Source organism: Peromyscus californicus, unplaced genomic scaffold, assembly GCF_007827085.1.
Source record: "Peromyscus californicus insignis strain IS unplaced genomic scaffold, ASM782708v3 Scaffold_13__1_contigs__length_99412109, whole genome shotgun sequence".
In the NCBI taxonomy this organism is placed as follows: Eukaryota; Metazoa; Chordata; class Mammalia; order Rodentia; family Cricetidae; genus Peromyscus; species Peromyscus californicus.
The window spans coordinates 28,683,976-28,756,064 of NW_026294424.1; the positions used below are offsets into that span (position 1 = coordinate 28,683,976).

Here is a 72,089-nt window from a genome sequence, read left to right on the forward strand (position 1 = left end):
CCCATGGTCATATTCAAATTTTATGCATAATGCATAGATACTGAAATCCAGCCTTAGGCCTTCAGGAAACTCCATATGTCAGCCTTCCATCCCAGCCATGTGCAGCTTAGGTAGAATATGTGCTGTCAGACTGAATGTGTCTCAAGAATGATCCCTGGGCTGTTTGATTTCAGTTTTTTATGCTAATAAACCTGACTATGACTATGACATATTGACCATGTTAGACACACACACACACACACACACACACACACACACACACACACACAAAGGTAAGAAAAGAAAAAGAAAGAAAAAATGAAATGAGAGGGCTAAGTTATAAGAACTGTTAACCCTGAGTACAATTGGTATTGCAAAGGAGAAAACACAGTTAATTCTTTTTAAAAAAATTTATTACAATATATTATGTTTACAGGATAATGGGTTCTGTTAACAATTTTATGCATATACATAGCGCATTTTGATCGTATTCACCCCATTACTGTTTTGTCCTCTCCCACTCCTCCTGATCCCCTTTCTCTTCTCAACTAGTCCTTCTTCTATTTCACCTGTTTTGGGGGTGCACCAATGAATTTAATTATGGTTGTTCAGAGGAAGGCAGTGAGGGATTATTTAAAAGACCCCAAGTAACTGACCAGTGGTTATACACTGAAGAAATGTTTCTCTCCCCCAGCAACCATTAACTATTTCTATATCCTCGAGGAATTGTGGAGCTTTGTGAGCCCTTTCACAGTATATATTTTTAAAATGCTCCTAGTTTATAGCCGCTAGCCAAGTACATCTATAGAATACTTTAAGCACAATAACTTCAAATTGGATGTGTAGTTATTGTAAAATATGTGCCAAATTTTGAGGACTTTAATACCAAGCACAAATGTGAAATAGCTCAGTAATATTGCACATTAATTACAAATGTAAATTATAATAATCTAGATATATGAAATTACATAAATTATACATATAATTAACTTCATTTATTTTTATCACTTATATGAATCTAGAAACTCCCATTACATATTTGGATTTCATTTTGTGACTATTGTATTTGCACTCACCCTTATAAGTATTAAACGATTAGACAGAAATAATTATACAATATTGAAAACCATTCTAAGAAATGTTAAAACTAACATATAATATTTGATTAATTAGCAATAGACTCTGTAAGTATTGCTATTTTCAAAATGAGAGCAGCAAAAAGTGAGGACAGGCCTTGAAACATGTGTCCATAAATTCACCATGATCCTTCAACTTAATGGCCCAGTCCACTTTGGTGATTATTTGATCTTGTTTGTTCCGGTTATGTTTTAATCTAATTCCTAACTTTTAAACATCAATTCAGTATTTTGGACTTCTATGTTGTGTTGCTGTCTGTCTGACTCACTTCTAAATTGAAGTGCATATATAAAAAAATTTGAATCACTTCAGTGATTTTAAATCACTCTTCAACGTGCAAAGCAATTTAAAATTACTGGAGTGCTTCCAATTTTTATTAGTCCTTGAATTCAGAAGTGATCTAGGCTTTTCTGGGCATGTGCAATGCATTGTGACTTAAAATTATTAAGCTCTCATGACCCTCCACACCCCCTCCACTGTTTTGTTGTTGGTGGTTGTGGTGATTATTATTATTATTATTATTTTTAGAATCTGCATTTTCTCTACAATGTTAACTACCAGGAAGAGTGCGGAAAGGAAATAGGTGGGATGACCAAAACCAGGCAAATGGCTTCCTCTGAATGATGAGACTAGACTTTGTAATTAGATGGCATCTTGCTCAAGGATCTCTGTGTGCTTCATGTCGTTAGCTCATTTATCAGGAAGCCATCTCACAGGAGTTGTATTTCCAGTGGGGCACGGTCTTCGTTGGAATGGGGAAGGCCACATACACTGGCTTTACACACTGAATTAGGACATTGGAATGATGTGAAAACTATTCCTAGAACATTTATTTTGGGTGTTATTCTTTATCTTTTTTTTTCAGGAAGAGAAGGAATTGATGTTACAATATTGGATCCATTTGTAAACGCCATGAAATTAGCTTAGCAAAGTGGAATCTACTAAATAATTGCTTTATCCCAAATAAATTCCAGAAGCAATGATAAAGTGATTGCTTTTCTAATTTAATGGCTTTGGTTAAACGTTAGCCGAGAGGACACAACCCTTTCGACCATTTTCTTTCCTGTTTAGCATATACTAAATTCATTAAACCTAAAGCATTTACCTGTGGGATGATTTATCTGAGATAGAGTTTCTCTCTGCTGTTGTAATAATGAGAAATTCTAATCAACCCAAAAGTCTCATCAAACCTTTTTGTAAGGAGGGGATTAATTCAGGACCAAGAATAAGGTATTTTATTTTTAAATGTAAACTAAGAAGAGGCTGTCTGCTTGCTCCTCCCAGACTGTTGGGACTTATAACCTGAACACTGCACATGACCCTACAGACAGTCACAGTCAACAGCATGACATGAAGTCTATGACCAAGTAACCGTATGTAGAAGCAGCTTTCAAGTCAGACCATTAACTGGTAACACACCTGAAGGGCTTTAGGCCGTCTACGTCCTGGACATAGGAGTAGTAGTCTCTATGAAACTTCATGTGTTACTATGAAAAAACTCTCTGACATAAAGGAAACTAACTCACTAATACATTTCAAATAACAAAAATGTGAGTCACCTAGTAATGCTGACTGAGTTGAGAAAGGTCACCATACCTTCCAGATGTGTTATAGACAAACACACAGCACATAGTAATGAGGAGAAAAGAAACTCTTAAGGCCCCACTCCTTCAAAAGGCTGGACGGACTAAGAAGCAGCTCAAATGAGTGATTACTACAGAAATGGCAGAATCGTAGCTCTCAAACTTTTCCTTAGACTTTATACAAAAAAATTATGCTTCTAAACATAGATTTTTACTTTCTACTCATACAAAGAATCATAGGTCTCTCTCCCAAATAGAAGAAACCCAGGGCTATATCTTCTTTGGATAAATTCAGTAATATCTTAGCAAAGGTGATCCCAAAGCAAAACCTAACATAAGGTGTGTGTGTGTGTGTGTGTGTGTGTGTGTGTGTGTGTGTGTGTGTGTGTGTATTAATCTTATTTGGAACAGTATGACCCATAGGCGGAAATAGAATTTACAGTAATGCTGAGGATTAAAGGGAATGAGCCTCTTGTTTAGAAAATTAGCTAATCAATAAGCCAAGCTTATTTTAAAAAATGCTTTAATTTTTTAAAATAGAGCATGTCTGCTCCAGCTTCCTGTATTTGACTCTGATAATACAACTTTCAGCATGACTAATACAGTTTAGCTAAACAAATTATAGAGAGCTGCACTGTGCTTCCATTAGCCCTGTGATCCTCTCTTCCCAGCCAGTGGGCAAGGGCTGTGAAGCCATCCAGGCTCACATTGTGTGAGGAAGAGCCAGGCAATAATAGACAAAGAAGATAGCAGGAGGAGGGCTACCATTCTCCACCTGGGGATGCCAACCTAGTTTGGAGAGAAAGCGAGAAACAACCCAAGAACTCCCTTCCTGTGTCCCTGGTTGCAAAATTCCTCCCTTTTCAATTAAGATGAACGTCAGAGGCAGCAACTGAGGGCAGCCCAGAAGAATGCACTTTCCTGGTCACCCGTGGGTCTTCAGGGGCTTTGGTTCACATGTTATAAGATAAATTCTGTACCTAGTCCTCTACAAGAAAACAGAGATTAAATTCCTTGCTCCTCAGTATCTCCAAATATGACCTTACCTCTAAATAGGGTCACTTCATATCTAATTAGTTAAGATGATGTCATACTGAAGTAGAGTTGGACCTTAATTTGACTCAGACTAGCATGCTTATAAGAAAAAAGATGATGTAAAGACATGAATATGTAGCAGCAGACATAGAGGCTGCACTCATACATCTACAGTACAAGGAAGAAGCAACTGACACTACTTAGAGCCTTTCAAAGGAACCTGGCCCTGCTAGCATCTTGATTTTGAACCTCTAGTCTGTAAAACAGTGAGATATCACATCTCTTCTGCTTTCAGACACACTATGACTCTTTGTTACAGCATCTTTAAGGAGCTAACATTCTGCATAGTAAACTACAAAATTTCTTTGATAGTTGCTCGATAGAGAAGCTAAGTATGAGCTAAAATAAGACTGGGGCTTGTGTAAATTTTTCCAAAAGTTAGCTCTCTATTCCAAAGCAAGTCAGTTCCCTCCCTAGCTTCTACAGGATATATCTGTTGTCTCTTCCAGTTGTGTTATTGTCTGTTAGTCACTGGTTACAGCAAATAACCTTGAGAGACAGGTATATCTGGTTTACAGATTATAGTCCATCATCAAGGGTAGTCAAGGCAAGAACCTGGAAGCAAGAACTGAAGTAGAGACCACAGAGGAATGCTGATTGCAGCTTTCCTCTGCATGGCTTGCACAGGTAGCTTTCTTACACAATCTAGGGCCATCTGCCTAGGGCTGTCACGGACTATAGTGGACTGGGCCCTCCCACATTACTTATCAATTGAGAAAATGCACCACAGGCCAATTTGATGGAAACTGTTCTCATCTCGGATTTCCTGTTCCTGGGTATCTCTAGTTTGTGTCACACTGACAAAACCTAACAAGCACACAGAATAATAGTAGATAATAGTAGAAGTTCCCCACCACCACCACCCCTCCCAGGACTTATGTCTATATACAGGATCTTGGGCCCCAATTACAGTGACTAGTATCAGTTTGGTCTTGTGGGGAAGGCCTTAAATCCAATCAGAAATTAGTTGCCTACTCCTGCAATATTCATACCACTATTTTAATAGTAGGCATGTCTTGCTAGGCCAGTAGTTATTATAGCTTACAGGATTCACATCTGGGTAAGATTAGTGATTACTTTTCTCCTCCACTAGTGTATATAGCACCTTCCAACACTATGAAAGACAACTAGTAAGGATGAAGCTTCCAGCTCAATAGCTCACTTCATCTCATTCTATGACTCAAGTACGTGGTGTCTTCAACAACAGGCTCTTACCATCACATTCTCAAGAGCAACCAAGAGCTGTGGCTAGAGTGGGTAACATTTAGATTCTATGACATCTTACTGGCCAATACCTCCAAAAACAGTAACCAAATTCCTGACATTAGTATTTCAGTTTGTTAGCTTGTGATGTCTAGTAGAGAAATTTTCCTATTATAGAGTAATGCCATTTAAACTCTTTGTATATGTGTTTAGGTTTATAGTTTAGGAAACTTCTGCAGTGGTAAAAACCCAATTTCAAATGGATCAAGTATCTCAGCATAAGACTTGATAACCTGAAACTGATAGAGGAGCGATTAGGAAATACACTTGAATTTATAGGCATAGGAAAGGACTTTCTGAATAGGATCTCAATAGCACAGGCATTAAGACAAACAATTGAAAAATGAGGTCTCATGAAACCAAAAAGCTTCTGTACATCAAAGGACACCATCAATCAATTGAAGAGGCAACCTACAAAACAGAAAAAAAGTCTTTACCAGCTACATATCTGGCAGAGTATTAGTATCTAGACAATAAGAACCCAAAAAACTAAACAGCAAGAAAATAAACAACCCAGTTAAAAGTAGGGCATGGAACTAAGCAAACAGTCCTCAAATGACCAGGTATAAATGGCTGAGAAACATCATTTAAATGTTCTGTATCCTCAGCCATCATGGAAATGCAAAATAAAATGACTTTGAGATTTTACTTTGCCCCACTCAGAATGGCTAAGATGTCAAAACATAAATGCTGGCCTGGGTGTGGGAAAGGGAAACACGTCTTTATGTTTAGTGGGAGTGTAAACTGGTACAGCCACTCTAAGAATCTGTGCAGAAGCTCCTCCACTAAGTTTCCTTATGAACACAGAACTAATTGTCCGTCTTTGCACTTCATTTTTCCTATCCACTTAAGCCCACAGTTATTAATATCTCAGTGCACACAGTATTATTAGCGTCCTTTGCTTTCTAAAATGATTGGTGTTTAAAAGGTGACTGTTATGTGACTATTACTGTAAGTTCCAAATGACTTACATGTTGATAGTGGTAATTTTTGCAGATAGTATTCTACTCCCAGAGAAGTACTGGTCATTGAGCCTGGTACCCTGCCTGTCAGGCTAGTGAGAAAAAAAATAATAACACCTCAACCCCATTGAGACTACTTAGCATTTTAAGTTGATTTACCCTTTTGCTGTTGTGGCTGCTGATTTCTTCATATAGGACCAGAATTTCTGGGCTTCCATCACTAAATAAGGACCAATGACTCCTCAGAAACCCTCAGATTTTCTACATCTGGTTGGGGTTGATGAGGTACCCATCTTTTTAGACTGAGCAACTACTACATTCTTAACCTTTCCACCATAAACCACTGTGGAACCACTCCAAATGCTGAGACACCCAGCCTCAAGGACTGAGAAATTGTTCGATTCTTGGCATCTTAGGTAGAAGACAGTTGTGGTTACTATTTCATTGTAAGCTTATTTAATACATCTCACACACACACACACACACACACACACACACACACACACACACACACATTCTATTTACTGGGTTCATCTAGAAACTCTGACTAAAATACACCACCAAGGTATACTGTTGTGAACATGGAATAGGGAGATGAATTTTAGGCTAAAACTATAGAGAATATTTTGAACAAAATCATAGAAGAACATTTCCTAAATCTAAATAAAAACATTTCCATCCAGGTACAGAAGGCATATCTCATGGGGGTGGGGGGTGTTGGTTGTGGCTCACACCTTTAATCCTAGTCTGCTGTACAGAGTGAGTTCCAGGACAGCCAGGGAAATTCAAGGAAACCCTCAAAAAAGGGAAAAAATCCAACAAACAAGCAAAAAAAAAAAAAAAAAACAAACAAAAAACAAAGACAAAAACAGAAAACCTGAATCCTCATAATACGTATTATAGTTATAATGGAAAATATACACAACAAAGAAAATGTATTGAAAGCTGCAAAAGATAAACACCAAGTCAGATACAAAAGCAAGCCTATCCAAAAAACAGATTACTCAACAGACACTTTAAAAGCTAAGAGAGCTTGAAAGGATGTATTTGTTGGTCACTCCCACAAGTTTTACACCACCATTGCCCCAGCACATCTTGCAATCTGGACAGATCATTGGTCAAAGGTTTTGCGGATGGTTTGGTGTCCATGTTTCTTTCGGTAGCCTGCAGAGCACCTTCCCACACCAAAGAGACTAGAACATAGGGATGAAGGCTCCATAGAGGCACCAGCTCTACCTCTCCATGTTCGGTGGACTGTGCAGATGTCCTTAGCAATGGGTCCCAATTATCAGTTTGCAGAGAGCATCCCTCTGTCCTAGCATCTGCCTGGGTTATTTGGGGATCTTCACAGGACCCCCTTGGTCAACAAGTCAACCAAATGCAACCCAGTCCCATTACTGGAAGCCTTGCCTTGCTACCAGAGATAGCCAGTTGAGGCTCTGTATCCTCCATTACTAGGAATTCTTGTTAGGATGACCCTCATAGATTCCAGGAAGTTTCCACTGCACTAGGTTTCCACATCACCCCCCAATCCTAAAAATCTTTCCTTACATTTCCATTCTCCTTCCATCCTGTTCCCTCCAAAGTGATCCCTCCTGCTAACACCGACACCTGCTCCAAGTCCACCTGTAAAATCTAGTCTATTTCCCCTTCCCAGAAAGATCCAGGCAGCCCCCCATAAACCCTTCCTCTTTACCTAACCTCACTTGGTCTATGGTTTGCAGCTTGGTTATCATTTACTTAATGTCTAATATTCACTTATAAGTTAATTCATACCGTATTTGTCTTTCTTGGTCTGGGTTGCCTCCCTCAGGATGGCTTTTTTCTAGGTCAATCCACTTGCCTGCAATGATGTCATTTTTTAAATACCTGAGTAATACTCCATTATGTGAACAAACTACATTGTGTTTATTCATTCTTCTGTTGAGTGACACCTAGGTTGTTTCCAATTTCTAGCTATTATGAATAAAGCTGCAATGAACATAGTTGAGCAAATGTACTAGGGTTGAGTGTTCTTTGGGTATATGCCTAAGAGTGGTATAATTGGGTCTTGAAGTAGATCCAGTCCCAATTTTCTGAGGAAATACCAAAATGATTTCCATAGTGTCTGTACAAGTTTATACTTCCACAATGGAGAAGTGTTCTCCTTGCTCCACATCTTTGCTAGCATGAGCTATCACTTGTGTTATTGATCTTAGCCATTCTGACAGGTATAAGATGGAATCCCAAAGTAGTTTTGATTTGCATTTTCCTGATGGCTAAGGCTGTCAAACATTTCTTTATGTGTTTCTCATCTATTTGAGATTCTTCTATTGAGAATTCTGTTATATCTGTACCTCATTTAATTGGATTTTTTGGTTTTTTGATATCTAATTTCTTGAGTTCTTTTTATATTTGGGGTATTAGTCCTCTATGGCATGTGGAGTTGGTAAAAATGTTTTTTTTAATTTTGTAGGCTACCACTTTGTCCAATTGATGATGTCCTTTGCCTTACAGAAGTTTTTCAGTTTCTTGAGGTCCCATGTATTAATTGTTGATCTTAGTGCCTATGCCCACTCCATGAGAAGGAGCCCACACCCAACACTGCTTGGATGGCCAGGAACTGGAGACTGGATAGCCCAGAGACCTTGTTTTAGTAGAACCAAACATAACAAGTCAAAAAAAATCAATAAAATGTTTCCTAATGATATTCTACTATACTCATAGATCTATGCCTTGTTCAGTCACTAGAGAGGCTTATTCTGGCAGCATATGGGAACAGATACAGAGACCTACAGTCACACATTATTCATAGAGAGAATCCAAATTGGAGGTCCCTCCCCCTCAGAGCCAGGGAATCCCCCAAAAGGGGGTGGAAGGTTTCTAGGAGTAGTGGAAAATAGAAGACACCAAGAGAACAGAGCCCACTGAATCAACTAAGCAGGGTACATATGGGTTCACAGAGACTGAAGTGGCAAGAATAGAGCCTACATGTGTCTACACCAATTCCTCTGCAGATATATGTTGTGGCTGTTATCTTGGTGTTTTTGTGGGACTCCTAATTGTGAGAGCAGGTGTATCACTGATATTTGCCTACCCTTTTCCTCCTGTTAGGTTGCCTTCTCCAGATTCAGTGTGAGGGCTCTTGCCTTGCTTTGTTGTATTTTGTTTTGCTGTGTTTCATTGTTGTCTCTTGGAGTCCTGCTCTTTTCTGATGGGAGATGGAGGGAGAGTGAATCTAGAGAAGAGGGGAAGTGAGGGGATGGGAGGGTTGGAGGGAGAGGAAACTGTAGTCAAGATGTATTGTATAAGAGAAGAATCTATTCCAATAAAAATATTTTTAAAAAGAGAAGATGTATTTGAATTCAGAAAACAACAACTGACAAACCAAACTATGATACTCAGCAAAACTATCTCTCAAAGTGGAAGAACGAAAGAAGACTCTCTGTGATAAAAACAGGGTAATAACTAATGATCTTTAAACCACATTGATAGAAGATATTTGAAAGAATCCTTCTTATGAAGAGGTTAAACATATCATTAAGGCTACAGGAAAGACTTTATCATGCTAAATAGTAGTTTAAAAATGAAGCTTAGGAAAACTCCAAACTCTGCAAAATGTGGTAGAAATTAATACATTTATTTAGTTTAGTAATAATTCTGAATATTAATATTCTCAATTACTAATCAAAAGACACAGATTTGTAGATTAGATTAACAAAGGGATCTACACCTTGGTTGCCTCCAAAAAGACATCTTACTCAAAGGCAGAGATAAAGGGATTGAAAACAGTATTCCAAGCAAATGCAAACTTGGACCATTATTCAAGATCTAATAAGAATGACTTTAAATCAAACATAGACAAAAAGGATAAGAAATGCCATTTCATATTAAGGGAACAGTCCATCAAGAGGAGGTTAAAATTCTTAAGCATACATTAACCAAACTTAGGTCTACCCAATTTATAAGACAAATTATACTATATGTAAAATAAAAGACTAATGACAACACAATAATAGTAGTTGACTTAGGAAGCCCAGTTTCAGCAATATACAGGTCATCCTAACAAAAATAATCAGAGAAACATTTGAGCTAAATGTCATCATAGATCAAATAGAGCTAATACAAATCTATAGAACATTTCATCCAAATACTACAGAATACACACCCTTCTCAGAAGCCAATAGATCATTCTCTAAAATAGATCATATTAAAAAGACACAAATCTAGCTTTAAACAAAAATTTGAATGGATTTTTTATTCTATCTGACCATAGTGGAATATAAGAAATTGACAACAAGAAAAACAACAAAACATACACAACATCATGGGAGAAAATATCTAAGTCAAAAATGAAAACAACATACAAAAATCAATACTTACATATTGAAGTAATTGTTTTTGATAAGACAACTGTTTTCACAATATTCAATAGAACCTTCATAAAAATTTCAGGAACACTATTCATAGAAATAGAAAAAAAGTCTTCAAATGCATAGGGAAACATTAAAGTTCAAGACAGCAAAAGCAATCACAAACATGAAAAATTATGTTGGAATATCACCATACCTGATTTCAAATTGTGCTACAGAGTCATGGAAATAAAAACATCATGGTATCAGCACAAAAGCAGACACCTAAGTCACTGAAATAGAATACACAAATCTAAACTCATGTAGCTATAGGTACCTGACTTTTTACAGAGACCAAAAATACATACTAGAGAAAGAACAGCCTCTTCAACAAGGGTGCTGGGAAATCTTGATGTTCACATGTAGAAGAATGAAAGTAGATCTGTTCTACCCTACACAAAAATCAACTCTATGTGTATCAAAGGCCTCTGAATCTGTAACTGTTAGAGGGAAAAATAAGAAACACTTTAAAATACATACCTAGATAAGGACATTCTGGACAGCACTCCAGTTACTCAGAAAAATTGTGAACCCACAAATAGGAACTTATAAAACAAAAGGCTTCTCTCCAGAAAAAGGAAAAAAAAAACAATGAGAATGGTTATTGAGTAATGGGACAGCCTACATAATGGTAGAAAAAGAGATGATTAACATCTATAATATATAAAGATCTAAAAAAAGCTGCAAGAAATCAAGCAACCCAACCAATAATAGACAAATGAAATGGGCAGTTCTCAAGAGAACTACAAGTTTCCAGTAAGCATAGGGTAAAGGGTTCAACCTCACTATTTTTCAGAGAAATTCACATCAAAATTACATTGAGATTTCATCTCACCCAAGTCAGAATAGCAGTCATTAAAACAGCAAGTAACACCAAAGGCTGGGTGAGTGTAGACAAAAGAGAACTCTCTATACACTGCTGGTGGGATATAAACTAGTGTGGCTACTTTTGAATTCAGTATATTTCTCAAAAATCTAAAAGCAGAGCTACAGTATGTCCAACTATTCAACTCAACATATCACAGAGATACTTATGCATCAGTGTTTACTACAGCACTGTTCACAGCAGGCAAGTGATGGATCCAACCTGTGTGTCCAACAACACAGTGATGGATAATGAAAATATATATGCACACAATGTAGTTTTCTCTTCAGCCAGAAAGAAAAATGAAATTATGTCATTTGCAGGAAAATTGATGTAACTATATATAAACATATTAAGCAAATTAAGTCAGTGTCAGAAAGACAAATATCATGTTTTCTCTCACTTGTAGATGTTAGATTTCACATAGGTATATAAATTCATGTACATATATTTGACATGAGAGCAGAAGCAAAATTGTTTAGGGGATCAAAGGAGATTAATGGGAGAAGGAAAGGTGTGAAAAGGGAGGGTAGAGAGTATGAGAGAAATATTCTCAAAGTATAATATATACTGACATGAAAATTTAGAAGAAGAAGATCTGGAAAACACACGTTAGGCACACTATATCACAAATCTCTCAACAATTGCTAAATTACCTAAGATTATTCTCTACAAACCTTCTTAGATCAGTGCAGCAGTTTATAAATGCAAGCAGTGATTTAAAAATTGTATAATGCTTATGATTCTTATACTTCATAATTACCACAAGCATTTCCCTAGTACTTTTATATATAATTCTCCCTCAGTATCCCAGAGAATTGTCTCCAGGACCTCTGTAGATACAAAAATCCATGCATGTTCATATCCCTTAATTAAAATGCTATGATATTTGTGTACATCATTTGTGTATGCTCTGCATACTTTAAACAATCACTAGATGACAATACCTCGTACAGTGTGAGTGCTCTGTCAGCAATTGTAACTATATTGTTCAGGGAATAAAAAATTATGTGTTCCTTTACAGAAGCCAAGTTTTTCCAACCTGCACAGAGGTCCAACTCCACCACAAATAAAAACATGTCATAAGTACTTATACTCAAGATTTGAGTTGCAAGGCTATGCATACCAATTTGTGGCTACTCAAGAAAGAATGTGTCCGCCCCAAATTCGTGGCGAAGTTTTATCTTCCATGTGACAATGTTTAGAGGCAAAGCCAAGGAAAACGGGAAGATGCTGATGTTGGCAGCACTTCCAGGAACTGTTTTAATTAAGATATACAATACCAAGAAGGGTAATGTTATTTGAAAAGAAAGGATTTCATGCCAACAGCAAGACCACTCTGTGTGCACTGCTGGGTCAGCACTACAATTAAGAAAACTGTCTCTAGTGTGCTTGTTTCGTAATGCTATTATCATCTTTTCTCCCTTTAACAAGAATAAACTACTTGGAGATGTCCACGTTTATTCCTCTCACTTCCACTAACCTTTGACCCCACCAATGCCATACAACTTAGCATCTAAATGACTCAATCAGTTACTTTTTCATCTGGTTAGCTGGAGTTTTTAAAATTTTTTTTACATACTTTTCCTGTTCTCTGATCTGCACACAATTATTTTGACAGCTATCATTGATGCTGTGTCCCGAGCAACCACACAATGACTAAGATACATGGTGAATGAGCTGAGTGGTTGAAAGAAAAGGACACCCACTCTTATCTCTTGATTAAATTGAAACCATCCAGAGCTATGTCCCCCAGAACACCCTGAGACAGAATTGGAACATATTAGCAGCCTTTAGGAGGCTTCTTCTTTCAGAAAAAATAATTCAATGATGAAATAATTTGCATAACCAAGACATCTAAAACTATGAATTTGATAATGACTATTCAAATATGAAATGGTGAGTCAATATGTGATAAAGTACTTAATAGTTTAGAATTAAAATAATTCATGATGTCCTATTGAAAGTGGGCTTCCTGGTAGACTAGCAGAGGATTCCAATATCAAGAGGCATAAGTTGAACTGACATAGATTGCTATCAAGTCACTTTATTTTATATCTTTGAAGTACATATCATCATTTGAAAGGCCATGTGCTCTCTAGTGATCATATATATATGGAAGACCATGGTCTAAGCTTGCTCTATAATCGTGAAGTCATTATGAGTTTTGGACTTACACAATTGAATTGTTTCTTTCCTCCAGGAAATGACTATGACTTAATTTGCTGACTTAATTTACACAATAGGAAAGGCATCTAGAGAACCTACCAGCCTGGAAAACAGTAAGGTTCCCATTGATAAAGGAGTTGACCAGTATGTTGAAACCTGATAAGATGAAAGCGTATACCAAATGCAGAGCCCAGCATGAGAAAAGTAAAACTCATGGGGAAGGGTGTATGGTCTTGATAAGAAACTAACGTTAAAATTGAGGAATTCACTTTTACTCAAAAATATCACTATGCCACAAAATAAGATAAGAATAATTATCTTGGGATTGAGAGGCAGAAGGAAAATGAAATACACAGTTGGTGAATGAGATCTCCTAACTAGGAAAGTTATGGTGCCAAATGCTCCTAGATGTATTTCTTTCACTAACATTCCAATACTATAGCATTTCCCAATGTCCCTCTATTAAAAAAAAAAGAGCTTGTAAGGAAAATGTACTCATAGGTGGTTATAGAATAACTATCTAAAAACTTCTTTAAAGTCTTATAGAAAAGATTTGTCCAGAATGATTTTGGTATATTTCCTAAAATAGACAAAACCAGCTCTGAGACACATCTACATAGTTACTGCTTCCAAATGAGGTTCTGGGGAAAGACATTAAAATATCAAACATTCAAGTTAATTTGAAGTTTATATCTATTTTCTGACTCAAAGATAGAAGTCCATAAGTATTAAAGTCTTAAAAATACTCTTTCTCCCATTTTAGAGCCAGTGACAGCTATTGAGACAAAGATACATCATCTTACAATGTCTACAGGTTGTTCTTTCTGTTTAAGACAATGGTGCCTCATATTCAGCCAGTCTTTCAAACATCAAATGCATTAGACACACTCCATGTATCTTGAATTCTGGATAGCTAACAGGGTTAGAGTTTGAAAATTTCATCAAAGAAATTTCTCTTTGTTGTTGTTTTGTTGTTGGTTTTGTTTTGTTTTTAATGAGGAAAGAAAGAGAATAGTTTTCTGCTAGTGAAAATTGAAAATGGGCAAGTACTGTCAATTTCTCTTTAGAGGCTGCTAAAAAGATTATGTTCTGACAACACACAATGTTCAACTGTGGGGTCTGGCAGGCAGATACCGTCTCGGGTAGGTCCTTTGTGCTGCGTGACTGTGACGTCAAGAAACCCGCTGATTCCCTTCTAAGCGTCATAGAAACGATATTTACTGATCCCTATAGATGTTTTTAAAAAGTGAACTTTTAGGGGGATTTATAAATGAATCAGTGGTTAAGAGAAATAGCTGCTTTTCCAGCAGACTCAATTCCTAGCACCCACACACCACTACACAACTGTGTGTAACTCCAGGTCCAGAAGCTCTGACGCCCTCTTCTGGATTCTGCAGGCACTGCACATAGATGGCATGCAGACATGCATGCAATACTCACCCACATAAAATAAAAATGAATAGTATTTTTACAAAAATAAAACTTTAGAAAGGGCTAAGAAGATAAGAAATCTATTCACACACATATTTCAAGCACTTTGGGACAATACTTTCTTAGTATAGCAAGGAAAGTTAAACACAATAAAGACACTGAAATAAACTCTCCAATATACAAATATTTCAGAATTAGTACAGGAAGATTAGGTTATAAAACAAAGACTAAAAGAAGAAAAATATATTTTAAGATAAAAACATAGATTGCTTCACAGTTTTTATTATTTCTTTCATTTTTTGAAATTAGAATTACCCCCATTTCCCCTTTCATTCCCTCCCTCCAAACCCTCCCATATACCCTTCCTTGCTTTCTTTCAAATTCATGGCTTCTTTTTTCATTAATTGTTGTTAGGTACACAAAAAAACACACACATGTGAATATATGAGTATAATACAAATGCATAAATATAGCCTTCTCAGACAGTAAGAACACTTGTGTGTATATTTTCAGGAATGACCATTAGTATTGGATAAACAATAGATGTGCTCTTCCCTAGAAGACTGTTTCGAACATTCTCAGAATTCCAAGTTAACTGGAGGGCTGAAGCATCCCAGAATTTAACTAGAACTTATGTATTACTAAGACTATTTTAGCAAAATGAAACATGAGGAGGAGGAGAAGGAGAATTATGATGACTTTTTAACATCAGGCTAACAAATTCTGAGACTTTGCAGAGGCCAAGTATTAGGTACAGTTTCTACTATTTTCCTAGGACTGCTGTAACAAAGTGCCAGCAGCAGAATAGCTTCACATGAGCTGGAGGTTGTCTACAGGATTGGCTCTTCTAATTCCTCCCTCCTTGACTTTCAGAGTACTGTCTTCCGGTAGTGTCTTCCATGACATTCCTTCTGCACCTCTGCCTCTTAATCTCTTTTGGTGAAGGTACCAGTGTTAAGAATAGGATTCATTCCAAAGCCCTTAGTTATCCTCAATTTCACTTTCAATGTCTTTAATTTTTTACATTAATCTGTGTGTGTGTGTGTGTGTGTGTGTGTGTGTGTGTGTGTGTGTGTGCATGTGCGCATATATACTCATAGTGTGTGTACGCAGAGGTCAGAGGACAACTTCCAGAAACTATTTCTTCTTCTACCATGTGGGTTCTAAAGACCAAACTTGGATCATCAGGCTTGGTTGCAAGTGTCAGACACGGAGCTCTTTGATAGGCCCAAGACTTTAAAACAGTTACGTTCTGAGCTTTTAGAAATAAGAATTTTAACATATGGATTTGGGGGTGGGGGGGGGAACAATTCCATCTGTAACAGCACCTAGTTATAGCAAGAGTTTGGCAGTTACAAACATTAGATCATATTTTACTAACAAATGAAAACATTATAGAGACAGAATTATTCAACTTGAAAACTGCTTTCAATACTTACGTTTTGGTTTTGTACTTCAATCTATATTCACTTTGATTGGAAAAAAATCAATGCTTTTCCAATCAAAGAATCAGATTCTTTTCACTTATCATTCATGCCATGATTCAGGACAAAGTAGCACCCAGCGACTTCCTTCTAAATTCTCAAGTAAACATTAGAATTTCAGCAATTACCCTTTAGAAGTAAACATTAGGTGTATTGTTTTTAACGTGCTTCAAAATCTCTGACTTAATGAGCATTAAAGTATTTATTCATGTCAAACTAACCAGTCTTGGTGTGTAAATGACTGGGGTAAGCAAACTTAAGTTCAGGTAGGTGACCCACTGATCTTCTCTTTCTCAGTTAATGGTAACGTTTCTGGAGGCTGACGGCTCTGGGACTTACAAACCCAATGTGCTTTGGGCTCACCGTGTTTGTTCTTCCTTGTCGCTATGTGTCCTCAACCATGTCAGGTGAAGTCCAAACATTCCATCATTCTTCCCGCCAAAGGTCTCTCTGTGGAACTTCAAAACTTAAGACACAGCACAATCCTAAAACGAGATGATCAATGGATCATTTTCCACCTGGAAGTCTACGATCAGGAACTTCAGGGGTGAGGGGGGTACATACTATACCACAAAATATCTGCAAATTTAGCCACATACACTACACAATGATGGATGATGTAAGATACTAGATGTGAGAAAGAGCACATTGTGACGTCTTAAAAGGCATAGCAATTGTAATTAAATCAATGAAGAAAATACTAAATTAGTTTTAACAGGTGTTGCACAGCAGCCTGTGTAAATAGGGTGCTTTACTACAAGACTTAAATATTTATCATCGAATATTTTGTGTTTATGTCGTTGCAATTAATTCACTGAGATTTTATTTGTCAAAAAGCTGTTTTGTGAGTAAAAGCGTATGTGTTTACATCACTTTTTAGTCTAGAAACTTTCATGTATCCAAGTTGTTTGAGTTGAAATGTAAAACTTGAGGACCAGGAAACAATATTTAATCACGTTTGCTTTTGAGTCTTCTCCACAAAATGACTCAAATTATATTGTGGGAGTCATTGCTAATATTGAGAACAGTAGACGTGGTATTACAGCATACCTAAGAGTTGAGAAGGGAAAGATCCAGCAATATTTCAGGCATTATCATTGCTATAAACCTATGTGTCTGTCTTTTTCTAGTAACTGGAAGTTTCTGTGACTCTTCATTAAAATTAGTAGCTTTTATTAGGAGAGTCACTGTTGTTTGTTTAGGGGATGGGGAGAGTTCGCACCATACAGCTTCCCTGTGTGGTATTTTGTATTCAGGAAAGTGCTTATTCCATATTATAGACCTCCATATATCACTGCAAACAGGTTAAACACTTCTTTCAAGTGTCCCCCATCCATACTATTATGTAGAAGTATCAGGGTACATATATACTCCTTGAAATCAGGTAGAAATTTAACAAGTCCTTCCAGAAAGATTAATGTGTTTCTGTATGCACCCATATCAAGAAATGAGAGAAAATGAATGGAAGGTGATGTTCATACAGATGACCAAATGTACTAGTTATCTTAGAGTATTTTATTTTTCACTAAAGTTCAGGAGCCATTTGTTACAACAAAAATGTGACAAAATTTTAAAAGACTTAATATTTAAAGTTACTTTTACCTTGAGGAAGGAAAAGAGGGCAATATTCGTTCATCAGTACATACCAGTTCCTGGGAGGATTTTTTTTTTTAATCTTAGTTGGGTTTTTGTGATTTTTCTTAAAACAGGACTCTAGAGGAAACAACATATAGGGAAAAAATTTAGATCCCCATAGTCTGTTCTATTTTCTTCTAACCAGTGGCTTTAGAACAAATTCAAAGCTGTATGGGGTTAGCAGACCTGTAGTCAAAGTTTGTAACCCCATATTTTTCTATATAAATTTCTAAAATTACAGTCAACATTCTGCATAAGCGAGTTTTTAAAAGCTGAGAAAGGGTCTATTTACACCCTTCGTATAACTATTACCATTGAGATAGAAGAAGATGCTCTATACATAGTTAATTAAACCTGAAAGTTGAATGTGATGCTGACAAACACAACAACTTTTTAAACTATTGCGACATACAAAACCAGTCTGAGCAAGCTGGAAAACGTGGACAGAGTGGCGGCAAGGAACACAGCTGCTTCTAATGACCTACCAAATGCTGGAGGCAGACTGCAGGTGAGGCTGCTTCCACAGGATCTGAGGGCTCTCAACCCCGGCAACCCTCCTGATCTCTTGAGGAGAAAGCCTTAGTTTAATGCAAGCCCACGCTAAAGGTGTCTCTAGCCAACTGAATGTCTTTTTTCATGATTCATTTGAGAAGCACTAGAATTTAGCCAGAATTAATAAAATTTATTTTCTTTTCCCAATGTTCTTCTATTAATAAAAGTTGAATATGGCTCTTTTTCTTTATAGTTATGACATACACTTTCCTTTACACAAACTTATTTAAGTGAAAAGTCAGTTTATTTGGAGATATGCTGCAATAAAATAATGAGACAGCTGTAACAATTTTAAGATATAATTATGAAAGCAGCTCTTTAAATGGCTGAAGTAAGAGAAATGTTATTTTAGTTGCTACTAGGCAATATTTTGAAAAAGATACTGATATGATCGTTTAAATGATGAAATCTGTCAAAACATGGTAACTGCTCCTCTTGCCTCATTGAAGAGTGAATTGGAAGATTCGCTTACAGTTTGAATATATCCTACAGACTTTGTTCGTGAATGAAAACTCTAAAAGTCATCATCACTCCCATTTCCTGGAGAGTTCTCAATCTTTTGGAAATGTTATTTTTATTTACCAAGATGCACAGAACAAATAATTTCAACCCCTTCCATAATTCAGTTCAAGTGTGTATGTTGAAATTTATTGTATAACAAATTACCATCATAAACAGTGATTTCTAAGCCCTGCAAATGGCAGGTAGATAAATAAAGGCTATGGTTGTTTAGAATGTAAAGTTAGTATTATTTCATTGAGAGTCTAAAGTTATTGGCACTCAGCTTCCCTGCAGACCACAAGAATAAACTCCATCATCCACTATCATGCTATGATAGTGTTCAGAGCAAATGTGGGGTCTAGCAGAGGTGGCCAAAGGCATATTTCCTTTGTGAATTAGTTGATGAATAGATTAAGTTCAGCTGTAGGAGTTTTACATATTCATTTTATTATAATTTTATTATAACAATATCTATCTATCTAACTACTTTCCATCACCCCTTCTCCCTATGTGTATGGACATGTATATGTGTGTATGTATGAATATGTATTCATGTGTATGTAAGTGTGGGTGTGCAGGTGCCAGTGTGAGTGTAGAGGTCACATGTCAGTCACCCTCCACCTTGTTAGAGACAGGGTCTTTTGTTCACTGCTGTGCCTGCAAGCTTCAGGGGGTTCTCCTGCCTCTGCTCCCGATCTCACTGCAGGCTTTCTACAGTCACAGAACTTTCCATGGGTTATGAATTCAGTTCCTTATATTTGCATGGCAAGTGGTTCATTTTACCTGAGTCGTCTTCCCAGTCTAGGAATACATTGGAGAGTGAACAGAAAGGCCTTATCAGGAGCACAGATTATAGACCGACACCATTATCTAAACACACACACACACACACACACACACACACACACACACACACACTCCACACGAGAAGAAAAAGAACTTTCCAATAATGTTCAGTTATTTTACTAAACTCTGAAATGGCTTAAAGTCCAATGCTATGTGGGATTTCAAGCAATTTAAAATACAGGTCTTAAGCCATTAAAATAGTGGGATGATTGGGACACAACTTACTGTGCAAACTGGAGTTTTCATAAGCACCTTCCAGTCAGAGGCAGAGACTGGGATCAGAATTTCCTCTCGTGTGCATTTCACTTGTAGGGCCCAGGATTAAAGTGAAGGTCAACTGTTTCTAACCCATATACAGAAATATACATCAGTCCTAACAATTTTAATGTTTAACACTGCATTCAAAATTTAACTTGAAATAATTTCTTCACTGATGGTCATATTAACCATATTAAACCTTAGCACCACCACAGGCTGGATAATGTTCCAGAATCTAAGTAGTTCTACAATTATTTTTCTCAACATAATTTAAGTTCTTGTAACAGAAAGGAATGTGGGAGTAACCAGTGATTTGGATAGCTAAGAAAAACCTGAAGCTAAGAGACAAGAATGATTCAGTTCCCATAGTGATGGTATTTAGTATTTACTTAAGGTTGCAAGAGCATCTATTGCAGTTATATAAATCGGATGTTACGTTAAGATGGATAAAATGAGCTTCAAATATAACATATTATACTTTTATGAAATTGTTAAAATTGGCATTTTAATACAACATAAAAAATTATCATACTATGTAGAGTATGAATCTAGGAGAATGAGAAGAGTGTTTCTCCTTGTGTGACTCTTACATTTTAGAACACTATTACAATTCAATTTGATAACCAGACAAAGAGAGCTAAATAGAACAAACCTTCTCTTCAAATTCTATGTTCATACAATTTGGTATTCAAAATTACAGAGTAGCCTAAAATAAGAAAAATGAAACTCACCATGTTTTGAGTTTTGCCACAGCCAATACTCTTTATTTTGTTCAATATTAAGGTGAAACCAGAAAGAGGTCAATCAATCCATTATTTATCCTAAATAGAATTATTAACATAACAGATAAGACCTTCCTGTGGTTTCTATGAGTAATCTTAACCAGGCCCTCGCAAAGCGTACCCTACTTCTTGGCCTCTGGAGTCAATGTCATCTTACTCTCTTGGGAACTTCATGATTGGCACTTCATCCTTCCACTTACATTTTTCAACTCTTTATTTCCACAATATTCTTTTCATTACTGTTCTTGCGGGCTCAGTATTCTGTCATCTTTTAAAGTTCCTCCTTCAAGCTACTCCCCTGAGTTCTTCACCTGTCATTCTTCAGTTCCCTTGGCTCCTCCTCCTGCCTGATGCTCCCCAAGGATGAGTCTTCATTTCCTCTTCCTCAGTCTCCTCCCTGTGAGGGAGTCCCCTTGACATCTATCTAAGCCATTTGTGTGCCAACATATTTCAAATGCACAGGTCTGAGGTTGGAGTTAGATTTTTCCAGAAGCAAATCCACACAAGAGTTTGAACATAAAGAGCTTGTTCTGTGATCACAGGAAGCCTAGAAGGGAGAGGAAGTGGGGAAGGGAAGGAAGTCACGCAAAGGCATTAAGCCAGTCAGTCACTGCTGTGAGCCAGTGGAACACAATCCTGTTGGGAAACTCTGTGACCCATGAAGAACACCTTCCCCTATGCTGATAGGTCAGCCACTCTCCTACTAATGACTAGACTTCTCCTGTGCATACTTAGGGCTCTGAACTCGGATTTTAATTAATATTAAATATCAACCATGAAAGCAGGAGTCTGTTGTTGACAATTTAAAAATCTTGTTAAAGTAACAATATTAAATTTTCCCTCAATGCAGTATATAATCATTCTTTTGTAAAGAGATAAGTGTAATATTTATAAACACCAACAATACACACAAAATATTCATAGACGTATACACACACGAGTGTATTGCATTGCTTAACCACAGGTAAACACTCATCGGACACCTAAGGTCTCAGCACTCCACCGCCTATGGAGCCAGTTGGGTTGGTTGCAAGCGCTTCCTCCTGAGAGCTGGGGCTTATCAGTGGTTTACTCAGGCAAGGGTAAGTTGGCTGGTTTGCAGTCAGCAATACTTTCTTCCAAGGCAGCTGATATTCAGTGTCTTCACAATATTCATTAGGTAATTTCTTATATTTATGTTCCACTCCTGTGCTTTATTTTCTAGTACTCTGCTAAGAAATCCCTGACAGCTGTTTAATCAGCACAAAGAAAAAGCATCAGTTCTTTTGTGCTTATTTATGTTTTCTTATTCAAAAATTGCCTGTAACTAAGTAATGCATTGCGATCCAATTTACTATGTTGTCCTTGTTGTAGCTGGGCAGGGAAATGGGTGGAAGAGCCAAGGAGATGGCAGTGAGTGAAAACAATCAGGTCAAGATCAGATGAGATCTGCCTTAGCAGCATACTGAAAGCCAAAGAGTCAGAAAATACTAACCTGACTCAATACATTTGGAGGCATCTGTTTAATATAGGCAAAATCATCAATACTGACTAGTGAGCAGCTGATGGAAAGGACAGCTGAGGAATGAGGCAGAGACCCCCGTGTAACTCTTATGTGGTAGTAGCATTTAAATAAGATACATTTATGGGGCAATTGTCCATCTAAGTTGTTGGAGAGTAGATCAGATAAATTGGCATGAGGGATGGGAGGTCAGGGTAGGAAAGGGAAACTGGGAGAGATAACCGTCACCAAAGACTCTTCAAAAAAGGCATATGGAAGCTTGTAGCTCACATACATGAAAAGGAGTTAAAATAAATTTACTTTATAACGGGACAACAATAGCCCCACTAGACACCACATGCTATCAGATTAGATCAGATTCCTCTCCTCACACTAATAACTTAGACTGCAATCACACTCTGCCTTTGAGTTGCCTGAGCTCTGCTTCTCTTGAGCACCTTGGGAGTCATAAGAACACCACTATGCTTGCCACCAAAGAACTTCCTGACAAACATTCCACAGTGGTATTCCTGGGAGTCTGCTAAGCATTGTTTGATATATTATACATCTATACCCATACAATGTCCCCACCACAATGTGGACTACAAAGATACTTTTGCAATTTAGGTGGCTCCCCGTTATTAAATTGGTCCATTTTTACAGAAACAATGACCTTAAAAGATAAATTTAATTTGAAGTTGTGTGTGAGAAAAATAGAAAAAATAAAAATAATTTCTCCTTATTAAAGTCAGGCTATTCATTGTCGGGAAGGTTTGAGTTTAATGGTATAATACTTACTTTAATTACAATTCACATTTTATTTTATCAGAAGGAATGAAACATAAAATAGTTTAATTAACACTGTATCATGCATATCAAGGAAACAAAAGATGTGGGGAAATATGTAGAGATTTTGAACAGGAATTCAATATGTTTGAAATGAGGTACAAAAATATCAAAACATTGGTCAATATTAGCCAATGCTATCTCAGAACATTCATTCCTAATATTCAAGTAAATTAACCCTTAATAATTCTGGTGATTCAATAATAGTAGAAAATGTCTAATAAAAAGTAAAAATATTAACAGAAGAAAGGAGAACTACATAGTATGTTTTCAGTAGATGCCAAAAATATATAGTTCAGTACTGCCTAAAAAGACAGAACCATGAAAGAAAACCGTGGTTTCATGTATGCTTGTGTGAAGTGTTGTAGCACTCTTCCAGGGGAATCTGTTTCTATTGACCTCAAATAAAGGTCTTGCACAGGAGACCACAGCTACAGTGAGTTCATAAATTCAATGGCCATGACATATCCAGAAAAAGATCACCCCTTCTCCCCATGCTCTGCCTCTTACATTCTTTATTCTAATCTAGGATGCCCTCAAACTCAAGTATGGGATTCATACTGAAGAAGCAATTCCAGATTGTTGAGCCAATCTTATTGCAGTTTCAGACAGGAGTGTACACAACTTAAAGACAGCTGTACCACTTCCTGTATGGTAAAACACACCGTTAGGCATGGTGAGGATCTGGGAAGAGCTTGAGTTTGAGGACAGCCTAGATTAGAATTAAAGCAGAAATTCAGAAGTGGTCAGTGTACTGAGAATGAGTTGAGTGCTCAGTCCTAAATGGGACATCTACATAACTCTGTCCAATGATCAGGGAACATCATAAAAGAGCAAAAAGAATGTAAAAGCCAGAGCATGGGGAAAAGTAGCAATGGTTTTCTGGATATGTCATGGCCATTGAATTCATGAACTTACTGTAGCTATGGTCTCCTATGCAAGACGTGACAAGATTGAACCCATCAACATTCCAGCATGAAATTGGAGGGATTCATAAGGCTATACTACTAGCTAAAGAGTTATCAATTAATGACTGCTGGGGGTCATCATTCTTCAGTGGTACAAACAGTGGTTAATTTCAAGTACTCCAGTAAATTACCTCACACCCATCCATGCTCATGCACTTTCCCTAAAATTCGAACTCTCAATAGCCTCAGATGGTCCCTGGCATTCTGCTAAAATAAACAAACAAACAAATAAATAAATAAAACAAAACAACAAACAAACAAAGTAAAAAGCCTGGAGGGCTGAAGAGAGATAATGGTGATGAATAATTGTGATCATTATACACTGAATAAACGTACAAAAATTTCAAAGAATTAAAAATATATATTGTTTCAAAAAGAACCCTATCTATAAATGTTTGGAGCACACCACAAAAAAGAAATCTTTCAACAAATTTAAGCAAACAAGATTATTACATAGCCAACAAGCTACATCTTTTGATAATATCATAGAAAATGCTAAAACTACTATTTGCTCAAGTCATTCAAAATTCTGAATAGCCAGTAAAGCATTTTCCAAAGCAATTGAACAGTCTGGCCAATTCAGCTCAGCCTGCCTTGAAACTGTTGGCACATATTTCTCTGTACTTCCTAGTCTACACAATAGTGTTTTTGTCTTGTTTGAGTTTCCTTCAGTAACATAACTCAGTTTCTTAGTACTGGTGCTTTATAATCCAGAGAAAATCCTGAGTGTGCTTTAAGTTTCCTTACCTCTATATTTATATTATTAAAATTTATGTAAATAATTCAAAATAGTGAGAATGTAAGTAGATTTGTAAAATGCATTCAGCTTCATAACTTTATACAAAATGTCCACGAGCCTTTATCATTACATTTTATTTTTTAAAATATTTTCCAGGGTTGAGAACCTAGCTCAAGGGTAGAGCCTAGAGTACACACAGTACTAGGATCAATCTCTAGCACAAGACAGCCCCCTCCCACCCCAAACAGCCTGAACTGCAAAATTCCACCACACCATCTTCCAGGTTAAGTGTAGCACATGTCTGTAATTGCAGTAGGGGCAAGAGAACCTGGAGTATGTGACTAGTGTGGGCTATAAGGTGACACTCTGTCTCCAAAAAAGAACAGTAATATGTAACACAAATTGCAAATCAGTCTTATTAATAAAAAAACCCTGGAGCCAGATATTGGGGTGAAAGCTGAGAGATCAGAGGAATAGAACAAGCTAACCACAAGTTCTTACCACTAGGAAATCCTCAGCCCAAGCGAGAGCTACTTCCTTTATACTCATGCCTATACACCTCTCTGTGCCCTGCCATCTTACTTCCTCTCTCCACCCAGCTACATCACTTCCTCTTTCCGCCCAGCTCTATCACTTCCTGTCTGTCTCTACAGACCTCCAGACCTCTATGGTTAACTAGTGCTAGAATTAAAGGCATGTGCCACCATGCCTGGCTCTGTTCCCAGTGTGGCCTTGAACTCACAGAGATTCAGATGAATTTCTGCCTCTTGAATGCTACTAGGATTAAAGGCATGTGCTACCACTACCTGATCTCTATATTTAATATAGTGGCTGGCTTTTTCCTCTGATCCCCAGGCAAGCTTTATTTGCTAGAGCACAAATAAAATATCACCACAGTAGTGTATTGTCCAGTCTGACATTACATTCTGGTACTTTCCTAGACCTGGATGGTAGATCTGGAAGCCTTATTAGTCCCTTATATTCCACAAAGAACTTTCTATCTATCTATCTATCTATCTATCTATCTATCTATCTATCTGTCTGTCTGTCTGTCTGTCTGTCTGTCTGTCTATCTATCTATCTATCTTTTCCTTTCTTTTTTTCTTTTCTGTCTTTTTTCCTTCTCATCCTCTTCTGTTTTGTGAAGCAGAATCTAATGTAACCCTGGATAGCCTTGACATTGCTATGTACCTTACTTTGAATGGCCTTAAAGTCCTGATTTTTCCTGATTCTATGTCCCATGTGCTGAGATTATGGTATGTAACCACATGCCTGGCATTTCTACTCAGAACTTTCTATACCATCAAAAATCATTCCTGTGTGGTGTGACATAAGAAAACAAAATTTAACTATCCAATAAGATTGGCCTTAGCATATACATATTTTGAGTGAAACAATTTTTAAAAAAGTAGGGGCTAGAGAGACGGCTCAACAGTTAAGAGCACTGGCTGTTCTTCCAGAGGACCTGGGTTCAATTCCCAGCACCCACAAGGTAGCTCATAACTGTCTGTGATTCCAGTTCCAGGGGACCTGACACCCTCATACAGATACACATTCAGGCAAGACACCAATGCACAAAAAATAAAAAGAAGATAGAGCAATTATAAAAAAGTATTCAACTAGGCTCTCAAAGTTGAGGGTGAGGACTCCTGACCCCTGAATCAAGAAGGTTTTTTATATGGGTTTTTTATAGTGTTTTCTCATCCAACTGTGGTGTAAAACTGTATTTTTCTTCATATTTTCAGTCCACTCAACGTATCACATCCATCAGATTAAATGCAGAAACCAAAGTAAAAATCCAGCTGTTTTCTATAAGAGTTTAGGAGGCTTGTGAAAATTCACTTCAATGAAAGTTTTCACTGATCATTTTGTTTCAAAATTATATTTACTTTTTTATAAATATACATTTTTATATACTATACATTGAATATAAAATAACTTGTACCTTTAATTTTTTCTTTTAATTTCTAATATTATAAATATTTCCAACTCTACTCTGTATAAATCAAGACTTCTGTGATCTTTGATCATTCTAAGATTTTTCTTTTATTTTTTTCCCTTTTACCAAAATAAGTTTTTTTCAGACATTTTATATATATATATATATATATATATATATATATATATATATATATATATATATATATCTCCTCACTACAGTTCCCCCTCCCTTCCCTTCTCCCAGTTCTTCTCCACCACCTCTCCTATCAGGATCCACTCCCTTTTGTCTCTTTTATAATAAGATAAAACAAAAACTAACACATTAGAATTGGACAAAATAAACAGAAGGAAAAGAGTCCAAGAAAGGGCACAAGAAACAGAGACCAACTCACTTGAATACTCAGGAATCCTATAAAATCACTAAACTGGGAGTCATAATATATATGCAAAGGATCTCTAGGGTAAAAAGAGAAAAGAAAAATACATAAATAAAATAAAAATAAAAATAAAATGATAGAATTTAAAAACAAATAAAGAAAAGGAAGAGCCCTGACATGAGGTTACAAGACAAGGAACCTCCAGAAATGGCATTGAGTTCACTTTCTATACATAGTCAAGTGCTTGGCATGGGACATACTCTTGAGAGTAGATTGTTTCCCCAGTGAGACCCCCTTGGAGGAAACTAAATTTTCATTTGAAAGTGGTTATCAATTGGAGATTGAACTGTGGTTGATATATTGTGCACCCCAATAAACTTATCTGGGGGTCAGAGAACAGAATAGCCATAATATTAAACATTAGAGGTTAGGCAGTGGTAGCACACGCCTTTAATTCTAGCATTCCACATGCAGAGATCTGCCTGGATCTCTGTGAGTTTAAAGCCACACTGGAAACAGCCAGGCATGGTGACTCATGTCTTTAATCTCAGGAAGTGATGGCAGGAAGCAGAAAGGTATATAAGGTGTGAGGACCAGGAACTAGCTTAGTTAAACTTTTAGGCTTTTGAGCAGCAGTTCAGCTGAGACCCATTCTGGATGAGGACATAGAGGCTTCCAGTTTGAGGAAACAGGATCAGATGAGAAGTTGGTGAGGTGAGGTTAGCTGTGGCTTGTTCTGCTTTTCTGATCTTCCAGCGTTCATCCCAATACCTGGCCCTGGGTTTGTTTCCATTAATAAGACCTTTTCAGATTCATGCTACAATGAACTGGGTTAGGGATGGGGGCATGTGTCCATTTCTTTCAGCTCTCAGACCTGAACTGATTGCAGACTTGTACAGGCCCTATAAATGCTACCTCAGTCTCTGTGAGTTCATTTGTGAATCAACCATTTTGATTTAGAGGGTCTGGTTTTCTTGGTGTCCTCTATCCCCTCTGGCTCTTACACTCTTTCTACCTTTTCTTCTGCAGAGTTTTCCTAACCCCTTAGGGGAGGGACTTGATGGAGACATCCCACTTAGGGATGAGTGCTGTAAAATTTCTCTCTCTACATAATGTCTGGCTGTATTTTTCCCATCTGCTGCAGAAGGAAGCTTCTCTGATGATGGCTGATCTAGCAAGGCACTGATCTACAAGGATTGCAGAATGTCATTAGGAGTTATTTTTATAAGTAGTATTTAAAAAGTAGTATTTTGTTTTATGCTAGGACCCTGTCTTATCTAGTCTCAGGATCTTCATCTTTTTTTGTTTGTTTGTTTTTTTCAAGACAGGGTTTCTCTTTCTCTGTGTAGCTTTGCGCCTTTCCCGGTACTCGCTTTGGAGACCAGGCTGGCCTTGAACCCACAGAGATCCACCTGCCTCTGCCTCCCGAGTGCTGGGATTAAAGGCGTGCGCCACCACCGCCCAGCCTAGTCTCAGGATCCTGGCCACCAAAGTATTGTTGGTTATGGGTTTCATCTCATGGAGTGGGCTTTAAATCAAATCAGATATTGGTTAGATACTCTCACAAGATTTGTGCCACCATAGCACTAGCATATCTTGCAGTAGGACACCATAAAGATCACAGGATTTGTGGCTGAGTTAGTGCTTACATTTCTCTTTTGGTAGTGTGCAGAACACCTTCCTGTATCAAAGATGCTAGTGTGTAGATATGAAGGCTCTATGTAGACACAAGCTCAACTTCTCCATGATCAGTGTGTTGTGTAGGTATTATCTTAAGCAATGGGGCCTTCTTCTCTCAATTTGTGAAGAGTCTTGCCAACAGCCTGGGCTATTTGGAAGTGTGCATGGGACATCTATGGCCAACTCAACTAGCTGTAACTCATTCCTGGTACTGGAAGGTACATTTGGTGACAAGAAATAGCAAATTGGGGCTCTGTCTTACCCATTATTTGGCAATTTTATTTAGATATTCATTATGTATATAATTTATAAAGCTATTTATGGTATTGTTTCCATACTACCCTTCAATTGGACCTTAATTTTAGCTGTCTCTCCCAAATTTGCTCCTTCCTCCCCATCTTCCCGCTTATTCTCCACTTTACCCTGCTGTTCCAGTTTCCCTTCCCTCCTCCATCAATAATTATCTATTCTATTTCCCTTTCCTAAGGAGATCTATCTGTTCCCCCTAGTCCTTTATTCTATACCTAACCTCTGTATTTCTATGAATTGTAGTGCTGAGGATGCTGTGAATGTGTTCCTCTGATTGATTGATAAATAAAACACTGATTGGCCAGTAGCCAGGCAGGAAGTATAGAATAGGTGGGAGGGACAAGCAGAGAAGAGAATTCAGGGAAGTGCAAGGCTGAGTCAAGAGACACTAGCCTGCCATCCAGGGAGCAACATGAAAAGGCAACAGGTAAAGCCACAGAACACGTGGCAACATATAGATTAACAGAAGTGGGTTAATTTAAGATATAAAAACCAGATAGCAAGAAGCCTGCCACAGCCATATAGTTTATAAGTAATATGAGTCTCTGTGTGTTTAATTGGGTCCAAGCAGCCAGCCTCAGGGCTGAGCAGAACCAGGAAAACTATAGCTACATGTAGCTTGTTTATCTTTGATTTAACAGCTAATATATAAGCAAATACATACTATACTTGTCTTTCTGGATCTGGATCTGGATCTGGTTTACCTCACTCAGAATGATTTTTTTTCTAGTTCCATCCATTTGCCTGCAAATTTCATGATTTTGTTTTCTTAATAGCTGAATAATATTCCACTGTGTATATGTACCACATTTTGTTTATCCATCCATTTGTTGATGGACATCTAGGTTGTTTCCAATGTGTGGCTATTGTAAATAGTGCAGCACTGAAAATGATTGACCATGTTTCTCTGAGATAGGATAAAGCATCCCTTAGGTACATGCCCAAGGGTGATATAGCTGGTTCATGAAGTAGGTTGATTCCTACCTTCCTGAGGAAACACCACACTTATTTCCATAGTGGTCATATGAATTTGCAGTCATACCAGCAATCAATGACTGTTCCTCTTATTAAACATCCTTGCCAGCATGAACTGTCACTTGTGTTATTGATCTTAGCCATTCTGACAAGTGTAAGATGAAATCTCAAAGTAGTTTTGAGATTGCATTTCCCTGATGGCTAAGGATGTTGAACATTTCTTTAAGTGTTTCTCAGACATTTGAGTTTCTTCTTTTGAGACTTCTCTGTTTAAATGTGTAACCCATTTATTTATTGGGTTTTTTGTTTTCTTGATATCTAGCATTTTGAATTCTTTATACATTTTGGATATTAGCACTCTGTCTGGTGTGTAGTTGACAAAAATCTTTTTCCATTTTGCAGGCTACCATTTTATCCGAATGATGTTGTCATTTTCTGTACAGAAGCTTTATCAGTTTCCTGAGGCCCCATTTATTAATTGCTGATTTTAGTGCCTATGCTAATGGTATTCTGTTCAGAAAGTCTCATCGTGTGCCAATGAGTTCAAGACTATTCTCTACTTTTTCTTCTATGAAGTATCTGGATTTATGTTGAAGTCTTTGATCCATTTGGAGTTGTTTGTGAAGGATGATGAATACAGATCTATTTGCATTATTCTTCATGCAGCCACCCAATTTTACCAGCACCATTTGTTGAAGATGCTGTCTTTTTTTCCATTATGTATTCCTGGCTTCTTTATAAAAAAGAAATCATGTGTGTGGATGTATGCCTGGGTCTTCAGTTTGATTCTATTGATCACCAGGTCTGTTCTTGTCCCAGTGCTATGTTGTTTTATTATTCTAGTTCTGTAGTACAACTTGAACTCAGGAATGGTGAGGCCTCCTGCAGTTCTTATGTTTTTCAGGATTGTTTAAATGTTCTGAATACTTTTGTGCTTCCACATGAAGCTAATAATGTCCTTTCAAGGTCTGTAAAAAATTATATTAGAATTTTGGTGAGGACTGCATTAAATCTGTAGATTCTTTTTGGTACAATGGCCATTTTTTACTATGTTAATCCTAGCAAACCATGAACATGTGAGATCTTTCCAACTTCTGTTATCTTCATATCAAATAGATATGAAGAGAATGGACAACCTTGTCTTGTTCATGATTTTAGTAGAGTTGCTTTGAGTTTCTTTCCATTTAATTTGATGTTAACCATGGGATTGTTGTAAACTGCCTTTAGTATATTGAGGTATGTTCCTTATCCCTAATCTCTCTGTGACTTTTATCATGAAAGTGTTTTGGATTGTTTTGTCAAAGGCCTTTTCTGCATCTTATGAGATGACCAGGTGGATTTTGTTGTTTAGGGTTTTTTTTTTTTTTTTTTTTTTTTTTGGTTTTTCGAGACAGGGTTTCTCTGTGTAGCTTTGCGCCTTTCCTGGTACTCGCTTTGGAGACCAGGCTGGCCTCGAACTCACAGAGATCCGCCTGGCTCTGCCTCCCGTGTGCTGGGATTAAAGGCGTGCGCCACCACCGCCCGGCCTGTTTAGGGTTTTTTTAATACGGTAAATTACACTTATCAGTTTACATATGTTGAACCATCTCTGCATCTCTGGTTGAAGCCTATTTGATTTTTGTGGACAATAGTTTTGATGTGTCCTTGGATTTGTTTTGCAAATATTTTATTGAAATTTTTTGTATCAATGTTTATAAAGGAAATTGGTCTATAATTCTTTCTTTGTTGGGTATTTATATGGTTTGGTCTTAGGGTAATTGTGGGATTATAAAACTAATTGGGCAATGTTCCTTCTGTTTCTATTTTGTGGAACAATTTGAGAAGTAAAGGCATCAACTCTTCATTGACAGTCTGGTAGAATTCTGCACTAAAACCATCTGGCTCTGGGCTCTTTTTGGTTGGGAGACTTTTAATGACTGCTTCTATTTCATTAGTGGATATAGATCAGCTTAAATTGCTTATTCAATCTTGATTTAAATTTGGTAAGTGATATTGTTGAGAAAACTTTCCATTTCTTTTGGATTTTACAATTTGGTACTATGGGCTTTCAAAGTATGTCCTTGTGATTCTCTGGATTTTCTCGGTGTCTCTTGTTATATCCCCTTTTCATTTCTAATTGTTAATTTGGATAACCTTTCTGTCTCTGCCTTCTAGTTGGTTTGGAAAAGGGTTGTCAATCTCTCTGTTTTGTTCTTTGTATTGGGTTTTTGTTTGCTTGTTTGTTTCTATTTTATTGATATCAGGCCTGAGTTTGATTATTTTTTTCTGTCTGTTCCTTTTGGGCATGATTTCTTCCTTTTGTTCTTCATGTGTGACATTAAGTTACTAGTATGCGGTCGCTCCAAATTTTTATGTAGTCACTTATTTCTATGAACTTACCTCTTAGAACCACTTCATTGCATCCCATAAGTTTGTGTATGTTCTGTATTCATTTTCATTCAATTCTAGAAATCTTTAATTCCTTTCTTAATTTATGTCTGAACCATATGTTTCATTCCATTTCCATGAGTTTTGAAACTTTCATTGTTTTGTTTTTGTAGACATACAGTTTTAATGTGTGGTCATCACATAAGAAGAAGGTTGCTATTTCAATTTTCTTGTATCTGTTGAGACTTGCTTTGTATCCGAATATGTGATTAAATTTGGAGAAAGTTCCATGAGGAGCTGGGAAGAAGGGATATTCTGTTGTGTTTGGGTGAAATCTTCTGAAAATATCTGTTAAAGCCATTTGGTTTGCAACATCTATTAGCTCCAAAATCTCTCTGTTTATCTTTGTCTATTGAATCGTCTATTGGCAAGAGTGGGGTTTTGAAGTCTCCTGCTATGTGTGAGAGTCAATATGTGATGTAATTGTAGTAGTGTTTCTTTTATGAACTTGGGTGCCTTTGTGCTTGATACACACATAGATACTAAAAATTGCAGTATCCCCTTGCATTTTTCCTTTGATGAGTATGTCGTGTTCTTCCCTATCTCTTCTGATTCATTTTGATTTGAAGTCTATTATGCCACATATTAAAATGGCTACACCACCTTGCTTTTTAGGTCCATTTTCATGTAATTTTTCTCCTCCTTTTACCCTAATGTGATGTCTATCCTTGATGTTAAGGTGTGTTTCTTGGATGCAGTGGAAGGATGGATCCTGTTTTTGTATCCATTCTGTTAGTCTATATCATTTTATTGGGAGATTGAGATCATTGATGTTGAGAGGTATCACACTGAGTTGTGTTTGTTGATTCCTGTTATTCTGTTGCTGTTGTTGTGGTGATGGTAGTAGTGGTGGTGGTAGTGGTGGTGGTGGTGGTGGTGTGTGTGTGTATGTGTGTGCATGTGTGTGTGTGTTTACTGATTTGAGATTATTTATTTCTAGTGTCTTCTTGGATGTGGTTAACCTCTTTAAGTTAGAGTTTTCCTGATAGCATCTTCTGTAGGACTGTATTTGTACACAGATTCTGCTAAATTTAATTTTATTATGCAATGTCTTGTTTTCTCCATATATTGTGATTGAAAGTTCTGCTGGATGTAGTAGTCTGGGCTGGCATCTGTGTTCTCTTAGATTCTGTAAAACATCTGTCCAGGTCTTTCTGGCATTTAAAGTTACTGTTGAGAAGTAAGGTATCATTATAATAGGTCTCCCTTTATATGTTACTTAGTCTTTTTCCTTTGAGGTTTTTAATATTCTTTCTTTGTTCTATTCATTTAGTGTTTTGATTGCTATGTGCTGAAGGGAATTTCTTCTCTGGTCTAGTTTATTTGGAGTTCTTTGTGCTTCCATTACCTTGATAGGTATTTCTTTCTTTAGGTTAGGGAAATTTTTCGTTTATGGTTTTGTTGAAAATATTTTCTGTGCCTTTAACCTGGATTTCCTTTCTTTCTTCTGTTCTTATTCTTTACTTGGAATTTTCACAATGTCCCAGATTGCCTGAATGTTTTGTGCCTAGACCTTTTTAGATTTAACATTTTCTTTGACCAAAGTATTCATTTTATCTATTATGTCTTCAATGTCTGAGATTATCTTTTGTATCTCTTTTATTATGTTGGTGAGGCTTGCCTCTGAGGTTCCTGTTCAAATTCCTTGATTTTTCATTTCCGGATAGCCCTTTTAGGATATTCTTTATTGATTCTATTTCTGCTTTTAGGTCTTAAACTCTTTTATTCATTTCCTTCCACTGTTTGTGTTTTCATAGATTTCTTTAAGGGATTTACTTATTTTCTCTTGATGATTGTCTATCATATTCATAAAGGCTGTTTTAAGTTCTTTGTATCATGCTTCATCTATGTTTCAATACTCAGGATCTGCTATGGTAAGGTTGCTGGGCTCTAGTGGAGACATATTGTCCTGGCTGTTATTGATTTTTGTTTTTACACCGATGTCTAGGCAATTGGGTTTAGGAGGATTGTAATTCACGGTGCTGATATGTGATCTTGTCTTTATTGAGTGGGTGTTTGTTGCTTGGTTTCTGTTGTCCTTTCTGGTTCTTAGGAGAGTCCAGTGGTGGTTGTGCATTGCCTGGTAGGAAATTCTTCTAGGATCCTGATAGGTGTGCCCACTGGTGGTAAAATGTGTTCCTAAGTATTGGGAGCTGACACTTAGGAATGGAGATGTACTAGGGGTGTGTTGAGGGGAGTCTGTCCTGCAGTTGAGGGGAGGAAAGCAGGTGTTCTTCCAGGATCTGCTTAGTCCCCTGGGAATGGGGCCAGAGAGTGGAGAGGCCACAATAGTTATGTCTGCTACAGAGCTAGAAATGAGATTTGGAGATTGGATATGGAGGAGAGGAGAGAAAGTGAAGACCTGCAGCTCACCTATCTGCGTCTCTGTCAGGCTTGGCTGGTGGGTTCTCAGAGGAAGCCTGCAGGAGTGGGTAGCTGTTTCCCTAGCCTGAGTGCCCTGTGGGTTCTAAAATTTTAAAGGTTTCTTTTTTTGTTTTTGTTTTGTTTTGTTTTGTTTTTTGTCTTTTATTTTATTTTATTTTTTCTTTATTAAGAAATTTTCTACTCACTCCTCATGCTATACACAGACCCCCCCTCCTCCCTCCTCCCTCCTCCCACCCCCCAGTCCTCTTTCCCAAGTCACCCCGCATCCCTACATCCCCCAAATCGAGGTCTCCCATGGGGAGTCAGCAGAGCCAAGCACACTGAGCCTAGGCAGGTCGAAGCCCCTTCCCATTGCACCAAGGCTGTTCAAGGTGTCACACCACAGGCACCGGATTCCCAGAAGCCTGTCCATGCACCAGGCACAGATCCTGATCCCCCTGCCTGGGTGCCCCCCCAAACAGTTTGAGCCAAACAACCGTCTTCCAAAAACATAAATGTTTGAGGAATAAATGGGAATATAAATAAAATAAAAATGTAATATTTTTATGTTATTCAGTTCATTGGAAAAAAATACTTTTAACCTATTTTCCTTTGAATCAATTTTTCCCACAGTAGAAATATCTGTTAAAATTACTTAGAATAAAAACTTTAAAAAAAAATCCAATTGTTATTTTCTTCGTGAAGATTGTGTTTTATTTAGTTAGGATTTTTATTGCTATGAAGAGATGCTATAATCACAGCACTTCTTATAAAGGAAAATATTTAACTGGGGCTAGCTTACAATTCAGAGGTTTAGTTCAAAGCATGGTGGCATGCAGGTAGACATGGTTCTGGAAAGGTAGCTGAAAGTTCTACCTCTGGATCAGCAGGCAGCAGCAAGAGCAGAAATACTAAGACTGACTTGAGCATCTGAAAGCTCAAAGCCCACACCCAGTGACACACTTTCTCCAACAAGGCCACAATTAATACTACAAGTCCACATCTCCTAATAGTGCCACTTCCTATGAACCCATGAGGACCATTTTCATTCAAATCAATTCTGTGTGTGCACATGCGCATGCACGCATGTGTGTGTATTGTGCATATGTGCATGTGTGCCTGTGTATATCTATATTTGTGTGTCTGTATGTCTATGTATAACTCAATATGTGACTATATCTCTGTGTGTATGCATTGTGTCTGTGGTGTCTCTATACATCTGTGTGTGTCTTTCTGTGTGAATTCGCACATGTTTGCATATTTAAAAGAGCAATGAAGAGTCTGGGAAGTTTTGAACAAGAAAAACAGGCTTCCCAAGATCCTGACTAATTGGATATTGCATAGCTTTGTGTGGCCACACCACCCATGAGCATTTCTGCCACACACGCTTATAAAATTTCTTCCATTGTTCTTGCATACATTGTTTTCTAGATTTTCTTCTAAAGGGTTATCTTTGTGTATAGTAATTTATATCTAAATATATGCAATATATTGAGACATATATATATGTATGTGTTTATTGAGACATATGGATGTATGCACATACATTTACCTTTTTTCTTTCTTTTTAATTTTTTTATTTCCTGATGCAATTTCTTCTTTCTTTCCTTCTTTCTTGAGATACCTTTGCATTAGTTTATGAGCTAGGTTTCATTATGACAGTGCTCACATTTAAGCTGACTAACTTTGCACGATTTTGTGGAGCATCACATACTTCACTAAAGTTGAGATAGACCATTGATTCCTCTGGGAAAATCTACTTCTTTATATTTTTCGTTAGCATCTTTAAAAGGTCAAAATTGTTTATTTTTAATTTACAAAATGGAAGGGTTTTTTCCATGCAATATATTCTGATTATGGTTTTCCCTCCCACGACTCCTTCCCAGATCCTCTGTACAACCCCACTCACAAAATTCCATAACTTTTCTTTCTCTCAGTATAATACAAATAGGCATATTTTAAAAATAACAAAATAAAATGAGATAGTTGTGGACACTGGGGAAGAGGGAGCATCTGTGGAAGCAGAGGCAGATGGGCTTGTCAGAGCCTAAGAACTTGAGTTTCAGCTTTTTGAACCTGGGACCTCAAAGTGCATCATGATTCCTGTCCATTGACCTGTAAGGTCTATGTAGGTGTGCTGTGGGATGTTCTGTATGGCAAACGTGTTGCTAATTAGTCAATAAATAAAACACTGATTGGCCATTGGCTAGGCAGGAAGTGTAGGCGGGACAAGGAGGAGAATAAAGCTGGGAAGCGGAAGGCTGAGTCAGAGAGACACTGCCAGCCGCCATGATGACAAACAGCATGTGAAGATGCCGGTAAGCCACAAGCCACGTGGCAAGGTATAGATTAATGGAAATGGATTAATTTAAGCTGTAAGAACAGTTAACAAGAAGCCTGCCACGGCCATACAGTTTGTAACCAATATAAGTCTCTGTGTTTACTTGGTTGGGTCTGAGGGGCTGTGGGACTGGCAGGTGATAGAGATTTGTCCTGACTGTGGGCCAGGCAGGAAAACTTAAGCTACATAGGTGATCTTGGAAGCAGTGTGAACAGGACTTGGTTAGAATAGGCATTTGGCTATCGTGAGCCATTCCAGACGTGTGTGGCTGGCTTGAAATCCTCCTGGCTTTGCTTTCCTTGAATTTGAGGATCCCACCAGATGCCGCTGATGCTGTCCGGGAGCTACATAGAGGAACACTACATAACTGCTGGGTAAGAATGGAACTGTTAAATGGAGAAAAGAAGTCAAAATCAAGGTCTGCCTCCTTCTTGGCCCTCAAGATGATTACCATAGGAGTCCACCTTGGCACAGATCTCCAAGGAGAAGCTTCTCTCAAAGCCGGAGCGGGTCACTTTCTAGAGATAGAAGAACAAGGTCTCTGTCTCTCGAGAGAAATCACTGTCTCAGTCCTTCTCTAGGTCTCATAGCCAATCTAGGCCAAATGAAAGGAAATAGAAGACCAGTTTGCTAAAGAAGTGGTATACAGGATGTATCTCCATTTGACAGGAGTATGCACAGGAAATTCAAGTTTTGTTTGAATATGCTTGGCGCATTTTTAAGATAGTCAATCTTTTTTGTCTTTTGGAACAGTGATGAACGTAACTATGTAATTCTCTATGGTTTCAAATGGATCATCTGAGGCATGTAATAGCATGAATTGTTACTTTACAATGTTCCCTTAAGGAAGATTGAAGTTGAACTTTAGTTTTTCATAGACTGAAATAAACCTAGATCCCACCCAGTTAAAGTGTGATGTGCTAATGATGTAGAAATAACTGGCAGAAATTGAATCAAGCTGCAGGTTCTCTCGTAGCTGAGATACAGTGTGGAGCTGTAGGTGAGGGGATAAGCAGTCTTTAAAAGCTGCTGTGAACACAAGCCAACAGGTGAAGGCTGGGAGCTGAACTCTGAAGGCTTGCAAAGAGGTTCCTAACGATTGCTCTCCATGGATGCCTAGCTGTTTGTAACATTCGGTATTTGGCAATGTAGGACTTTAAGATACCAGTGTCCTATCAGTCTGAGGTACACTGCGGAGCTGAACCTTTGAGTTAGTGTGCGAGATTTCTTTCTCATGCTGTTGTTTGTAGCGTGTCTGTGAGAATCCTTGGGATTAAAATTTTGGTAATAAAAACAAACAAAACAGACAACAAACAGGAAAAAGGTAAAGAGCCAAAGGAAAAATGCAAGAAACATGTACAGATGCTGAAACACACACACACACACACACACACACACACACACACACACACACACACACACAGAAAGCCCAGGAAAACAAAATTGAAAACCATAATACGTAAGTAAAAGAAACAACACTTCGCAGACACAACAGGACAGACACACATGTGAGACCCGCACAAGCTTGAATGAGACAAAATCCCAACATGGAGGAAATGAAGTAGACCCAAAATCCCAATCCTAGCAAAGGCAGTGTTCACAAAAGATGGCTGCTGGGAGAGGGAAAATCAGTTTCCTTTATGGAAGTGGCTCTGGGTATGTCAACCATACTCCAGGGTAAGCGCAATTCCCAGGAATAGTTTTCCAATGCAAACTGGACTCCATTTTTTCAGTGGCCTTTTCTCTTTTTTTTGTTGTTTTTGCTTTGCAAGAGAGAGAAAGAACATGAAGTCGGGTTGTGGGAGTGGATCTGGAAAGAGTTGGGGAATTAGAAAGAATATGCTAAAAATGTACTATATGAAATTGCAATGGAAGGAAGGAAGGAAAGAGAGAGAGAAAGAAAGAACAAAAGACAGAGAGAAAAGGAGGACAAAGAGAGAAAGAAAGAGTGAATAACTCTTGAGGACTATCCAGTGTTATCAACCTGATTTTTCTACAAGGCACAGCCTCCAAGTTCTGGTAGGCAACGTCTTGATATCACAGGGCATTGCCTTTCTTCCTTTTCCAAGTGGCTTTTCTTCTTCCCTGCCGGCTTCTGTGGATTAATCTTCTAAGAAACCAACCACACTTGTGTGCTTATTTCAGTGTCTGCTTCAAGCTTAATCTAGAAGCTGAGCATTTCTTGAATTTTTGCATGCATAGTTACCAATAATGGAAGCAAACCTCTTTGGAACCTTACTCAATTTGCCCAATCATTCACCCTGCTTGTAATAGTGTTGTGCTTTGTTATGCCTATTTCTCATTGTTATTTTAATTTATTGGGTAATCTCATGGTCCAGCAGTGGTGAACTTGTACTGTCAACTCTCATAGAATTAATTCAGAAATATTTCATATGCACTAGACAGGGCAATGTCCTTCCCAAGATAACACCAACTTCTTCCATTCTTATACTGTAAATACGTTGAAGGCTCAAGGGAAAGCTGAGTTTCCGTCTCCTACTCTTTCTTTTTGTCCTGGAATGCTGGTGTTAAACCAAATATGGAAATCAGTTCACTTCATAATTTCTATTTGAAAGAGAAAAGTATCTCTCAATAAATATTTGATGAGTGTAATGCTACTCCAGACATCACCCTAAACTGTGGAATAAATGAATAAAACCAAAGGCTCCTCCTATTTGTTGTGGCCAGACTTATTTAAAATATGGTGTCCTGGTCCTATGTTGGACTGTATTCAGACTGGTCCCAATCATCTTTTTCTTCCTCTTTACATGCTGGCCATACATAAGACATTGATAACTTCAGTTTTCCCTGGCTCTCTATGAGTAGCTGGTTAAGAGACCTCCATCTATTATCACATCTATAGATGTTCATGTTTATACAACAAAACTGTATCATGTTTGCATATAACCAATGCACATCCCCCAGTGTACTTTAAATCATTTCTAGATGACTTAGAACACCTGTTACACTGTTGACATTGTTTTAAAAAAAAGTCTGTTATGCTATATTGTTTAGGGAATAATGACAATAAAAATTCTGCATATGTTCAGTGTGGATGGACTTTTTGTTCTGAATATTTCTGACCCATGGTTTATTGAATCCATGGAGGTGACTTCCCTGGATACAGAGTGTCAATTGTGTATGCTATTTGTCAAATATGTATCCTGGAACTACAGGCAGACAGACCCTGCCATCAGACTATTACTGCTCACCAAGGACAAAATACTTGTGTGTCTGTTAGTTGTATCAACCTGATATGAACTAGAGTCATCTGGGAATCAGGAACCTCAAAGAAGGAACTGTCTCCACCCTCCATCATATTGTCCTGCCAGTATGTCTATGAGGCCATTTTTTTAAATGAATGATTGATGTGAAAGGGTCCAACCCACTGTGGGCAGTGCCACCATGAAGCAGGTTGTCTCGGGTTGTATCTGAAAGCAGGCTGGGCAATCCATGAGAAACAATCCAATAAGCAGTAGTCCTCTCTGGTTTCTTCTCTAAGTTCCTGCCTTGACTTCCTGCTTGGGCTTACCTTCATGATAGACTGTCGTCTATAAACGGCATAAACTCTTTCACCCCCAGGTAGCTTTTGGTCAGTGTTTTATCTTAGCAATAGAGGAACCAAACTGGGATAGCTCTGTCTTCAGGAAAGCCAAGGGAATGAGGAGCCAGAGCCTCTCATTTTCTGATGTCAGTGCTTAAGGATTACAAACTATTCTAACCAGTAGATGACAACAAGACTACCAGGACATGGTTCAAGTGGCCATTGGCTTCTCAACCAGGAAGAGAACTAAAGTAAGGGTCACCCATGTGACAATGGTACCCCATCTGAGGTGCCGAGGGTGTAAGGAGTAGTAGCATAGACTGAAGATGGGTCAGAGGGTAATACAAACCCACACCAAATTAGAGTAACTCAACAGCAGTGACCTGATGCCTCTAATTGCCCAGTCCTTGTTATGAGTCTATTCAGCTCATCATTTTTGTTTTCTATGGCTTGATTAAAACAACTGATTATGGTATCGCCAGTGCCAATGGAAATGCTACAAGGAACTTATTGGCAATCTAGCTAATTGGATAATTTGGAACATACTTGAATAGGTTAAACCTGCTCTTCCCTGATTAGTGGTTTGCTGCTTTCCTTTTCAAGTTGCAATCATTCTCCTCACACAGAAGAGTGAATAGCCTTGTGCATAGTAATGAGACAGTTGATTCTTCTCTTTGTTGAGTTCCAAGTGTAACTGGACCCCTCTCATTCACTAGAAGTTAGCTCCCAGCCCTCCCTTCTGCTCTTTAGGTGACACAGGACTTGAGCACACATTGTAGCATTCTTTTGTGCCTCTTGAGTCTTGCTGACTCTTTGTCATTGTATTATAAGTTCACAGCAGAAACTTGAGGGTGCTACACTAAAAACTGATCTTCACTATGCTGAGGCCATACGTTAGTGAGTCTGCTGTTTTTCTTGCCAGTCTTTCTGTCCTGTCTTGAACTTGACTTCAGGAGCCTATGGACTCCCCAGTGATCACTTCCCTTCCCATCTTGCATTTCTCCTTAAGTCACCACTCTCAATTTCATTTATTTTTTCCCTAGCAACTTAACTTCACTATGAACCTGCATTACTCACTCTGCAATAACATCAAACACTTGTTATATTTTAAGTATTGATGGTGTCTTTTTATATTATAAAACCAGAGGCTGTGAAACTAAAGACAACAGTGTATAAAAGATAAATAAAAGATTAGTGATTACTGTTCTTTTATGGTAGTTTATTTAAAAAATTTGTGTGTGGTATGTGTAGTGTATGTGTAGAGTATAGATGAGTAAATGTGCATTTGAAGGGCTAAGTTCAACATCTGGTGTCTTCTTCAACTGCTTCACCCTTAGTTTTTGAGAAAAGTCTCTAACTGAGAACAGTACTCCCCAATTTGTTTGACTAGCTAGCCAACAAATGCCAGGTATCCACTTGTCTCTATCACACACACACACACACACACACACACACACACACACACACACACACACACACACACACACTGGGGCTATAGATATGCCTTAATCATGCCTGATTTTTTTTAACCTGGGTGCCAGGAATTCAAACTCAGGTCTTCATACTTGTGTATGTGGGTATGTTGCCCATTGAGCCTTTTCGCTAGCCCCTCTTTCACAGTACTTTAAATGTTCATTTCAGCTGAGGGTGGTGGTACCACCCTGCAAACCCATCTCTTGGGAGGCAAAAATAATACACTCTTAAGCTGGAGGCAGCCTGGATTGATTAACAAATTCCAAGTAATTGAGGCTACATAGCAGTCTGTCTCAAAGCAAAAGCAAAAGAAAAAAAGTTTCCAGGTAATTTGTCAAAGAAATAAATGATATTTCCCCATAGAGAAAAATAATACCTTACTTAAAATCAATTTTTCTAGAGATAAGAATCAATGGGTGCTAAGTAAAAGTAAAATTTCTAGGTCATTGCCCAGAAATTCTGACTTGATGGGCCTTGCATGATCTCAAGAATCTGAGGTTTGTCATAAATTTCCAGGTAAAGCATGTGCCTAGATCTGACAGTTGCTCCTAAAATTGGTAGAATTAAAATCTTGGTACATTTCTAACAAATATTGCTTTTATTAATTTGTTCAAATGTCAATATACACAAAGGGTGTTTGCAGAAATACCTGGGGCTGGATGAATTTTACTGCCAAGAACCCCAAAACTTAAAGGCTTAAAACAGTGAGTCAGGGTAATTATTTTGGTCTATGTTTCTTTGCCTGGGCCAGTTATCCCACAGTAACCTTGTTGATAGGTTTTCCTGTTGGTTTAAGGTTTCTTAGACCAATAGGGATAATTTGGCAACATGTCTCTTGAGATGCAAGAGTTAGGATAATTCTTAAAAATGTATATATGGTTTATGTATTATTATTTTTTTTGTGTGTGTGTACAACCCAATATGTGCCACAGTGCAATGGTGATATCAGAGGATGTTGTTGTTTGGTTTTGCTCTTTTAGGGGACCCTCCACCCAGCTGCAAATAATTCACACACGGAGGCTTATTCTTAATTATGAATGCTTGGCCTTAGCTTGGCTTGTTTCTAGCCAGCTTTTCTTAACTTTAAATTATCTCATCTGTCTTTTGCCTCTGGACTTTTACCTTTGTCTATTTCTGTATCTTTTTTTCTTATGCCATTGCTGGTTGTGTAGCTGGGTGACTGGCCCCTTGCATCTTCCTCCTTCTCTAGCTCCTTCTTCTTTTTCCATTCCTCCACCTCTTTTCTTCTTTCTCCTCCCAGATTTCTCCTTATATACATTGTCTCTGCCTGCCAGCTTCACCTATCCTTTCTTCTGCTTTGCTATTGGCCTTTCAGTTCTTATTAGACCATCAGGTGTTGTAGACAGACATAGTAACACAGCTTCACAGAGTTAAACAAATACAACATAAACAACAGCAACACATCTTAAAATAATATTCCCCAACAAGAGGATAACTTGGAGAAGCTGTTTCTCTGCTTCTATCATGTGGGTTTTGGGTATGGAATTCATCGGTTATAATGGCAAGTGCCTTTACCAACTGAGCCATCTCACATGTCCACACTAAGGTTTCTTTTATGATAAGTTCCAAAGAACATCAAAAAAAGAACTGGCATAAACATTTTTAAAGTCTCCAGTTGAGTAGCTCTCTGTAGTCCCTTTGACCAAAGCAAGTCAGAGTAGGAGAAAATTAGTCCAGTGCATGGACTCAAGACAGGGGAGATGAAATCAATAAAATAGAAACAAAGAGAACAATACAATCAATGAAACAAAGAATTGGTTCTTTGAGAAAATCGACAAAATAGACAAACCCTTATCTGAAGTAACTAAAAGTCAGAGAAAGACTATCCAAATTTGTGGGATGACTCATCCCTAGCCGGCTTGAGGCCCAGCCAAGTAAAAAAGATACTTTCTGAAAGCCAGCCTGTGTCTGCCTAAGGGCCTTAGCAACAGCAGCTGAAACATGATCTGGAGATGACCTGGACCAATGAGAGACAGCCATGTCACACCAGCTGATGCATATTCATCAGACCTCCCCCCAGGAAGGGGTGGAGGGTATATAAGACTTGCCTCTAACTGAATAAACTGAGTTTGTGGTTTCGACATTCTCCCAGAGTCTGTGTGGTTTGACTCTGTGCCTACTTGGCCCCCACCCCCAAAGGGAACAACACCAAGGACTCTGCTATACAAATTAACAAAACCAGAAACAATAAAGTATACATAACAACAGACACCAAGGGAATCCAAAGAATCATTAGGTCATATTTCAAAAACCCGTACTACTCAAAATTGGAAAATCTAAAAGAAATGCACGTTTTTCTTGATAGATACCACTTACCAAAATTAAATCATGATAGAACAATGTAAATAGACGTATAACCCCTAAAGAAATAGATGCAGTTATTAAAAGTCTCCCAACAACAACAACAACAACAAAAATCCAGGGCCAGAAGTTTTAGCACAGAATTCTACCAGACTTTCAAAAAAGACCTAATACCAACACTCCTCAAATTATTTCACAAAATATAAAAAGAAGGAACATTGCCAAGTTCATTTTATGAGGCTACTGTCACCCTGATACCTAAACTAATCAGAGATTCAATGAAGAAAGAGAATTACAGACCTATTTCCCTCATGAACATTGATGCAAAAATACTTAACAAAATACTTGCAAACCAAATCTAAGAACACATCAAAAAGATCATCCACCAAGGTCAAGTAAACTTCATTCCAGAGATGCAGGCATGGTTGAACATACAAAAAACAATCAATATAATCCACCATATAAACAAACTGAAAGGAAAAAAAATGATCATCTCATTAGATGCTGAAAAACCTTTGACAAAATCTAACACCCCTTCATGATAAAAGTCTTGGAGAAATCAAGGATAAAAGAGACATACTTAAAAATAATAAAGGCAATTTACAGAAAGCCTATTGCCAATTCCACTAAAATCAGGAACAAGACAAGGCTGTCCACTCTTTATGTAATTATTCAATATAGTATTTGAGGTTCTAGCTAGAGCAATAAAATATTTAAAGGAGATCAAGGGGATACAAATTGGAAAGGAAGAAGTCAAAGTGATGATATGATATATGATATGATAGTATACATTAGTGACCCCAAATATTCTACCAGGGAACTACTATACCTTATAAGCACCTTCACTGAAGTGGCTGGATAAAAGATTAACTAGAAAAAAATCAGTAGCATTCCTACACCCAAATGGCAAATGGGCTGAGCAAGAAATCAGAGAAACAATACCCTTCACAATAGCCACAAATAATATAAAATATCTTGGGATAACTCTAACCAAGCAAGTGAAAGACCTGTATGACAATAACATCAAGGAAAGCTTTGAAGAAAGAAATCAAAGAAGATATCAGAAGATGGTAAATTTCTCATGCTCATAGATTGGCAAAATTAACGTATTAAAAATGGCCATTTTGCCAGGCAGCGGTGGTGCACGCCTTTAAATTCCAGCACTCAGGAGGCAGAGGCAGGCAGATCTCTGTGAGTTCAAGGCCAGCCTGGTCTACAGAGTGAGATCCAAGACAGGAACCAAAACTACATGGAGAAACCCTATCTCAAAAAACAAAACAAAAAAAAAAAAAAGAAAGAAAAGAAAATGGCCATTTTACCAAAAGCAATCTACAGATTCAATATAATCCCCATCAAAATTTCAACACAATTCTTTACAGACCTCAAAAGAACAATACTCAACTTCATATGGAAAAACAAAAAACCCAGGATAACTAAAACCATCCAGTACAATAAAAGAACTTCAGAAGGTATCACTATCCCTGACTTCAAGCTGCACTACATAGCTATAATAATAAAAACCACATAGTATTGACATAAAAACAGATAGCTTAATCAATGGAATCTATTCAAAGATCCAGACATAAATCCACACACCTATGGACACCTAATTTTTTATTAAAAAAAAAAAAGCCAGAAATACACAATGGAAAAAAGAAAGCATCTTCATCAAATGGTGCTGGTCTAACTGGATGTTTACACGTAGAAGAACACAAATAGATCCATATTTATCACCCTGCACAAAACTCAAGTCCAAGTGAATCAAAGATCTCAACAAAAAGCCAGGTACACTTAACCTGATAGAAGAGAAAGTGGGGAGTAGCCTTGAATGCATTGGCACAGGATACAACTTCCTGAACAGAACACTTAGAGCACAGGCACTAAGATCAACAATTAATACATGGGACCTCATGAAACTGAAAAGCTTCTGTAAGGCAAAGGACATCATCAATAGGACAAAACGGCAGCCTACAGAATGAGAAAAGATTTTCACCAACCTCACATCTGATAGAGGACTAATATCCAAAATACATAAAGAAGTCAAGAAACTAGACATCAGCAAACCAAAGAATCCAATTAAAAATGAGGTACAGATATAAACAGAGAATTCTCAACAGAGGAATCTCAAATGACTGAGAAACACTTAAAGACACGTTCAACATCCTTTCCAATCAGAGAAATGCAAATTGAAATGGCTTTGAGATTCCACCTGTCAGAATGGCTAAGATCAAAAACACAAGTGACAGCTCCTACTGCTGGTGGGAGTGCAAATCTGTATAGCCACTTTGGAAATCAATATGACAGTTTCTCAGAAAACTGGGAATCAATCTACCTCAAGACTCAGGTATACCACTCATGGGCATATACCAAAGGAAGCACCATCCTATCACAAGGATACTTGCTCAACTATGTTCATAGCAGCTTTATTTGTAATAGCCAGAAATTGGGAACAAACTACATGTCCCTCAACTGAAGAATAAATAGAGAAAAGGGGGTACATTTACACAACGGAGTATTGTTCAGCTGTTAAAAAAAATAACATCATGAAATTTGCACGCAAATTGATGGAACTAGAAAAAAAATCATCCTGAATGAGGTAACCCAGACCCTGAAATGTAAACATGGTATGTAATCACTTATAAGTGAATATTAGCTGTAAAGTAAAGGCCAATTGTGCTAAAACCCATAGACCCAGAGAGGCTAAGTAACCAGGAGGGCTCAAGGAGATCTTCCTGGTAAGGGAAAACAGAATAGATTTGTGGGTGGACTGAAAGTGGGTGGGGATGGGAGCCAGAGGGAACAGGTGGGGTGTGTGGAGGAAGAGAGTATTGGGAGAGATTACTGGAGTTATGGGGCATTTCTGAAGCAAGGTATAATGGAAATTCCCAGGGGAACCTAAGACTCCTAGTAATGGAAGATACAGAGCCTGCACAGGCCATCTCCAGTAACCAGGCAAAGCTTCCAGTGACTGGGCCATCGACCCAGCCACAAAACTTTCAACCTGCAATTTGTCCTGCCTACAAAATGTGCTGGGGTAATGGGGGCTCAGATTCGTGACCAACCAGTGACTAGTCCAACTTGAGACCCATGCCACAAGAGGGAGCCCATGCCCATGGAGGGACAGGAACCAAAGGCTGGGTAGCCCAGAGACCTAGGACAAAACCAAACATGTCTGGGGGAAAAAAAATTAATGAAGCTATTCCTAATGATACTCTTCTATACTTGTAGACCAGAGCCTAGCATAATCATCATCAAAGAGGCTTCATCCAGCAACTGATGGAGCAGATGTGGAGACCCACAGCCGAACACTAGACAGAGCTTGGGAAAAGAGGGGGAGGAAGGATTGTGGAGCCAGAATGGTCAAGGACACAGAGGCTCACAGAGACTGAAGCGACAGTTGGGAGCCTTATGGGTCTGATCTAGGTCCTCTGCATGTATGGTATAGTTGTGTAGCTTGGTGTTCCTGTGGGACACTTAACAATGGGAGTGGCAGTATCTCTGACTCTTTTGTCTGCTTTTGGGACCCTTTTCCTCCTAATGGGTTGCCACATCCAGCCTTAATATGAGGGAATGTGCCTAGTCTTATTGCAACATGTTATGCCATGTTTGGTTGATATCTCTGATAGGCTTGCCTTTTTCTGAAGAGAACCAGAGGAGAAGTAGATCTGGGGGAAAGGGTAGGTGGTGAGGTGTTAGGAGAAAGGGGATGGGGGACTGTTAAATGTTAAATTTCTAATAAAATTCAGAGTCACTGAGTCATCCAACACTTCAGTAGCCCCCCAAAAGCTGTCATGACGCATGAGAAGAAACACGTGATCACTTACAAATCTGGACTCTCTACACTCTCCATCTATCCCTCTTGCCTGGCTATTGAATGTTTGTGTTCCCTTTTCTGTGTAACCCTTATGTATTTATTCTACACTCCTAAAATCAGAACTGTCATGTCCTGAACCATGGCTTTAACAAACTTCAACTTCTTGTTTAATAGACCAATGTTCCCTTCCTTGTCCTATGTCTGCCTACCCCCAGAGCTTTCCCCAACTCTTCCGATGTTCATTTCTTTGATCTCAAAAGCCTTTAATAATGTTACCAGCACTGAGCATAGTGTGTTATCCATGCATGTGTGTGTTATCTGTTTCCCCAGATAGCCCATGAACATTTTACACTAATAACAGAAACAGTACAGATTCTTGGTATATCATTTTGGGGGGAAAAATGAGTGAATGAATTTGAACTCCTCTGACCCTCCCCCCATCGACTGAATTATGTTCTGATACCTAACCATGTTCAGTCCATTCTCTGCCTGCCAGACAATGAACCTAGGATTGTCTGTGTGCTTGGCTGTGGATCCTGTCTGTGTTGTGCTTGACTGTGGATCCTGTCTTGCATTTTGAAACTATTTACTTATGTCTTGATACCCTAACCTGCCTACCAAAATTGTGATCTACTTTTTACTTTTAAATCTCTGAACCCCCACCCCCAAAAGTAACAACATCTTCTCTTCTACCCTTAAAACTAATGGAACTTTATCCGAAATGCAGTGATGATTCAGGAAACAAGAGATCTGACTTTTATTGTTTTTTCATGATGATATCACCCCCTCTATTTTACAACTGGATTATAGAAATGTGACAGTTTAGCTAGTATTACACAGCTAAATATGTGGTGATTAGGACTTTTGTTCTTAATATTGGGACTTCAGCCCAAGGATTGTTTTTTTTTTTTTTTTTTTGCTCCCTATCCCTGAGCTACAGCACCAACCCATCATATATGGGATATTTAATCACGTTTCTCTGGAATGGAGCATATCAGTCAGCAAAGTACTGTCCTTGCAAGTACAAAGCCCTGAATGACAACAAGAATCCTATAAAGATTCTGAGCTGAGTGTCACACAGAAGTGTGATCCCAGGGTGGGGAGGCAGAGACAGGTGGATCCCTCGCTGGTCAGTTCATCCTTCCTGTATGGTGAATTCCAGACCAATGAAAGACCCTACCTCAAAGACACAGCACAGCAAACAAACAGACAATACCTGAGGAAGATCATCTGAAGCTGTCTCCTAGCCTGTGCACACACACACACCCACACCCACACCCACACACACACACATTTCTGCATAGGCATGAACATATATATTACACACAAAGTCTTTAACAAGTCAAAATCTGGGTACGGATCACATGTTGCCTAAATTTCTAGTTTGCCAGTGTTCCAAAGTAAATATGATATAAGAAAATAAGTGAAACTTCAAACAAAAATCTATAAAATTCCAATCCTTTTGCTTTGACTTGGAAGTTCACAATTACATCCATCCCCTTCTGGGTAAGAAAAAAGCTTTGTTTTCATTTTTATTAAAAATGAGAATTGTGGACAAAATAATGCCATTTAAAAGAAATGGTTCACCCAGTCTTTGCAATTTCCCATCCCACACAATCCTTTATTTCTTGGCAAAATATGATATAGTGATTTGGAAAAAAAATCACTTAAGTGTTTGAGGCCAGAAGTTAATTGAATCAGACCTTAGATTCTGATGAGTTTGTGTTTTATGGTTGATTAACTTCTTCTAATACCAAAAATAGGCTTAGGAAACCCAATTATCATGCCACTCGATCTGAGTTATTGGCTGCTCTCTGCTGGTGTCTGGATGTCTTATTGACTGAGTTGTACTCCATACAATGACATAGAGAGAGAAACTGAGCTTCAGTTTGGAAAGGAAGGTTTAGCTTTGACAGGAACCATTGCCCAGTCACAGGGAGACTAAACTCTGAAAATATTAGTTTTTACAACCAGAGTTTGGAATCTATAATGACCAACAGACTCCTGGTCCTAAGTATAGTATGGATACTATAAAAAAATTAAAGCCTTAATATTTCCTCATTGTTAGGCTATTTTCTATTAGTATGACTACTACCACCTCATGATTGCCTTTCAACTTTGTTGAAAATAATGACATCGGAGCGGGGTGCTTGGTTATAAATATGGAAAGCAGGAAAGTAAGAGATGCAATAACCCTATCCAGTTCTGGATCCTGTATGCCACAGTGAAGACACCTCACCCCTGACACACACATACTGTGGGCTCTGTCATGGGAAGAAAACAGCTACATTTGTGTGCAATGGTCATCTTTTCTCATTTGCCAGAGGGAAGCAAAAGAGGGTCTAGATGCTGGCTTCCAGTGGTAGTACTAGATTTTTTTTCAATTTTTTTAAATTAAAATATAATTACATTGTTTTTTCCCTCTCTTTCCTCCCTCCAATTGTTCCCATGCATCCCCTTTCTCTCTCTCAAATTAATGACCTCTTATTTAACTGTTGTTACATGTATACGTGTGTGTGCTTGTATGTCACTATATATATAAATGCAACCTGCTCAGTTCATATACAGTCACTTGTATGCATATAGTTTCAGGACTAACTGCTTAGTGTCAGGTAACTAACTGGTTGGCTCTTCCCTAAAGAAGACTATTTCTCAAAATTCTGCATTCATTAGTTGCTTGCTGTCCTTTGTCTAGGGTTGAGAGGCCCCATGAGACTTCCCCCTTCCATATTAACACACCTCTTGATGTTGTCCTTGTTCAGGTCTTGTTTAGGCAGCCAAGTTCATGAGACTTCACATTGTAGCCTCTCTGGTATTTCTAGGAGATGAACTCTCACAGCAAACTCCCTGTTCTCTTGATGTTTACAATCCACAGCACAATTCCTGAACCTATGGCCCAGAGATCATGTGTGTATGTGTGGACCGGGGAGGAGGGGATACTGTAAATTCTTAATTGATCTTTTGACTTCAGCCAGTCTGAGCTCCACAGTTGAGTTTCAGGTCTGTGAGCCTCATGTGCCCTTCCTGCTTACAATAATGGGATATGTGGTTTCCTTCTGAAAGTCTTTAAAACATGACCAGATTCTTGTGGAATTTGTCTCATAAACAGAACACTCAGATCTACTTCACACTTAAGAAATAACTGTTTCCCTGGGATCTGGGCAAATTTCAAGGGCCATGGGAATAACACACAGAGGTGAGGAAGCACTGGATGTCCCTAGCGGAAGGCCATATGAAGTCTCTCAAGCATTGAATTGCAGAGGGCTGAGCCAGTAGCTTGAAGAAAGCAACTCCTCAGATGCCCAGATCAGCCGTTCCTTGTCAGTAACGCAGCACCATGAATAGAGGAATTCTCTCGGTAATAACAAACACTTGGAGCAGATAGTAAAACCTGTAAATTATGAAATCCTCAAATTTAACCCAAATCATGTTTCCTGCATGTTTTTAACGGAGTAGTTGGTATTTGCAAAGTATCATATCAGACATGGTGATCAACTACACAGAAATGATGAGAAGAATAAATGAGACAATTCAGTCGAATTTTTAGAGAAATTAAGATGCAATGAAAACTCTTTACACTCAAATCATATGATTTTGTAACTATGAAAAAAACTTTTTTCCTTTTTTTTTTTTTTGGTTTTTCAAGATAGGAATTTTTTGTGTAGCTTTGGCTATCCTGGAACTTGCTCTGTAGACCAGGCTAGCCTCAAGCACCACTACCACCTGGCTGAAAAATCTTTTTAACTGTTTATCCAGTCCTCTTGTTTTATGATAAAGAACTAAGGGCTATACTCATGACCATTCAGTCCAGGTGACAACACAGGACTGGATCTTGGGTTTTCTTTCATCTTGTCAATTATTTTTTTCCGGTTTTAAGTTGTTCTTCTAAGGCTTATCCATTCTATTTTATTGGTAAAGTCAACACATGTCAGAATCCTGTAAAACATCCCGAATACCTGGATACAAACACATCGTCCCCGGAACCCCTTTCTCTTAGCAGCAAGACATGTACTTGACATACCAAGGAAGAAAAACATTCAACATTAACTGTAAGCTACCCAGGCTGACAAAGGGTAGGATCCAACTAATTAAATAGCTAGAATCATTTCAATGTTCAAATCCAGTCTCCACTCAGAAAGCAAAGCATGCCAGGCCCTTTAAAACCAGTCTTTACTGGTCTACTTGCTCATGATGTCATACACAGTTTGATGTTGTCTGGGCCTTAGTAAACATACCTCTGCCTCCATTGTTTAATTCCCTTCCCTGAGTGAGATCCTTAGGCAACCAGGCTTCATTAGTTCAGGTGCTAGCCTCGGGGAACTACTTGTTTTAATTAGAGGGATGAAATGGCATTTTAATTGTGCACAATGATTAATAAACATGCTGAGCTGCTGCATAATGATCTGGGCTTGAGGAGCTTTCTCCTGTATTCCTGATATCTACAGCCATTAACTGATTGTTATCCAGGTTGAGAGCCATCGAGCTCTTCCTCCGACCAAATTGCACATTGTCTGTCCTCCGATTTTTCTGTTAATAATAATTATTAGAGCTAAGTCCCATTTTTTGTAGTAACAGAGAGACAAGAGCAGAATGGAGAGAGCTTACAAAGTGGCATACAGTCTATATAATTTATTTCACTGAACTTCCTTGTAAAAGCGAGATAATAATAGGACCAAGCTGACAAGGCTTTGCACAGACTGAATGAGACAATGCACCCAAAGCCTTTAGCAGATTGTCAGCCCAGAATAAACACCCTGAGAATGTCGGCCGGTCATTATCATTAACAGGGCACTGTTTTCATCATTGTCATCATTAACTTCTCCATCCTCATCCTCAACTTCATCACCCTTGTCAAGACCGTCATTTTACTCAATATGAGATTCTCATAAATGTCTCTTTAGAGGTCATGATGCTCACTGTATCACATGCTCATTCTAATTTAGGGATCATTTTCTAAAGGGTAGAAGTTGACTAGGGATTTGAACAATTCCTCTCTTATATTATGTAAAACTGTGGAAAGTGTGTCCAAAAGAAGTCACAGATTTTAAAGGCTTACTCTCACCTCTCAGTAACTGAATAAAATACTGGATAGTTGAAATTTAATAAAGCCAGAAAAGTGAATGACAAAGTGACTTACACTGTGGAACTGCATGTACTTGGGAATCATGATAATTTTGTTTGTCCTTATCACACTTTTGAATCCTGACAACACCATAGTTTTTCCCCCAAAAGCTGACATATGTTTTCTGTTATGTTTGTTAAAATTGTTCTTTCAGGTCATACATTTATCTTCGAGTCTTTGAATTTTCTTGATTTGAGAGCAATAGGTATAGATGGAACCCAGGGTAAATGACAACATTTACTGTTTGTAAAGGCCTGTTGTGATGCTGGAAATTACACAATGCATTCTGTTCCCTAGCTTGAATCATTGCAGGCAGTATTTCCAAAGCAGGCTGGCTGATCTTCTGAGTTGGTGATTCCTATATCTTGATACAGTGCCACAACTGCACACCAATAAGCTCACCTCTGCCTTAGAAGAGGGGAGTAGGTATGACCAAGCACAGCAGAAGCAAACATAAAAACTGGTTTCTACTCATGAACCATTACAGACTTTATGAAATCAAGTCTGCCTCACTGAAGATGTCTTCCTGTATTTAGGGTCATTATCGTTCAGCGAAACAGATATGATTGATTACATGGACCAAGTTTTACCTTGCCCCTAGGGCACTCCTAATTCGGGTTGCTGGATCCTTTAAAGGCATATGATTATCTGCAGAAGTCAAAGGGGAAAGGTGAATGAACTCTTTTGGCCATGATAAAACAGAGGGAAATTCTGCAGTAGAAACTGGATCTTAAATGTCTAGGAAAGAGAGAACGAAAGCCGAATGCATTTAGTTATAGTCTCTTTTCTTGGCAATGAAGTCTTTAAATCATTCATTGCAGTTCCACTAAAATGTAACTACATGCTGATTAGAATGGCTAACATCAAAAATGCCAGCCACCTGTCATGATGCTGTGGATCTGGTGGGAGGGAGCTCGTAAACAGTGCTGGCTTTGCACCAGTGGAGAAGGTATGTGTGCTCTTAACATGCTAACCTGAAACTACTGTGCGACTTAGCATTTCATCCCACATTAACGGAAAAGATGAATTCACTGTTCACACAAACACTTGAACACAAATACTCATAGATTTACTTGCAATAGTGAAAAATTAGAAACCAAAATGTCCCTCAAAAAGAAGTAAATAAATATTTGCACACCAATCTAGTAGAATACTAGTTGGCAAGCAAAAGATCTGAATACATAAAATGAAAAAAAAAATCTTAAAATATCTCTGCCCAGTGGTAGAAACCAGGTAAAACTTAGGAACCTTGACATAAAACCAAAGAGGATGTTGCATACTGGTGGTGTACCAGAAGCATGGGAAGTCTACAGATGACAATTTGGAATGTCAACATGTTTACTATCTTTATAGAGATGAGAGTTTTGTAGGCATGTACCTATACCAAAACTAATCAACCTAATTATTTAAAGTATATATTTCACTGAATACCAATTATACTTCAAAGAACTTAAGAATACGTGAACAAATTGCTTATTTGAAATTTTTTGAGATTTATCTGTGTTAAAAGAACTGGTTGGAATGGATTTTACTCTGACATAGTTAAGATACAGCATGATACTCTCTGGCGACCATACATGCATCTGTATATACAAACGGCTATTTTATATAAAGAGATCAAACAAGATGCTCTTGTCACAACAGTGACAATAGCAATAGAGTTGTCAATATGCCTGTAGTATTACTGGCTGTTTGAAATTTTTCAATAATCAGACAGCAATGTTGTTCAAAGGCCAGGTCTCAGTTTATCTCCCTGGGTTTCTCCACCATTTCAGAAGGGCCTCCAAGGAGACTGTTTTCTGGAGAAGCTAACTTCAATACCCCACCTCACTCCCACCCAACTCTACATCTACATTTTTAAACCATGTGACTTCATCTCCAGTAGCACTGATAGAAGAAGTCTGGATTGGCCTATGATTGACATTTTGACCAGCCTGGTGGATTCTGATGCAGATGGTTGACATACGAAATTTGAGGTCTCAGACTATAAGTCACAATGATGAATGTCTTGTTGAATACATCCTTTGCTAATGCTTATTCTGTAGGGATAGGGATCTACATCTCTAGAAAGCTCCTAGCATGCTATACATGCTAGGGTCCATGTGACACCTCTCCATAGTAAAGTCACAGGAGTTTGAAAGTTGACTTTAGACCTAAGGGATACATATTATGGAGACTGTTTCCAGAAAAGGTGAATTTATGGAAAATGATTTCAATTCCTTGCTTTGCCTGCTGCATCCTTTGCTCAGCCTGCCTTCCTATTACAAAGTTGATGAAGCTACTACCAATTGAGAGTTTAATAAATCCTCTGTGTCTTGACTTTGGGATACTGTCTATGGTCTGACCACTACAGACAGAGTAAAGCTGTATATTGACTCTTTTTGGGGGGAAACAAAGTATTATTAAACACTTCTATATCCATTTTTTAACATATTTCCAGTGGCTTCTTTCCTACTATAATGGCAAAGTTGGGTATTGGCCCAAGAGACCACATGCCCCACCATGGTTAACATACTTAACTAAACCTTTATAAAAAAATATGACCCTTTAATTATGATAATCCATAATATACTGTGCTTCTTTTTCTTCAACTGGTATAAAAATATTCTCAGTGTAAAATAAGGTACTTCTACAGAGTTTGTGATTTTACTTTCTCTGTCCTATAACTTAATGGACCTCATTCTCTGTTACCAATTTATTCTCTTCTATACTTGCTTGGCTGTGTGTTTGAAGAAATAGGCACCTGGCTTGCTAAGCTGATAAGAGGAGGGGAAGATCACTTTACATTTGGTCACAAGGAGATCTTCCTGAAGAATTCTGGAATTAAGTTTGGGACTGAAAAAATACATATCCGATTTTCAAGAGGCCAGGAGAATGAATTCATAAATAAGTGGAGGTAGGTCAGAGCACTCCAAAGGTAGTCAAGTGAGCATCTGTAAACCAGACTGGGGTGTTCACACAGGTCAGTGGGGAATGGGGTCAGACGTCATGGTTATTCACAAGCAGCCTGATAGAGTTCTTCATTCTTTGTTGCTTAAAATATTCTCCCCAAGGCAGCATCAGCATACCCTACAGCTTTGTTGGAAATGCTGACTTCCTGGCTAGTCCCAGGCCCACTCAATCAGTGTCTATATGTTCACAAGATCTCCATGTCATGTACATGCCAGTTAAAGTTTGAAAAACAAGACCCAGGGAAGAGCCACAGGATTCATGAGGATGTACTAAACTGAGTCTCCAGAAGATCCAAACCTCCATCCCCACCTGGGTGACTTTGGGTGAAAATGTAAAATCTGCATACTCCAGTTTCTTTGTGTAAAATAATGGGCTTTGCAAACTAGTGGAAACACATGAACTGTGGACCAATAGCTGAGGAGCCCCCATGGTACTGGACTAGGCCTCTGGATAAGCGAGACAGTTGTTTAGCTTGAACTATTTAGGGGCCCCCAGGCAGTGGGACCAGGACCTGTCCTTAGTGCATGAGTGGGCTTCTTGGAATCTAGTGCCTATGCTAAGACACTTTGCACAGCCTTGGTGCAGGGAGGAGGGCCTTGGACCTTCCTCAACTGAATGTACCAGGCTCTGCTGACTCCTCATGGGAGATCTTGCCTTTGAGGAGGTGGGAATGGGGTGTGGGTTAGGGGGGAAAGCTGGGGGGTGGAAGGAGGGAGGACAGGGGAATCTGTGGTTGATATGTAAAATGAATAGAAAATCTCTTAATAAAAAAATGTCAATCACATTTTAGAACATTAAAAAAACAGTGGGCTTTGAATTTTACAATTCTCCAATGCTATTCTTTCCTTCAGTGGACCTCAGTTGAAGGAGATGGTTATACTCTTATGGTGGAGTTTTTTATGTTTGTTTTTGATTTGGGAGTTGTTGTGGGGGGGCGGGTTCTAGAAAGGGTTTCTCTGTGTAACAGCCTTCACTGTCATGGAACTCCCTTTGTAGACCAAGCTGGCCTTGAACTCACAGAGATCTGCCTGCCTCTGCCTCACAAGTGCAGGGATCAAATGTGTGAGCCACCACCACCTGGCTACTCTCTTAGGGTAGTAGGCAGCATGTCAGTCTCATAATACATTATGCTTTTGAGAGTCTAGTCTAAGGAAGGTTGCAGGAGGAATTGGAGATTAGAAAAAAAAGAGAGAGAGAGAGAGAGAGAGAGAGAGAGAGAGAGAGAGAGAGAGAGAGAGAGAGAGAGAGAAACTGGAACCTCAGCTAAAAACACAGTGTTATTGTAACACGAAATGATCAAAATATTAACAGGATTTCTTAGTACAAAATCAGTTATCAGTAGAGATACTTTCTCAATATAAGAGCCATATTCCACTATGTCTGTTTTTATTAATGTATTTTTATTAGATGCATTAACCTATATGACACAGATCATACAAAAAGAGTAGTGGTAGTGTAGGCAGGAGAACCTCCTCACATCCTCTAGAAGCAAAAACATCTCACCAACTCCAATGTAAGTCTGAAAAAGTTACAAAGTGGATTGTTGTTTGATAAGCATTCCTCTGACTTGGTAGGTATCTTTGCTTAAATTACTGTTGCAAAAATCTTGCAGCCTTCAAACATGTCTTCATACCTCACTCAAGACTAGTTATGACATCAGCATTGCCAAGGGTGCTAAGTGATTTTATTTTACATTTTCATTTATTATGTGCATGCATATGATTGCCACGGTGCATATGTAGAGGTCAAAGGGCAACTCTCAGGAGTCAAGTTTTCTCCTCTCACCATCTATCCTGGGGATAGATCCCAGGTCCTCAGGCTTGGCAGCAAGCACTTTTACCCACAGTGCCACGACGACAGTCCAAATGCATGAAATGATTTTTTAAAGCATATACAAGTTGACAAAATACTGGTATTTTTTATTCCCAAGGAAAACATTTACTTTCATGTATTATTTTGTCTAATGACCCATTGGGAGAATTTATAACCTGTCTTTTTTACTTTTTAAAGATATTTTTATTATAAAAATTTTCCTGCAATCCACAGTAAGTGTCTTTGGCCATCTTTTCCAGATAAATACAGAGTGTCTACTTGAATTGATTGAATTCAATGCATTCATTTCAGGATCTTTTATTTATGTCCTTGCGCTTTTAAAATAAATAAGGTTAATGCTGATAGAACATGGTTGTGTGGGTCTTAGAAGGGCCTATTTTTTCCATTGCACCTCTTTTGTTTTCTCTTGCTTAGCAAATCAGATGCTAGATATATTTTGATTAGTTTGTACTTTAATGGATCATGTATGGAGGGTCCACCTTTCACACTGGGGCCATTAATTTTTCTTGAGTCTGATGGAAAAAACAGGTAGAGCTTTTTTTGTGTGCTGATTGAAAAGTGATGGATTATTTTCATGTGGTAAGGAACAATGTTTTCTTTAGCACAGCAGGATATGATGTTTGCAAGGTCTAACAGTGAAATATTATGCATATCTACTGCTGGCCGGCTGCCAGAAATGAAACAGCAAAATCGGGGGAGATTCTAAATTTGAATCTTAAAAGCGGTGCAACCTACAAAGAAGCTAATGAGCCGTTCTGGGCAGAAAAAGCATCAGTGCTAATAGATGATGCCTGCCACGCATGCTCGCGTTTAACAGAATGGTAAATAATTATTCATTTAAATGTTGCCTTGAACTTTATTTTAAGGGAAAAAAAGATTTATTTCCTAGTCATTTCCAGTAGGCACTGTTGCATGGATTTTTTTTCCCCCCTCCTAATTCAGAGACCCAAGGCATTTCCTTCCTGGTGAAGGTAGGGTCATTTTCCAAATAGTTTTTCTCCCATAGTACCTGGACAATTTTATTTCACCACTGTTGAGTATTTAGAACTTGCCTTTTCAAATCAGTAGGACCATGAAACAGCTTTGAAATGTCATACAAAATAAATATATGAACGTGATTTTTAAAGATAGAGAAAGGAGTGTTTGAGTTTTGTGGATATCTTGGGCCTCTTCATTTGCAAAGTCAAATGTCTGGTGATGGGATTTCTTTCACTATAATCGATTGTATCCTTGTCTTGGTAAACTCTACTGGATTAAAGGAAACACAATGCATATGTTCACTCACAGCCAACTGACCAAGACTCTACTTTATAAGAAATGTTTGATATCTTAGAAAGTTGAACCCTTCTCTTCGGGACACTTTTATTTTATTTAGAACTAGGATGTTTTTTAGTAGTTACTAAAGAAGAGGTTGAGTCTAGCAGAGCATTTGTTCATTATAAAATGGAGAACCACACAATCAGTGTGAAAAATATACTTGATATTACTGCCGCTTTATAACAGGGAAATTTAATGGGAGGAGATGCACGCTACACCTTGATGCCTTGTGTTAATTTATATCACTGTACTTCATGCCCCATTTTAAAGGTGGTGTTGGAGTAAAGTCACGAGCTTTTGCATTTCAGATCATAATGATGTTGTGCTGCAGAAAGCAAGCCAATGCTCAGCATGCAGGAAGCCAGGAGTGGCCCAGAACAGGGAGAAGCCGTGTGTGTTGCTCTGTCATTAAAGTCCTAACAGAGGTCGGCCATCTTCCTCCTGTGCCTCAGTGTCCATTTTCCTGAAAAGTTGTACTGTCTTTTCCTGGCCCTCAGGGCATGCAAGAGCTCCTCAAAAGGTTCTTTTATGGCCAAAGCCTAGTCTGTCTCCAAATCCACATGAAGTACTAGGAACCTGCTAGGGTGGCTTACTCACTAAAAACTGCAGTTAATTTTCTAGATAGCATTGTTTGAATGTCATGTATCTTAGCGTTACTTTTCATTTGTTTAATATCCTAAATAATAGATTATCTAAAAGAATTCACTGGTCATGTATCCCATACAGTGACCTGCTGACAATCTCTCAAAGTCTTTATTTATTTATTTTTAAATAAAGCCTCATAAAATATGCAAAGGAATGTGATATCAACTTAAATTGTCTTTTTGAGACTGCCATGCAGTACTCACACACAGTGGAAAGTGCACTCTGGATTAAAAAAAAAAAGAAACCAATCCTATAAGACTATATTATATTTGACTGATATGAATTTGAATCTGCTTTGTCAAAACAATACAGAAAAATTCATTTATGTTGAAAGCATATTAAAATTTGGCAACAAAAACTCAGATACCCTGAAAGAACATATTGGTAGAAATCTTGAATGCATATGTTTCTAAACAAAGTAAGTCCAGCCAACTGTTTACATTTAAATGTCAAAGTAATGTGCAAGCTATGTTGGAATCTATCTTTGAAAACTAAGACTGCATTGAAATGAAAAAAGCAACATTGGAACTCTTAGATATGCAAATAAAAATTGATTCTGACTCAGATGTCATTTTCATTGAAATTTTTTTAATGAGAAAAAAGAAAAGAGAGGAAAAGGGGAAGAAAAGGAAGAATCTAATTTTGGTTCTTACTTACTATCAATTAAGTATTGTTCTATTAAATTAAGATTATAAAGTATGCTGATACAACTGGAAACATGAAATATATAGTTTACCCTTGCATATATATTTATTATGTCTATATTTGTAATCTATAATTCCTGTAAGAGTAAAATTGAAAAAAAAATGACCAATCTGGTTTGTACTCTTCTGGCTTTCTCTTCCAGAACCTCCTCTTTGCAGAGCAGTTTCACATTTCAGCAATCACTCACAGTCTGCACCTATACTTCCCGTGTTCCTGTGCTATCTCGTGGTTATTTTTACCCCATCCCACTCAGCCTACACATTCCAAGTGCTTGGTGTCCATCATCCCCCTTCATCTCCATTTTGGCCTCTGAAAATCCATTGGGTTTTTTTGTTGTTGTTATTTGTTTGTTTGTTTGTTTGGCTTTTTTGGGTGTTTTGTTTTGTTTGTTTTTGTTTTTCAAGACGGGGTTTCAAACGCACAGAGTTCCACCTGCCTCTGCCACCCAAGTGCTGAGACTAAAGGCATGTTAGAGCTAATACATTACAAAATATATATAGCTTTTCATATTTTAGTATTTATGGAGGTAAAGATTCCACTTTAGAACACAATAAATATACAAAATAAATACAGTAACTAGAGCTGTTCCTGTGTTGATGCCTGGTTAGCACAGGCAAACATAGGACTAGCTTCTTAGCATTTTATAATACACTTAGCACAATAAGGCAAAGCTTGATTCTGAGAAGAAATTCACAAGTTCAAACTTTACGTTGTGAAGTTTAAAATGAAGCAGTTCATCACTCTATCTGTATATTTTATTACTATACAAACATATTTCGTTGTTGAGTAATTGGATACTTTAGGTTTGTCAAACATACTCTGCACAAAACTAAGAGTTCACAAGGAAGGCAAGAGCAGTACCACACATTTAATCTCTGCACTTGGGAGGGGGAGTGGAGGCTGAGGCAGAGGCTGAGGCAGGCAGATCACTGTGAGTTCAAAGTCAACCTGGTCTACATACAGAGTCCCAGAACAACCGGAGCTACATAGTGAGACTCTATCTCAGAAAGAAAGAAAAAATTTGCTTCATGTCTGTGGTTATAAAACATTTAAACAAGTAAGATTTCTGTAGCTTAATTTAGATTTGAATTGATCATCATTTTCTAAAAGCAATTTCCAGTTGTGAACCACACTCTTGCCTCTCCTCTGACAGGAGAAAATTTCACATATTCTCAATAGTGTTGAGGGTTTTTCCTAAAATGTTCTTGGCATGTTCCTTTTTACCAAAATACCTTATAATTTATAAAAGTTAAATTTGCCTTTAAGACAACCACTTCCCTTAGATTCCAGAAAATTACAATGACATTGATTGGGTTACATATTCACTGGTGTCATTAAAGCCATTGTGACAACAAACAGACCTATTCAAATATCTAAAAACTTTGAGAGAGATTGGCATCTACAATGTAAAGCAAGGGTGAAATTTCTAGCTGATTTAATTTAAATTTTAACTGATTTTAAAATGCTGTCTTCTTTAGAGGTTGTCGAGTTTCAAACATTCGCTACTAAAAACTGACAGATCTTTTATGAATATCTGGAAAATTATCTTTAGCTTTTTTGTAGCCCAGCAAAAAAAATGCAAAAAGAATCATAATCTGCCTTTTGGAAATCTGTGTGGTGATATAACTGAATCCCACGGAAAGAACAGACGGAAAATGGTAGTTATTATTAATTTAGAAAAACAAAGCGAAGCCCAGCATTTCAGTAATGTGGAGAGTTGTGTGCTCTTGAAGGAGAGAGGGTTTTGTAATTGGATTTTGGAGTAATTTAGAAGACGAGATAAGACGTAATGGTTGTGTATTAGACGTTGGAATAACAACAGAAACCCATAATGGGAGGGTTCATTGCACTGGGGGAAAAAATACAGCAACAAAGAAAGCAGCATGAATGGCAAATGGCCTGAGCAGGAAGCAGCAAGGTGAATGTGGGAAGGCCGGAGGATGGAGTCTGGACAGGACAGTCAAGGAGTGGTTGGAGCTGCAAGGACAGCATGCAGCAGAGCAGCCCCCCCTCCCCCAGCACCCCACCACCACACCCCACCACCACACACACCCTTCTTCCTACTGGAGAATCCCTCCCCTGGCTTTCTCACCCCTGGCTTTCTCGCCTATCAGTCACCACTTTGTCTTCTCAGCCTGTTCACCTTGTTCACCTGCTGGCTCCCAGGTTCTCTGAGGAGGGGCTGTGTGACAGTCTCTAAGCTCTCACAACAGCAGCCATGCGCTCAGAGAGCCAGGCCAGCTGACCAGACCTGTTTCTCCATCACATCCCTGGAAACGCACGACCTCTGCCCAATGGGGAAGACAAAGAAGACTCCAGAAAGGAAAGGAAATCCTCCTGCCTTTGCAACCCACCAATATTCAGTTCAAGTCTTGGGCAAGCAAATAACTTTTCACTCCCACCCCCTTTTTTAATCCCTTTCCAAAGGACACAGGCACCTAGGCTCTGGGTCCCAAGAGAGGCCTCGGGTGAGTGGCTCATTTTGGAACAAGTAATCTGTGTTTTGGCACTGGCGAGAAGAGCCTGCTTCTACAATCAGAAGGCTGCATTTCTGGCTGATGGGCTGTTTCCTGCAGGACTGAATTGCTTCCCAGTTACCAGCACTTGGCTACCCCCTGCTGGGCAGGAAGCTAAGGACCTGAAGATCACACCAGGGTCTTCTCCTTGCAAGGTCTGGGACAGAATCCACTTACTTCCTGTCAAATCGTGATCACACATTCTTGACACCAGAAAACTGGAGTGTGAAGTTACCTTCCAGTGCCTACAAGGTGTTAAAGGTTTTTTTTTTTTTTTCTCCCTTCCAAGCCCTTTGTAGGCCAGTGTAAGCAGAACAAGCCTGTTTATTTTTTGCATGTGTGTGTGTGAAGGTGAGTTTATTAGAAGCACACTCATAACTTGTGTATTAAAATGACGATATGCTTTGTTTAGCACGAAAAATGTGCTTGCTCAAACCCCATTTCCAAGCCTTTGGTGAGTGAATCACTTCATCTTGGGAGAAGGCAGTGTGTGTTAGGAAGACATCAGGCTGAGAAGCCAGGGAAGGAGCCTGATCTGAGCCTCTTTCTCAAGCCCTTTCTTTCAACCATTAAAACAAAACAAAACAAACAAACAAACAAAAAACAGCTACACACTGAAACAGACTTTGGTAAACGTAAGTGAATGGAAAAACCAATTTTTAACCAGATCAAGCTTTCAAATACAGATTAATACATTTTAATTTTCTTTCAAACCATTTTAAAAGTCACTCTTTAACAAAACCCAGATTGAAGGAAATTGGCCGCTGTAACTGTAATGCGTATACATTGTTAAGACAGTTAGGAAACCTCAGACACATTTGGAAGGCATAGCTTAAAAGTGCTTTTAATACAAAATAAGGAAAATACAAATAAAAGAGGATTAGTCGGCACAGCTGCAGTGACAGGCAGACGTGTACACAGAGAGTGCTTCCAGTGACTCGGGGGCCCAACTGTCTTTTTCAGACTCCCACAGTCCTGATGCTGACACACGTTTTTTATTTCACTTATTTTGCAGACGGAGCAGAAGTAAAGCAGACACTCAAGAGTAAGCGGAGTCTCCCATCAGCGCTACACTGACAGACAGCTTCTGTTTCCAGGAGGAAGACACAATGTCTAAAGGCACAGCGTCCTTCTTGTACTTGTTCGTGTGACCCCAATCCATTCACTAGCAAACCAGTAAAGGAGGACAAGGCTGCTCGCTTTGTGTGTGGAGAGGTCAGAACCCTTGAACTCTGCATCATAGGCCACCTCAGAAGTAAACGTGAATATTCCTCTGTTGGAAGGGAATAAAAAGGTGAGGATTTTGTTAAATTTCGAGCAGGCTTGGTCCTGTGTTGCGGCTCAAAATAAGGCTGATTTCCAAATGAAGGTGGCGCTTGTTGAAGTCCTCAGCCAATCAAAGAGCGAGCTGCCAATGAAGGAAGGGACTACCGAGGTTTTACACCATCAGGAGAGGAATCAGATCTCAAGCACTCGATATAGGACTCACGCCTTTTCATAATCTTGGCCTCTCATGCTTGTTTTGTGACCTCTGTGTTGTGCCTCGTGTCCAGACATTGGGCCATGAACAGGGATGGGTGCAAACGAAGAGAGCAGTCTATCCCCGGTCCAGGAAAGGGTTACTGTACCTGAGCTTCGGCGACCCAGCCCTGCTCGCCCACTTAGAAAAGTAAGTCAGTCTTCCTACCAAATTCTGCCAGATGAAAATCAGTACTTTAATCTCAGTTCTCCTCAGCAAACTGAGTGATTTCCTTTCTCCAGCTCCTGCAATTTGTTGACACTAACTCCTTTCTTCTTCGAGTTCTTTCATCTTCCCGTTTTTCTTGAACACTCATCACCCTCCTTTTGTTCTTAAGAATTTCCTTACAATAAATTCATCACCTATGAGATATGGGAGGCTTGCTTGTGTTGCAATTTTATCCTGAGCAAAGGAAAATAGAAAATAAGATATTGACCCCTTATTGATACCTTAGCCTATAGTGTAATATTCTTAGAAAATAACACCTGAAACTAACAGTAAACAACAGAATATAAACAAAATTTAAGTGATAAAATAATGACAAGCGAAGATGATGAACTTCAAAGAGAAAAGGGGATAAGAGATTCAGAGAATGGTGACAAGGAGACACATTTTCAGTGAACTAATAATAGGAAACAGGATTTGACTGATCTTATCAGATGCTATTCCAAATACTTTTGTGTGAGTGATATCTTTTAATCTCCTTAACCTACGAGCTAGGTATTTTTTCTGTTCAGATGAAACGTGACCATTCCACACCCCAGACTCTGTGTTGCAGAGTCTAAAACAGAACAACCATCCTGGCTTGCATATGAAAGGGTATATGAGTTAGTGTTCTGTTTTGTTTTTTGCTTTTCACAATACCTACAGAAACAACTTAAAAGAAAGATTCATTTTGGGCTCAGGGTTCCAGGGGGATTCAGCCCATCATGGTTGGCAGGGAAGGAAAAGCAGCTCCCTTTAACAACAGTGAGAACATACAATGGGTGTTCTTCACAAGGTGGGGCCAGATACAGCCTTCAAGATGTTCTTCTAGAGATCTATTTCAACAAGAGAGATCCTGCCACTGAAGGGTCCTACAGCCTCACAATCTAGCACATCACCGGGGGAGCACAAAGAACAGAAGTGGAGTCAATGGGTTGCAACCATTTGTGATGTTTTGTATTGTTAGTTTTCCGGAGGGGGGAAGGTATTTCTATTCATCCTAGGTAGAGAGGACAATGACAGACCCAAGAAATGATTCCGTGGAAGTGCTCTTGGTGAATCAATGAGGTTATTTGGGCTATTTACAGGAGCATGGATGACTCCAGCCACTGTGTCACCAAGAATCCCCACCCCACCATGGGTCATGACATACGAAAGCTGCATCTGGAGACTTATTTATAAATTGGAAGTAGCTACAGTACTGAAGCATATCCTCCATCCCAGGAATTCTTTTCAGCTTACACAGGTTCAGAGAGGAGCCTCAAGAAGACTGCTTCTTATGAGTTTCATAAGCCTGGTGAACCTGCCGCTCCTTCCACAACAGAAGGTTATAATCCAAAGGAAATAGTCTTACAGCACAGATTTAAACCATAACCAAGGGCTGGGGAAGGCAAGTGAGTTCAAACAACACTGGAAGGAGGCACAGAGAGCTGCAAAGGAACCACAGTAATGATGTACTCTGGTGTTTTGGTCATGTGAAGCTTGCATTCAGGATATTCTTGACTCTAGATCTAGTTAAGCAGGGAAGGTATTTACCAAAGCAGCTACCCTCCAACAAGAGACCTTTATAACAATTTGGTGTTAATTATAATAATTATATATATATATATATTTAATTTTAGTAAGAAATGAGGTTATACATTATATGTCCTATGTTCAGATATATTTATAATGGAGTAACAAACAGATAAAGTAAAGTGCATTCTATCTCCCTGCATCAATTATCAATTTGAAAGGGAAGCTTTGAGTTTAGGACATGTGGACCACTTGGAATGCTGTGTTGAGGTATGGTCATGTGGAAAGAACTGAATTATGGCCTCTGATGCCAACTCACATCCAAATCTAAGGATTCCCTTTCTCTTCTGATCTGTAATCTGTTTGTTTGGGTTTTTTGTTAATCAAGGGCTTCACCCATCTGGGCTATTTCCATGCTTTAAGCATTCCATTGGCTACTCCACCCCAGGATAGGGAAGCCTCACAGTGTGTCTCCATTAGAGATCCAGGGAAGAGGCCGGGCATCATTTGCTTGAGTACATCCAGGAGCATGAGTACTTGTAATATGATGTGACTCCATAATACCCAATGTGTAGTCCACTTTACCTTGTAGATGTTTAGACACATAAAGTAGAATCTTGACCTCCGAAACATCTCCAGATAGTCATAAACACATTGAGGTTTGGAAACCATTGACCTAGAAGGGACAGTGATTCCTTGACACCTGGGCCCTCCTCTCCCAAAACTCTCTTACTCTGTGGAGAAAAACCTGGCTAGATGAGGACAAGGATGTAGCCCACTCTAACACTCCCTTTTTGCCCAACTTTGAAGAAAGGTTTTTAAAAGACAAGGCAAAGTTAATGATATAAATGAATGCAGGGAGTCTTACGTAAAGATTATGCCATACTCCCAAAGGGGGAGGACAATGGCAGCAGTGCTGCATAAAGGGAACAGTGCTCAGTCAAGTGAGGAAGTCAAGTATAGAGTGGAACTCCTGCCTTAAACCAGCAAATCTTATGAGCAAGGAAGCCTAGTAAGAATGTGTACCAGAATCTTCTAGAAATGCTAAAAAGCTGGTTAGGATCCTTGTGCTCAGATAGAAATCATGCAAAAGCTCTTCAGGTGCTGCTCCTGGGCAGCTTTTGTTTCCCGTGGTCTTTGACAGTAGGTAGCTGTGGCAGCAACAGGCAGGAACAACAGCATATGGAGCTGTCTAGCTTTACATGGCGCTTGTCTAGCAAGCTTTGGAGATCAGCACCCTTAACTCTTGTGTCGACCTAGGAAGTCAAGTTTTAATAGATTTAAGCTCTTAACAGTAGCCAGTGTTAAAGCTCTTGTTCCTAGAGTCGTAACAATTTTCTGGAACTCTTCTGGTAACCAAGGCCTACAGTTCCTCTTCTTTGGCTCCTGATAGCCTTCCATTCTTCTTGATCTTAGGTCTCTGGCTGGTTCTCTGCTTCCAGCACTCTTCCTCTTCCTGCTGTGCTTTGCTCTCAGTAGCTTCTTCTTCACTGCCAATTAGCTGGCTACCTTGCCACTTTCACAGCGGGGGCTGTCTCTGCCTGTTGGGACTCCTGCTCCATTGTAGCTGCTGCTGTGGCCAATCTTTTCCTCTGAGTTACTAGGTTCAGCCCATGCTTAAAGTAGCAAGAAAAGACCACTTAAGAAATGCTTTTCAGCCGGGCGGTGGTGGCGCACGCCTTTAATCCCAGCACTCGGGAGGCAGAGCCAGGCGGATCTCTGTGAGTTCGAGGCCAGCCTGGACTACCAAGTGAGTTCCAGGAAAGGCGCAAAGCTACACAGAGAGACCCTGTCTCGAAAAACCAAAAAAAAAAAAAAAAAAAAAAAAGAAATGCTTTTCACTGGGCCTACGTTGCAACACCATGGGAAGAAACACAAAAGTGTTCCCAGCTGACTCAGTAAGTGCCTGAGCAGCCTGCTTACAAAGTCACAGAAGGGATGTTCAGAGGAATCGCAGAACACCTGAGGCACAAACGGAGGCTCATATTTACCCCAATCAAAGCCTGCACCAATTGCAACAGTCCCTCTGCTAGAGTACCAAGAAAAGTGATCTCCCTCTGGAGGCAGCCTCAAGTTACCTAGAGTTCAGCTAGGTTGGTGATTTCGAAAAGGCCGGTGTAAACTGTTTGAAACAGCCTGACATGAGGCTGTGCCTTCAAAAGCTGCAGTAATCTGTGATCACTGTATGGTTTTCTCAGGGCTTCTGTGGAGTTTCGGCTGGCGCTGGCATAAGGGTAGTAGGTCTGGCTGTTTGACTGATAGTCCTTTTGCTAAGACAGCCAGGGCAGCAAGGGAGTCCAACAGTTGCTAGTTAGGAAGTCAAATTCCCCCCTACCCTAATGTCTTCGCTTATTCATAGGAAAGTTAACATTAGTACGTATGTTTATAATAAAGGCAGAAAACACTATTTGCACTAATAGTGACTAAGCTCTTCTCCATCCCCCAGGAAGAGATGAGTTCTGACACTGTCTCAGTATTAGGAAACACCCAAGTCTCTACCTCTACCCCTTTGAAAGCTCCTAAAGTTAGGTTAAAGGTATTTTAATTTTTAAAAGTTTCCCAGGTCATTTTAATACATGAGCTCCATCTAGGCCCTGCTTCTACCCTTCTAATATTAATTTTTTAATTAAAAAGTGTTTATTTAATTTTATGTGTATGTCTTAGTGGGTGTGTGTGTACCATGGTTGTGCAGGAGCCCATGGAGGTCCGAAGAGGAATTGGATCTCTTGGGGCTGAACTTGTAGATGTTGTGAGCCACCATGAGGATACTGGGAACAGCACCCAGGTCCTCTTCAAGAGCGGTAAGCAATCTTAACTGCTGAGCTGTCTTTCTAGTCCCCAGACTCCTTTGAACAAGAAAATACAGTGAAGCATTTACATTGGAATTTACTGTGTAAAGCCTATGTTTGTACTTGAAACAGGCTATAACTGGGTTAATATGCTGTCATTCACTCCTTGTCAAGAGCATCCACACTGAGAAAGATTGCACACACTTCTCTACCTACTACAGGGAACCAAATTTGTCATATAATACAATCACCACAGAGATGTTCCTCAACTATTTGGTTCCTGGGTGGATCTCCATAAGAAATACATCTGACCAACAAAACTGGATTTTATAAAAAAAAAAAAAAAAAAAAATAGCATGTCTTTGTTTAGCTATGTTCTTCAAAGTGAATGAAAGATGAAGTTAGGTATTTCAAAAAAAAAGAAAGAGAGAATGAAAGAAAAAAAGAAAGAAAGAAAAAAATGAATGAAAGAAAGAAGGAAGGGAGGGAGGGAGGAAGAAGGAAAGAAGGAAAAAAGAGGAAGTATAAATATGGAGACTCCCAAGACAATCCCTTCCATTTCTATATCCATTGTTGTGTATGTAATCCAAATGCAATTTATCTTTGACATTGGAGTGGAGTGCCACTTTTTCTTCAACAATCATTTATTGAGAATATGCTGCCCATACCAGGCACTTTCCTCCTCGCTGTAAGTCTTGAGTGAGTCCCTCTACTTGAAAGATGAAAAGGAGACTCTAACAGACAGCATAGATTGCCTGCCTTTGCTGGTTATTAGCAGAGTGACTTTTCTCTTCATCATTTTCCTGACCTGTTCCGAGCAGTTTCCATGAGGAAAAATAGACTATTTATTTGTAAATCTGTCTGTGTAGTGGTGAACACATAGAAATTGCTCTTAGCCCATGGAATGACATAGAAGCCATGTACTTATGGGGAAGAAGGTCACACATAATTCCAAATGTGTATAATCAAGGATTAACTACATAACTAGAATGATTCTAGATTTGAGAACATCATTCCCTGCCATTCCCCATGTAATGCTTATTAAAAGGGCCCCTCCGAAGTTACTTGCTTCTATGTCTAGTGAACTCCATGGCCTGTGGTAACATGATCCATCATGAGATGCTGCAATAAGCTGACATTTTCCACATGTAAATCCTGTACTTTGTAATGCAAGAACAATTACTTTTATGGACAAAACCTTTCCAATCCACCATTTCAAATCCTTGTCTTGCCATGTCATAGTCAAAACATCTGTCTATTAAATCCAATGTAAAGTATACTAAACCGGGTGCATTTGCCTGGGAACATCTGCTTCTCTCTACTGGTATGAGAACTATTCTAAATTAAATGGGTTCAGTCTGCAGGCCTTTCATGAAAATGTTTTAGTCATCTTCATGGGGATTATCAAATAGCCCACAATTTTGACTGTCATTTCAGGTTCAAATAGAATTCAGAGTTCAGTAAGGGACTCAACCAAATAATGCAATAACAGCTACAATGTGAAGAATACAAGCTTTTTCTACAATTGTTTTATGTAAAATTTTTGATACACTGATTTGAATCATCTATGAATGTACTATAATGACATGTTTTATAATGAGTTGTCTACACATTTAACATTATTGGTATTTTTCATTGTTTTTAGGTATTCTTGCTGAGTGTAGTCGTTTTCCTACCAAACTTGAAGAAGGAAAACAAGGCACAGACACTGAGTTCAAAGACAGTGGTCACATGGATTTCAGGGTATGCTCCCTCCACTCCAATGTCTTTACCGAGTCTTTTCAGACAGTTTTCACAGGAAGCTGAAACTATGAGGTCTAGCTATTATTATTCCTGGGAAACCGTCCACTAGTAAATATATGTCCACAGCTCAGTTATGAAGTTACTCAGGCATAATTAAATTTCAAGAAGTGTCTAAGAAATAGCCAAGGAAGAATTCCTCTTCAATGAGTGTAATCAACAGTTGTCTTAAACAAAGAAAGGTGGATTTCTGAAACGACACAGCTGGCCGAGACTCCACACTTGTGTCATTCACTGATCACCTTCTGTAGTTCATTTTCTTCCCAGGGTGCATCAGGAAGCTTTAGGAGGCAGAACAAAGAGGCTGGAGTCAGAAAACTTGGCTCAAATCCCAATCAAGTTTTTATAAAACACTAACATGAATTTGGGCAGTACGATATGTCTTTCATTTTCCTTAGCACAGAGAATCAATATGTGCTGCCTCAGACAGACCAGTGCCAACTGGCCAGAGCTGCAGTAGAGATGAGATTATTCATTCATCAAATGCCCAGTGTATGCCAACTTTATTTACAATGTGAATGGTCCTTTAAAATGGTCCCAAATCAACCATGTTTTTCTGGGTCTTCACCAATAGCAAAATGACTTTGCTCTTCCTCCCACAGAAGTGCTCTCTTACCCCACTCCTTGATCAGCTCTAGC

General features: G+C 38.5%; 1 pseudogene; it reads left to right on the top strand.

Annotated features, from left to right (window-relative positions):
• Window positions 1-35,010: 35,010 nt before the first annotated feature.
• On the top strand, window positions 35,011-37,998 carry LOC128109028 (serine/arginine-rich splicing factor 3-like; annotated as a pseudogene).
• Window positions 37,999-72,089: the final 34,091 nt, after the last annotated feature.